The sequence below is a fragment of the Carettochelys insculpta genome, chromosome 32 (genome assembly GCF_033958435.1).
Source record: "Carettochelys insculpta isolate YL-2023 chromosome 32, ASM3395843v1, whole genome shotgun sequence".
Lineage (NCBI taxonomy): Eukaryota > Metazoa > Chordata > Testudines > Carettochelyidae > Carettochelys > Carettochelys insculpta.
This window is the reverse complement of record NC_134168.1, coordinates 9506265-9576410: the sequence shown is the minus strand read 5'-3', so window position 1 is coordinate 9576410 and position 70146 is coordinate 9506265. Positions and strand designations below refer to the sequence as shown.

General features: G+C 54.9%; 1 protein-coding gene and 1 long non-coding RNA gene across 5 annotated transcripts; both read right to left on the bottom strand.

The window, feature by feature from the left end:
- Nucleotides 1–15737: 15737 nt before the first annotated feature.
- On the bottom strand, nt 15738–24297 carry LOC142004763 (uncharacterized). 4 transcript variants are annotated; one of them, XR_012643031.1, is made up of 8 exons: nt 24221–24297; nt 23234–23437; nt 22883–22948; nt 22135–22326; nt 20423–21723; nt 19072–19251; nt 18592–18880; nt 15738–17784 (listed from the first exon to the last, which is right to left on the bottom strand). XR_012643031.1 is itself a non-coding variant. In XM_074982443.1 (7 exons), exons 5-7 carry the CDS (start codon nt 20981–20983, stop codon nt 17743–17745), a joined length of 783 nt encoding a protein of 260 aa, XP_074838544.1. In that variant the 5' UTR covers nt 20984–21723; nt 22135–22326; nt 22883–22948; nt 23234–23437; nt 24221–24297; the 3' UTR covers nt 15738–17742. The 4 variants fall into 4 exon arrangements, 3 of the variants coding, with proteins under 3 accessions (XP_074838544.1, XP_074838545.1, XP_074838546.1); XM_074982443.1 differs by lacking the exon at nt 18592–18880; XM_074982444.1 differs by lacking the exon at nt 18592–18880 and having other exon boundaries at nt 23234–23440; nt 24221–24289.
- Nucleotides 24298–49023: 24726 nt separating this feature from the next.
- LOC142004778 (uncharacterized) lies at nt 49024–59372 on the bottom strand. The gene is made up of 3 exons (XR_012643033.1): nt 59324–59372; nt 52419–52625; nt 49024–49122 (listed from the first exon to the last, which is right to left on the bottom strand). It is a non-coding gene; the product is annotated as an uncharacterized LOC142004778 (long non-coding RNA).
- Nucleotides 59373–70146: the final 10774 nt, after the last annotated feature.

The window sequence follows — 70146 nt, the reverse complement described above, 5'->3', positions numbered from 1 at the left end:
CGACAGGGCCAGACGCGTACCCAGAAACCAGCTACTCCAAGATCAGCCCAAAAAAGCCAAGAACAGAACACCACTGCTCAGCACTTCCAGCCCCCAACTCAGACCACTGCCACGAATTCTTCAAGACCTACAACCTAGTCTTAATCAGGATGCTACACTCCAGAAGGCCCTGGGTGACTTGCCTCTTCTCTCCTACAGACAACCTCCCAACCTCACGAGGATCCTTACTAACAGCCACAGTTTAGACCCCAGGAACACCAGTCCTGGAACCTTTCCCTGCAACAAAGCCCGCTGCCAGCTTTGTCCACGTATCTTCTCTGCAAACACCATCACGGCACCTAACCAGGTTACTCACACAATCACCGGCACTTTCTCATGCTCCTCTAATAACATCGTATACGCCATCATGTGTCAACAATGCCCAGATGCTTTGTATATTGGACAGACTTCGAACTCCCTCAGATGAAGGGTCAACGGGCACAAAACAGACATTAAAACACTCCAGAGCCACAAAACAGTCAACATTTGAATGCCATGGGCCATTCTGTCAAGGACCTCAAGGTATGTGTGTTACTGAAAAGAGATTATCGCTCCTTTGTAGAAAGGGAAGCGGACGAATTGACATTGAGATTCCAATTCGGAACATTACCGCATGGTTTCAATCGGGATGTGAACTTTCTGAGTCACAAAAGGGGCTCGTCTGCGTACTTAACTCAATCGAATTCTTGATCTTCCCCCCCACCCCTCCACACTCTGATTTGCTCACCTTGATTCTCTTTTTCTGATTTGTCCTCCTTGCTTACTGTTTTTGGTTCTCTCTGTCTTAAATATTGAGTCTCTTCTGGGCTGCATATGGTCTGAAGAAGTGGGTCTGTCCCACGAAAGCTCACCGAATCAACTATTTTGCTAGTCTTGAAAATGCTACTTGACTGCTTTTTGTCTTGATAGTGTAGAGACTAGCAAGGCTTACTCTCTGTTACTATTCAACATGCAAGGCTAGACTACATTTAGCCCTTTGGAATGGAGATCCATCAACTACACGAAAAAACTCGCCCAGATCCAGACACACATCATCTTTCTCTCCAAATGCAAGAAAATGGGCATTATAGCCAAGGGACTGGCAGTGAAAAACCCATTACAATCAACATACTACACTGACTACAGTCAACATCTATGCAAGACGCTTTCGAAGAAACTGCGGAACCACTCGATCAAAAGCCTCTACAATAAACAAAGGATGACCAAAAATGAACTCTCTCAACTTGAAATTATCCTCAACCAACAGGCGTCCACACAAGACCCCACAATACGAAACTTTACCAGTGCCAGACAAGATATTTAGAAAATACACTTCCTCTCTCGACAAAAAAGAAAAGAGAAGAAAGTTTCTTCATTACTTCAGTCTTCAGGATACTTCAACCACAAAAACAGTAGCTCCACCAACAACATTGTTAACCTCTCAAACTACCAGCTCAGCCCCGCAGAGGAGTCTCTCTTATCCCGGGCTCTTTCCTTCTGCCCTACTTCCCCCACAAACTTCATACAATTCTGTGGGGACCCTGAAGCCTTCTTTCGCTGCCTCCGTCTAAAGGAATTTTTCCAGCACACCTAGCAACAACAGTCTGACTCTCTCGACCCGCCCTACCAACAACAAAAGAAGAAGAACTCGACGTGGACTCCCCCTGAGGCTGCTAGTGAAAGTCCGGACTTCTACGGACACTGCTTCCGCAACCGTGCTCAGTCTGACATTAGACACAAACAATGCCAAAGGAGACACAAGCTCAACTACGCTGAACGCTACGCTGTCCAGAGTCTCAAAAAGAACCAAGACAGCCTAATCAAACCAGCTGACAAAGGGGGTGCTGTCGTCATCCTGAAGAAGTCAGACTAGGAACAGGAGGCAGCCAGACAACTCTCCAACACCACATTTTACAGACCTCTCTCCGCTGATCCCACTTGGGAATTCCAAAGGAAATTACACCTACTGAAGGAACTCCCTCCTGCTGCTACTCGGGACCTCATTAACTCACACACACCATCTGAGCCGCAGCCTGGATTATTCTCTTGACTTCCCAAAATCCACAAACCTGTGAACCCTGGACGCCCGAACATTTCAGGTATTGGCACCCTTACCACCGCACTATCCAGTTACATGGACTCCCTCCTCAAACCCTATGCCACCAAGGCTCCCAGCTATATCTGAGGTACCACCGACTTCCTGAGGAATTTACAAAACAGCGGAAAAGTTCCTGATAACGCCATCCTTGCCACAATGGATGGAGAGGCTCTGTACACTCATATTCCACAGAAAGATTACAAGCAATCAGGAACACCATCCCTGATACCACCACAGCCAATCTGGTGTCTGACCTCTGATACTTTCTTCTCACACACAATCATTGCCGTTTTGGGGACAATTTATACCTCCACATTAGTATTAGCTAGTGGCCTCCTGGCCCATCCCCTCCCAGTTGAATGACATTCTCAACCGGGCTTTGGTTCGGCTCACCCCAGTATGGCCAGTAGGATGATCATGGGCTAAGCCTCAGTGGGTTTCCTGGTACTTAGTAGGGACCACAAACTGTCTCTGAGGATGCCAGTCCTCTTGGTGCCCATGGGAAAGGGACTCCCGGTTTAAAAGTCCTCTTTCTAACACAAACCTGGTTCTGTTCGAAGGGCTGAGAGGCAGTGGGTCATTTCTGGCCGCCGTCCAAGATCCTTGGAGCCTTTCATCTCCTTCTTGTTCTGCCTGGGAGTGGTCTCTGAGAGCTGGAGATGTCAGATCAGGTCCCACAAGAGGCCATGTAGGAGCATAGGGCACCTGTACAGAGGAGGGATCACTTTCTTCTGAGGTATGGGGGAGCATTGTAGATTCAGCCGTCGCCGCTGACTCCATGGTGTCCCCCGTGGCGAACTCTGACCCTGGCACTGGCTGCACCACCCGCTCTGGGTCTGGAGCCAACCTGGCCTGGGGCTCAGGAACTGTGTCACAGGCCGTATTTGCAGCTACTGGCCTGAGTTCAGGCACCATCACTGCAGGATCCAGGGTGTCTGGGTATACAGCCTGATCCCAGTTAGGCTCAGGAGAGGTTTTAGGTGTGGAGGTCTGGTTAGCCTTGCTTCGTATGATCACTCCCAACCCGTCAACCTGGTTCACGTGGTTGGCTAAATCTTCCCCTAGTAGCATAGGAACAGGGTAGTCATCATGGACTGCAAAAGTTCAAGTCCCTGACCAGCCCTTGTACTGCACTGGTAACTAGGAAGTAGGGAGGTCAAAGGGGTTATCCTTGAAGGGTTGAATGGTGACCAGTGTCTGTGGGTCTATGGCCTTGGGGTGCACTAGAGATTGGTGGATCGCTGACACCTGTTCTCCGGTGTCCCTCCATGCAACAATCTCCCACCCTCCCACACTCACAGTCTCCTGCTGCTCTGTGGGGATGTGTGAGACATCGGGGCCTGAGGCTTCCGGAGGCAACCCCAGAGTGATGAGCTGCAGCCTATTGGTACTCTTGGGACAGTTGGCCTTGACATGCCCCATTTCATTCCATTTAAAGCATCACACCATGAGTGCACCACTGGAGCAGGGAAGGTTCCCAGGGGTTGGAATGGAGGGACAGGGGGAACCCCAGAGTCTTGCTGGAGGTGTGTCGGGCTCTTTCCTTCAAAGCGGGGGTCTGGATGGTTCCCGGTTGTTGAAGGTCCCTCTCCGACTCCTCTCCTGGCTGCTTTTCCCCCTCAGCTCCATCCGTTGGGCACTGAGCATTCCTGCCTCTGTTAGGTTTTTCAGTTTTTCATCCAGGATGTATCCTCTAATTTCTCCCGGAACCCCCTCAAGGAACTGTTCCCTCTTCATCAGGAGAGATATTTCTTCCTGGGTGTGGGCTCTCTCTCCAGAGAGCCATGTTTCCCAGTTTTTTTAGTACACGACTGGCATGTTTGAGGAAGGGTATGGTTGGGGTCCACTGGAGGCCCTGAAGCGACACCGGGCCTCTTCAGGAGCGAGTCCCATCCTGAGTCTGGCCTCTTGCTTAAACAGTTCATAATTATTTGCCAGGCCCCCTGGCAGGTCAGCTGCCACCACTAGTAGAGGACCAGTGATTCGTGATCTTAAGTCCATCATGTACTGACAAGGAGGAATGTTGTACCCATGGCAGGCCCTCTCAAAGTTGAAGAAAAAGTCCTCAACATCATCCTCTACTTGGTATATGGGGAGTCTCCTGGGGGGCAGAATGGTGATGGGGTTGTTGGGTGGAGTACCTGAAACATCCGCCCGCTTAGCTTTTTCCAGTGCAACTTGGGCCTTTAGTTCCGCGCTCCTCGTCTCTGCGGCTGTCTCGGTCGGCTTCACTTGTGCACGCCTGTCCTCCATCTGCATGAGGAACTCCATCTCTTTGTCAGTTAGAGTCCGGCCTGCACTTGAGGCATAATCCCACATAAAGAAAGCTGGGGAGGGGGAAGTAGGGCAGCTGCCAACCCCTCCTGCCTCCTCAAGGTCACTTCCCCTTGGACTCATCAGAACATGCTCCTGTTTCCCCTCTCCAGGGTGTGAATCTTCCCTGGAGCTGGACATCTTGCCTTGCTCTGAGGCTGCTTCCACCTCAGGGTGTTGTTTAGGAAGGGTTGGTTTCTCTCCGGCTAGTTTGCCCAATCGCAAAAGCATGTACTGGGCTCCTTCCCTGCCCTCTTCGAGCTTAACCATCCAGTTGTCGTGAAAGCTAGGAAAAAAACCCAACTCTTTGGGATGGTCTGTGTGTGGCTAAAAGTTAACCTTCTGTCTGCCCCACCCTGAGGCAGCACAAAAACCAAACAACAAAAACAAAGGGGAAAAAAAAAAAAGAAAAAAATTGCAGATCTTGCAGCACAAAAGAAAACCTTGTGTCCTTTTAAAAATCCTGGGTTCTCAACACCACGGCCACCATGTCATGGCTCCTTCCCCACTCTAGCAAGATAAATGCAGAAGTGGGGGCCAGCAAAACTTCCTCCAAAACCTCATCTACCAGGTTTTGGTGCAAACTTTCCGCAAAAATCCTAAAAACCTTAGATTTTGGGGATAAAATTCACTGCCACCACCCAAGTAATAATAAGGAAACCAGGGAGAGACGACTTGGGAAATCTTAGCCTCAGAAGTAAAAACCGGGACACAAATATTAACCAATACCAAGTTAATAAAAAGAAAAAGAGAGAACTTCTATTTTGACAACAGTATTTGTGTTGCAAACCTCATGACTAGATTCCAAAGTGACAAAAAGTAAAAAAAAATTCTAAAAAGGGCCCAGACATCAGACCCTGCTTCCCAAACCATAAAACAATCAAGCCTAACAGATCTATCTTAACTTTACCCCACTTACAGGAGACTGGAGGGCCTGTTCTTGGAGGGAGATATTTTGTCTCTCTCTCCCTCATGGCTGGAAAGAACAACAAAAGAAAGCAGAGAACAGAAGAGGGAGGAGTCAAAATTCAATTCTTACCTTCATTCCTTTTGGCCAACCCCACCTGGCTAAGGAGGTTAACCCTTTTACTCCCAGGCTGCTGGCTAACCCTCATGATCATGACACAGGCCCTCCCCCCTTGTTCCCAGTTCAGAGCCAGGGGGCCTGTGTGGCTGCTGGCTGGTGGGGAGGGTTCCCCTTGTTATGAGCACTGCAGCTCTTCCCTGGGTCACTTCCCCAGACCAGTTCTCCCACCTGTAGTGGCCGTGGCAGGAGCAGCAGCAGCAGCAGCAGCCTGTTCTTCCTTCTGGCTTGGCTGCTCCTGTGTGTTGAGCCCTCCAAGCCTTTCTCCCTATCCCAGGGCCTCCTGGGCAGCACTTTAGCCCCTTGTGGATGAGCATTGCTCTCCTCCTCCTGCTGCCTCTGGAAAACTCCTCCTTCTGTTCTGTTCTGTTCTGTTCAAAGCAAGCTTAAGTGAGACCAGCTGGCCCCTCTTCTCTCAGGGTAGCCCCCTCCCCAGCTGCTCACACCCTGTAGGAGACCTGCAGGACTGCTGTGGGGTCCATCCCCCCGCCTTGGGAACCCTCCCCACATATTGGAGACCGGGAAGTGGGCAGGTGTGGTGCTGGGGACCCCCACCCCTTCTTGGGCCAGCTTCTCTCCTGCCCCAGCAGGGAGGCTGCTTCTTCCCCCCACCCCGACTCCCCCACCCTTTCCAGCTAGTTTTCTCAAGAGCTGCTGGGTGGGTGGAGTGTGGGGGACTCTTCCCCCCTGCCCCTTAGCAGGAGGGCCCCCCCTTTCCATCCTTTGTGGGGAGACTGCTGAACCCCTCTTTGGCTCCACACTTTCATCTGCCAGCTGCTGCACCCTCACTGCTTCGGAGGAGATAAGGGGCTTTCTTAAAGCGGCAGTTGGGCTCCCCTCCACAGCCTCCTGTGGAGCTGCTTGGGGAGCGGTGAGTTTGGGCGGGGCCCCTCTCCACCGCAGATCCAGAGGGGTTTCTGCATAGTCGGGGGTGGGGTGTTAGGGTGGGGTCCCTGCCCTGCCCCTGCAGCCACCCCCTTTCCCACTGGCCTTCCCACACCCAGCCACTGCTGGGGCCCTTCCCATCTGAGCCCCACTCTAACCAGCTGCCCCTTCCCACTTGCTCCTGTGAGGCTCTGCAGCAGCTGTTTTGGGCCCACCCTCTGGCACCCGTGGGCACACTCCTCCCCCAACCCCCCCTCCTTTGGCTGTTTCTACCCCCCTTCCATTTTGCCCCCCCCTTCTTGAGCCCATGGCTCCCCCCTTATTGCTTTCTGTTAGGTGCCTGAGCCCCTCCCCTTCCACTCACTCACCACCCCCCCATCCCTGCACAACTGGAGGAGCAGCTTACGATCTTGAGCTGGGAGCTCTGACCTTCCTTGCACCTCCCTTTCCTCCCTCTCTCCTGCTGCCCCGCCCCCACCTGACCAGGTCCTCAGCCTGACCAGTGGGGGAGGGGAGGCAGCCACTTCCTTCCTCCCTTCTACTCTCCTCCCGCTCTCTTAAAGTGCCCCAACAATAATTTCCCTCACCCTTGCACCCCTCATCATGGCCTCTACAGCCACTGGGGGGTCATCTGGTGATGCCCTCCTCCTCCACTAGCACCCCCTCTGCCCCTGAAATGGCGGCCTCCTCATCCAGGGCCACTGGGGTCCTCGCCATCTTGTGGGCCAAGGGCAAGGGCGTAGGCTCTGTGGTTCCTGCCGTCCCTGCTGCTGCGTCCTCCGGCGACCCCACCCCCAACCCCACCCCCCAAAAGGGTAGGAAGGGCCAGGGGAAAAAGAAAGGCAAGAGCCCAGCCCGGAAGGCTAAACCTCCCATGGCAGGGGCTCTTACCCCTGCTGCTGCTGCAACATCCGGCACAGCTCCCCCTTCTCCCTGCCTCACTGTTCCCACCACCGTGCCTGGGGGCTCCGATTCTTTGGCCCCCCAGGTTGTACACCCAGGTGGCAGCTGCTGCCTCGCACCCTGCTCCCTCCACCTCCACCAGGACTACCACCCCCGATGGTCCCGGCCCCTTCCCCGCACTCACCAGGAGGCACGGAGTCCGCTGCCTCCTGGTGGTTGACTTGCCGCACGTGGGGACCGACGTGCGAGTGTTGGCACGGGTGGTGGCGGCCCCCGGATTTTCGGGAAGATTGTTTTCTTCCTGGCTTCAAAGGCCACTGCCCAAGAGGCGGTGGACAGGGGCTTGGCGGAATGGGGCATGCACGTGCCCCTGGAGCCGCTGGAAGACCTGGGTGTGCGGTTGGTGTTCCCCTCCGTCCCGTCCTTCCTCCCCAACTCCGCCCTTCTGCCTTTCCTCACTGCCCTGGGCCGGCCTCTGTCTGTCCTGAGTCCCCACCCTCTAGGCTGCAAGGGTCCTGCCCTATGGCACGGCAGGGCGGGATAGCCCAGGAGGGGGCTATACTGGTGCCCTACCAAGGGGCCCAGTATCGGGTCTTTTATACCCTGGGGGAGGCCTAGTGTTTCGTGTGCCGGGCGACGGGGCACATCCGGAGGGATTGTCCCCTGGCGTGGCACGAAGAGGAGCCCGGGACCTCCTCCGACCCAGGGGGTGCCAGCCATGAGACCGGCGGTGCCCCAACCGCGACAGACCCTGGGACCGCCCCTCCTCCTCTCACCCCAGACGGATCCATTGCTGCTCGGGCCTCGGAGGACGCCCAAACCGGTGGTGCCGGGCAAGAAGAAGCGGTCGCTGGCGTCCGAGCGGGCACAAGAGCCGGGTCCGTGGAGGAGAGGGAGGCAGGGCTGGCAGGAGGACCTGGGCAGGGCGCACCCCAGGGTGGGCCGTCCCTTCTCCCTGCTGTCCTGGCCCCTCCCTTCCCCCCTCCCTCTTTGTTGCCTCAGCCCCCTGGCCCTTCCTCCTCTGCCGCCCAGCCCCCCTCCTTGGAGGACTGGGTACTGGCAGAGGGAAAAAGAAAAAAAAGAAGTGCGCGCGACTGGCACCCAACCCCATCGGAGGACGGGGTGGGTGAGCCCAGCAAGGCACCAAAAAGAGCCGCCAGCCCCAGTCCACTGATCACCTGCCGGGGGTGACCGGGGTCGCCGTGGCGGCCAAAGAGGACTCCACCCCTTCTGCCCTGGAGCCGGAGCCTCAAAAAACGGAGACTCCCTCTGTCGCCCCCTCTCCCCCCTCTGACACCCCTCTCGCCGCTTCCCAGCTTGCCCCTGTGGAGCATCCGGAGGAGGTGAGCCTCGGCCTCGCACTCCTCTCGCAGGAGGTCGAGGCGCTGGGTCTCGCCCCGTCTGCCCTGGATGCGTACGGTCGACTATTGGAGGACTGCGGGCCGTCCCTCTACTCCCCACCCCCCTCGCTGCCCCCTCCCCGTCCATTAGCACCCCTTTAACCGCCCCCATTCCCTGCGCCGGGACGTCGCAGGGTGCGGCCCCACTCTCAATCGGGGATGACCTCCCGGCGGGGGTCGGCCAGCCCCCGGACGCCCCGGGAGAACTTGTGTTCCCATTATGCCCTCCCTCCCCTTTCAGACCTGACAACCCTACCACCATTCCCCGCACCCCGTCGATGCCCGCCGCCGAGTGCGTGGGCACCTTGCCCCGAACCCCAACTCCCCTTCCACCGCCCATGGAAGTTCCCCCTCCCGAGATCCCCTCCGCTCCCATCCCAGCCCCTACCCCCACCCCGATCCCCTCTCCAATCAATGTCCCATCCCAAAACCTGCATCCCTCCCCCCTCCAGGCCCTCTCCTTCCCCCTCCTCTGCCACTCGCACCCCTTCCTCCTCCCCCTGCTCCCCCCACCTCCTCCAGACCCCTTCCCTCCCCCTTCAACCCTCATCCTCCACACCTTTACCCCCTCCCCTATCTACCCCTCCCTTCAACACTTGTCCACCCACGTCTGGCCCCGATGCTGTGATTGTCTGGGAGGCCTCTGCTGTACCACCCACTCCCAGCACCTCCAGGGCTGCTCTCCCTCTGCCGCCCCCATCACCCCCCGAACTTAGACCCCACCTCCCGCTTCGACTTTTTTTTCCGGCTGCGGGGCCCAGAAGAAAACGGGGCTCATGGGTGCTCGGCCCCCCGAAACCCCAGCACCCCATGCGCTGGCGGGCGAGATACACCAGTTCTTGGATGACGTTCGCGGGTCCAAGAACAAGGTCGCTCTCACCCTCCAGCCCTGGGGTGACTTCCATGCCATCCTACAGTCCTTGAGCCCTTTTAAAAGAGGGCAAGGGGACCGGGAGGAGGAATGCCATGGCCTACCAACGGGCCTTCAACTTCCATGATGCCTTAATTGTTTCGGCGTCGGTCACGGCTTGCTGCGTGGCCCCACGGGGGCCGTCGGTGCTCCCTCCGGCGAGGATCCTCCCCAGCCCTCCAAATATCGCCGATCATCTTTGCCTCATTAATTTGCAGGGGCTGCGGGTCAGGTCTCCGCAGGCGCCGAGTGCTCTCCTTCCTCCCGGGGTTCTCGGTCATCTTCTTCCAGGAGACCCACACTACTCCAGCCGCCAAAGCCAGCTGGAGGCTGTAGTGGGGAGACGGGCTCCACCTGAGTCACCTCTCAGCCCGTCGGGTCGGGGTAGCGACCCTGTTCTCCCCAGACCTGCAGCCCGAGGTGCTGGGGAGCATCGAGGTTGTGCCGGGCCGCCTGCTGTATCTCCAGGTGTAGGTGGAGGGGCTGCCCTTCCACCTGGTCAAAGTCTATGCCCCGACATCCGGCCCGGAGAGAACATCGTTCTTCCAGCAGGCAGCGGCTTTCCTCGACTCCATCCATCCTCGCAAGTGCCTGGTCCTGGTGGGGATTTCAACTGCACCCTCGAGAAGCAGGACTGTACGGGGACCAAGCAGTTCCAGGCTGCTGCGGACGTCTTCAGGGAGCTCATCAATCATCGCTCCTTACTGGACGTCTGGCACAGCCAACACGCGGACGAGGACACCATCTTTACCTACGTCCGGGTGGCAGGACACAAATCCATGCAGTCCCGGTTGGACCGCATCTACATCTCCCGACAACATATCTCTCTGGCCCGCTCTTCCAGAGTGCGGCCGGCCCCATTCTCGGAGCACCATTTGGTGGCCGTGAAGGTTTCCCTTTCTCTGGGGAAGCAGGGGTCGGCCTACTGGCATTTTAATAACAGCCTGCTGGAGGACGTGGGCTTCATGGAGTCCTTCCGGGAGTTCTGGCTGCCCTGGCGGATGCAACGGCATGCCTTTCCCTCGGCACGGAAGTGGTGGGATCTGTGAAAGTTGCACACGTAGCTTTTCTGCTGCGACGATACCCAGGGGGCCAGCCGGCAGCGGGATGTGCTGATAGGGCAGCTGGAGCGGCAAATTCTTGAGCTGGAGAGGTGCCTATCTGCCAGCCCTGGAGCTTCATCCCTCTGCGGCACGTACCGGGAGAAGAGGGACGAGCTGAGCGCCCTAGACACCCTTCGGGCACACGGGGCCTTGGTTAGGTTGCGAATCCACCTCCTTCGGGAGATGGATCGTGGCTTCTATGATTCTTCTTAGCCCTGGAGAAAAAGACGGGTGCCAAAAAATATATGCTCTGCCTTGTTGCAGAGGATGGCACCCCTCTTACAGATCCAGCGGAGATGCGCGAGACGGCTCGTGCCTTCTACGACGCCCTTTTCTCCCTGGATCCCACTGACGCCGACGCCCGCAGGGTGCTTTGGGACCAACTCCCTTCGGTCAGCACGGCCGACCGGGAATGGTAGAGCTTCCTCTCACTCTAGCTGAGTTCTCAGAAGCCCTCCGTCTCATGCCTGCCAATAAATACCCGGGCATGGAGGGGCTGACCGTGGAGTTTTACCGCGGTTTGGGATGTCCTCGGCCCAGACCTGGTCAGTGTCTGGGCTGAGGCCTTGCAAAGCGGGTCCTCCCCCTGTCGTGAAGGCGGGCTGTCCTCACTCTGCTGCCTAAAAAAGGGGACCCCCGCGACCTTCGAAACTGGTGTCCCATCTTGCTCCTCAGCACGGATTACAAGATAATCGCCAAAGCCATCTTCCGCCACTTGGGGTCCGTGCTGCAGGACGTGGTCCACCCCGACCATACTTACACCGTCCCAGGCCGCACCATCCTCCACAATCTGTACATGGTCCAGGATCTCTTAGAGCTTGGGTGTAGGAATGGCCTGTCGTTCACCCTCCTGTCCTTGGACCAGGACAAGGTGTTCGACAGGGTGGACCATGGGTATCTCCTGGGCACCCTGCAGCCCTTTGGCTTCGGGACCCACTTCGTCAGGTGTCTCTGGGTGCTGTACGCTGCCTCGGAGTGCATGGTCAAGCTCAGCTGGACCCTGACCGCTCCGGTCGGGGAGTACGACAATGCTGCCCCTCTCAGGACAGCTCTACCCCTGGCCATCGAACCCTTCCTCTGTCTCCTTCGTCGAAGGCTGACGGGGTTGGTGCTTTGAGAGCTGAGGCTGCAGCTGGTCCTGTCGGCGTACGGCGACGACGTGCTTCTCGTGGTTCAGGACCCGGGAGACCTGGAGCGGCTGGAGGCTTGCCAAGCCGTCTATTCAGCAGCCTCCTCCGCCTGGGTCAACTGGGTCAAGAGCTCTGGCCTGGTGTTCAGAGCTGGATAATAGACGAGCCGCCCCCCACCCGCGCTCCAGGCCATCCGGTGGAGCGTGGGTCTGCTGCTCTATCTCGGTGTTCATTTATCCACCACGCATCCCTCCCCGCCGGAAAACTGGCAAGGTTTAGGGAGCAGAGTGGCTGAGCGGTTGCAGAGGTGGACAGGACTACTCCGGTGTCTCTCCCTGCACGGGAGGGGACTGGTTCTCAACCAACTGATCCCGTCCATGCTCTGGCACCACCTCAACACCCTGGTCCCACTCCCGGAGTTCCTGGTCCAGCTCCAGAGGTCAATCGTGGACTTCTTCTGGCCAGGACTGCGCTGGGTCCCTGCAGGGGTACTCCATCTTCCCCTGGAGGAGGGAGGACAGGGCATGACTTGCATGCGCACTCAGGTCCACATCTTCCGCCTCCAGGCTCTTCAGGGACTGCTCAACACCAGCAGTGCAGATGGTCCGGCATGGAGTACGCTGGCGCCTCTTTTCCTCCACCGTTACCGGGGGCTCCAATACGCCCGGCAGCTCTTTATTTACCCAAGAGACTGTCCGCAAAGCCTCTCAGAGCTGCCGGCCTTCTACCAGGACCTCCTGCGCACTTGGCGGCTGCTCACAGCCTCCAGGTCCTTAGGGGCCACCACAGGGGAAGACCTCCTCATGGAGCTCCTGCTACACAACCCTGACCTTTATGTGCAGGCATCAGTCTCCCGCAGTTTACTGGAGGTTGGTCCTCGGTGGAATCACCAGGGTCGGAGACCTCCTGAACTATGACCAGGGATACTGGATGGAGGCCCCGGCACTCGCTTGGCGCATGGGGCTCTCGACCCTACGTTTCCCCCAGAGCGTACTCGAGGAGGTGAAGGCTGCCCTGCCGCCCGCTGCTCATGTCTACCTCAATTGGGTCCTGCGAGAGGGTGCGCCACTCCTCCCTCTTACTCCTGGCCCTCCGGATCTCTCCATGGGCCCCCAGCCTCGTGACCCCACCCAAACACCCCCCTAATCATCATCCCAGCCGGCTGCACACCTTGCAGCCGGTCCCCTTCCGACCTGCACCTAGACATCTTTTGTACATGCTCGTGCTTCACACACGCCACTTCCCCACTCTCGTGTCCCGCCCTGACCATAAATGGCGGGACCGGTTGCCACCATTGGAGGGTGGGCCAGCTTCTATTCTACCTTGATTCCGTGGCCCACCGAGGACATCAGCTGGAGGATTCGCCATGGAGCGGTGAGCACGGGCGTGTACTTGGCACGGTTCACCCCTACCCCAGACACCTGCACCTTCTGCGGTATGAGGGATGACCTGGTGCACATCTACACTGAGAGCACCAGGCTGCAGCCCCTCTTCCGGCTCCTCCACATCCTCCTCTTGAGGTTCTGGCTGCACTTCTCCCCACACCTCCTCATGTTATCACACCCTAGCCGTGGCCCCACAAAGTCACAGGACCTCCTAGTCGGCCTCATCCTGGCCATGGCCAAAGTGGCCATTTACAAAACCAGGGAGAAGGAGGCTGGCAGAGGGGGTAACCTGCGACTTTGGGGCCTACTTCCATTCCTCCATCTACTCACGAATCCCAGCAGAGTTCCTCTGGGCAGCGTCCACCCACTCCCTGGACACCTTTGAGGAGCAGTGGGCATTGTCCGGGGTTCTCTGCTCGGTGTCCCCCTCTGGTTCCCTCATTTTAAACTTTGACCCTCACACCGGCCCTGGTTTCTCTTTTTTTGTCCCCCGTGTCTATTTGGAGCTGCGGTTCCTTTAGTGGGTCCCTCCTTGTCCTGCGAGGGGTCTTTCAGTTGTGGGTGGGCTGTTTCCACCAACCCACCCAGCCTTCCAATAGGTGCTCACACCCAGCAGGAGACCTGCAGGACTGCTGTGGGGTCTGTCCCCCCTCTTGGGAACCCTCCCAACGGTGGGCAGGCATGGTGCTGTGGGGTGGGCAGCCCCTGGCTGCTTGAAGCCTCCATGGGGCTGTCTTCTTGGGACACCCGCCCCCGCTTCTTGGGCCAGCTTGTCTCCTGCCCTGGCAGGCAGGCTGCTTCTGCCTCCCCCCACTCCCGCAACCTTTCCAGCTAGTTTTCTCAGGAGCTGCTGGGTGGGTGGAGTGTGGGGGACTCTTGCCCCCTGCCCCTTAGCAGGAGGGCCCCCCCCTTTCCATCATTTGGAGGGAGACTGCTGGCCCCCCGTTTGGGTCCATGCTTTCATCTGCCAGCTGCTGCACCCTCACTGCTTTGGAGGAGGTAAGGGGCTTTCTTAAAGCGGCAGTTGGGCTCCCCTCCACAGCCTCCCGTGGAGTGGCTTGGGGAGCAGTGAGTTTGGGTGGGGCCCCTCTCCATCGGGGCTCCAGATCTACGTCTACACGTGAAGCCTACTTCGAAGTAGCCTATTTTGATGTGGAGACATCGAAATAGGCTATTTCGATGAATAACGTCTCCATGTCCTCCAGGGCTGGCAACGTCGATGTTCAATATCGACGTTGCACAGCACATCGAAATAGGCGCAGCGAGGGAACGTCTACATGCCAAAGTAGCACACATCGAAATAGGGGTGCCAGGCACAGCTGCAGACAGGGCACAGGGCGGACTAGCACTTCCAGGGCAACAGCTAGCCGCTCCCTTAAAGTGCCCCTCCCAGACACACTCAGCCTGCACAGCATGCAGTCTGAAGAGCCATAGGTATGCAGCCCTCGGTCGACACAGTCATGGACCACCACCAGCAGCAGCAGCAGCAGCCGCCGCCAGAGGTCCACCCAGCCGCCCCTGCAGGAGCAGGGCTCACCCTGCTCCATGCCATGTGGGAGGCAGCTGAGCACCTTCTTGCCACACAGGAGGAGGAGTGGCCCTCAGGGGAGGAGGACTCAACCCCCAACCCCGCAGCACCCCAACCCCCCAGCTCCGCCTCACACGCCACCGCCTGTGGAGCTACCCCACCAGCACCGACTGGGGGGAGCGGCTGGTGCTTGGGGAGTGGGACGACGACCGCTGGCTCAGGAACTTTAGGATGAGCTGGCAGACATTTTTGGAGCAATGCCAGTGGCTCACCCCGCACTTAGACACCAGGACACCGCCATGCAGCGTGCCCTCCCTGTGGAGAAACGGGTCGGCATTGCTGTCTGGAAGCTGGCCACTCCGGACAGCTACCGATCCCTGGGACAGCAGTTTGGCGTCAGCAAGGCCACTGTCGGGGCTGTCCTCATGGAGGTAAGGGAACCCACGGGGGGAGGGGGGAGAGGCAGCCCTGGCAGGGCAGGGGGGCCCGGGCAGGGGAGGAGAGGGGAGGGCAGGGCAGGGCAGGGGGGCCCGTGCAGGGCAGGGCAGGACAGGGGAGGGCCACGCACACCCTGCTCACCCCTCATTGGTGCTCTCCCATGTGCTTCCTCTGCAGGTCGTGCGCGCCATCAGTGTCATGCTCCTCCACAGGCTCGAGAAGCTGGGGGACCCAGATGCCACCATCGCAGGCTTTGCCACCCTCGGATTCCCCAGTTGCTTCGGGGCTCTGGATGGGATTCACATCCCCATCCGCGCCCCGGTGCACAGTGGAGGACGCTACATAAACCGCAAGGGCTACCACTCAGTGGTCCTCCAGGCCTTGGTGGACAGCCGGGGCCGTTTCCAGGATGTTTATGTGGGCTGGCCTGGCAGCACCCACGACGCCCGGGTTTTCCCTGCCCCTACGCCCACACCACGGAGCACCCAACAGCACACACACACCCCCACTTTTCCTGCACAAATAAAAGCATGCACTTGTTTGTAAAATCAAACTGGTTTTCTTTGAACTGTTATTTTAACTAATACTAAACTATATACAAGAACTTCGAACTATAATTGAATATTAAATAAGGATGCATATATTAACCAAAAAAAACAGGGATTACAAGGAAGGGGAGAACTATTTACATGGGGGGGGAAGGATCAGACTGGGCCAAAGGGGGGCACAAATAAATAAATCCAAACTATATACAAGGGGGGGGGGGCAGGTCCTGGGCCCCATGCCCCTTTTGTCCGGCACTGGGGGTGGGCGGCCGGGAGCCCCGCCTCAGCTGCAGCCCTGTCCAGGGCTGGCTGGGGGCCAGGCAGTCCGGCAGATACGTCCTGTGAGTCTCAGCTGGACCCAGGTCTCTTTCGGCGGAATGGCCCTCAGTGGCAGGGCGACGGCGGACAGCGTGGCGACGAGCAGAGCAGCGGGTGGCACGGCGGGTGGCGCACTCAGGGCGGGCACAGCGGCGGCTGGCGCAGCATGGGGGGCCAGGTAGTCCACTAGCCAGTTGAAGATGTCCATGTAGGCCCGCCATGCCTCTTGGCGCCAGGCCAGCGCCCGCTCCTGGAAATGGAGGCGGCGTTGCTCCACCCGCAGGCGCTGCTCTGCGACCTCCAGCTGCCGGCGGTGGAGGGCCAGCAGCTGGGGGTCCATCGCTGGCGGCTGGTGCTGGGTCGGCCGTCTTGCCCGCCATGGGGCCGGTCATATGAACATAAGAACATAAGAATGGCCATACTGGGTCAGACCAAAGGTCCATCCAGCCCAGCATCCCATCTGCCGATGGTGGCCAATGCCAGGTGCCCCAGAGAAGGAGAACAGAAGACAATGATCAAGTGATTTATCTTCTGCCATCCATCTCCTGCCCTTGTTCTGAAGGCTAGGGCACCATACTTTATCCCTGGCTAATAGCCATTTAAGGACCTAACCTGCAAAAATTTATCAAGCTCTTTTTTAAACCCTAATAGAGTCCTGGCCTTCACAGCCTCCTCGGGCAAGGAGTTCCACAGGTTGACTGTGCGCTGTGTGAAGAAAAATTTCCTTTTATTAGTTTTGAACCTACTACCCATCAATTTCATTTGTTGTCCCCTAGTTCTTGTATTATGGGAAAAGGTAAATAATTTTTCTATATTCACTTTCTCCACACCATTCATGATTTTATATACCTCTATCATATCGCCCCTCAATCGCCTCTTTTCCAAACTGAAAAGTCCCAGTCTCTCTAGCCTCTCCCCATATGGGACCCATTCCAAGCCCCTAATCATCTTAGTCGCCCTTTTCTGAACCTTTTCTTATGCCAATATATCTTTTTTGAGGTGAGGAGACCACATCTGCACGCAGTACTCAAGATGTGGGCGTACCATAGTTTTATATAGGGGAAGTATGATATCTTTTGTCTTATTATCGATCCCTTTTTTAATAATTCCTAACATCCTATTCGCCTTACTAACTGCCGCTGCACACTGCGTGGATGTCTTCAGAGAACTATCCACTATAACTCCAAGATCCCTTTCCTGATCTGTCGCAGCTAAATTTGACCCCATCATGTAGTACGTGTAATTTGGGTAATTTTTTCCAACATGCATTACCTTACACTTACCCACATTAAATTTCATTTGCCATTTTGCTGCCCAATCACTCAGTTTGCTGAGATCTTTTTGTAGTTCTTCACAATCCCTTTTGGTTTTGACTGTCCTGAACAACTTGGTGTCATCTGCAAACTTTGCCACCTCACTGCTTACCTCATTTTCTAGATCATTGATGAACAAGTTGAACAGGATCGGTCCCAGGACTGTCCCCTGGGGAACACCACTGGTTACCCTCCTCCATTGTGAAAATTTACCATTTTTTCCCACCCTTTGTTTTCTGTCTTTTAACCAATTCCTGATCCATGAAAGGATCTTTCCTCCTATCCCATGACCACCTAATTTACATAAAAGGGTCGGTCCTCCGCTGAGGGGCTGGCCTGGAGTGATGGCCCCGGAGGGGATTCCAGGACCACTAAAGCGTCGCCGGCGCTCTCCAGTCCTTCCGATGGTGCAGCTGGGGAACACAGGAGGGCAGGGGAAGAAGAGTGGAGACAGGCATTAGTGTGGGCCCCGAGCCGTGACCCTTGTCCCCTCACCCCTGTGCTGCAGGTTCCCCATCCCCATCCCCGGGAGATGCTGCTGTGATGGGGTTCAAGGGTCCGCCTGCAGTGCACCACGTCCCCCGGTGGGAGTGACTCTCACTTCACTCAGCAGGGTCTGACAGGAGAGGTTTCTTAGGCAACAGATGCCCAGTTTCTCCCAGAAGTGACAGTACAGCAGTCAGAGACAGTCCTTCCAACCCGTCCTGGGGAGAAGACCCCAAGGGGTGCCCCTCTGGCGTGTAGCTTTCCCCCTCCTCAGGCTGGCTGCCTTCCAGCTCTCCCTTCCCCTAGCCTCTACCCGCGGTCCCCAATTCTAACCCAGCTCGGCTCCTCCCTCCTCTTTGTTCAGGACAGAGGTGTAACCTGCCAGTTGTAGCCCCAGGATCATCCTTAGCCACTGGAAGCTATTCAGCTTGTTGCCCAGACCTCGCCTGAGACTCGCATTTGCACTCCCCCCCCTCCATCACATGCTGCTGCTGCTGCGGGGTGTCCCACCCCCTCCTCCCGGGGGACCCTAGAGGTTCCGCTCCCCCCAGCACTGGGGATGGCGCATGGCACTGTCGTGCTGGCGGGCGGGGGCAGGGGCTGATGCACTCCTGTGAGGGACATGGCACTGCTGTCCTTGGGGCCATGGCCATCTGGGCATGTGGAGGGCCCTGGCCACATATCTATTAGCCCCGCCCCTCAACCCCGGGGGTGTACACCGGGGGGGGAAATACCTGTAGGTCCACTCCCGCGGTCGGGGGACACCTGGGGGGCAGACGACGGGCTGCTGCTCCAGGATGGCAAGAGGATCTGGAGCCTGGTGTCAGTGGAGGAGGAGTCCTGCTCCTCTTCCTCCTCCTGCTCCCGTGCCCCGGGAGTGGGCTCCGGGGGGGCCCCCAGGATGCGGGGCTTACCTCCGGGGCGGACTCCGACCCTGGGGCCTGCTGGGGCTCCTCAGCCAAGGTGTCAAGCGTGGCCGGAGTGGAGGAGGTGTATCGGGGGCCCAGGATATCCCTAAGCTCCCTGTAAAAGGGACAAGTGACTGGGGCGGCCCCAGATTGGCTGGCCGCATCCCGGGCCCGGGCATAACCCTGCCGCAGCTCTTTGACTTTACTCTGGACATGGTCTGGAGCGCAGGCAGGGTGACCCCGGGCGGCCAGGCCCTCGGCCAGTCGAGCAAACGCATCCGTGTTCCGCCTCTTGCTCCCCATTACCTGGAGCACCTCCTCCTCGCTCCAGAGCCCAGGCAGGTCACGAAGCTCGGCCTCCGTCCAGGAGGGGTCCCGCTGCTGCTTCCCGGCCTGGCTGCCAGCCCGCGAGCCCTGGCTGCCCTGGCTCCCCTTGCGGGGGGGTCTCCTGGGGGCGCTGGTGGGGCTGCCAGGCGGCCATCGCAGCTGGGGTGGCAGACAGTGGTGGCTCAGAGACATGCAGGCTGGCCGCGTGTCTGGGCTGCCGCCTGCACACTCTCTAAGCTTCCTGCACAGGAAGGGAGGGGGCGGGGAAGTTAAAGGGGCCGCTCCACATGGCCACCATTGACCTGAGGGGCTGGAGAGAGCGTCTCTCAACCCCTCAGGTGATGGCCCCCATGGTGGACCCCGCAATTTCGATGTTGCGGGACACGCAATGACTACACAGTCCCTACTTCGACGTTCAACGTCGAGGTAGGGCGCTATTCCCATCCCCTCATGGGGTTAGCGGCTTCGACGTCTCTCCGCCTAACGTCGACGTTAACATCGAAATAGCGCCCAACACGTGTAGCCGTGACGGGCGCTATTTGGAAGTCAGTGCCGCTACTTCGAAGTAGCGTGAACGTGTAGACACGGCTCAGAGGGGTGCCTGCATAGTCAGGGGAGGGGTGTTAGGGCTCAGTTCCTGCTCCACCCCTGCAGCCACTGCCTCCCTTATTGCCCTCCCCACCTCCAGCTGCTGCAGAGGCCCTTTCCATGTGGGCCCCCCCCAACCAGCTGCCCCTTCCACTTCCCCCCCACTTCCTGTGAGACTCTGCAGCAGCTGCTGTGGGCCCACCCCTCAGGTGTCCATGGGCACATCCCTCCCTTTAAGGCCCGCCCCTTGGTCAGCTTTGCCCCCCCCCCTTCTTCTGAGTGCCCACGCTCCCCCCCGTTCTGCTTTGTTAGACACCTGAGCCCCCCCACCCACACCCCCAAACATGCACATATTTTGAATCCCCCCCACGTCCCAGTGCAGAAACAGGAGCCATCTTCACCATCTACTGCTGGGAGTTGTGGCCATTTCTGTGCTCCCCTTTCCCTGTCTCACTTCCCTCTCTCCCTTCCATTGCCCTTCGCACACCTGACCAGGTCTCTGGACACTGTTGGAGGGGCAGCTACATTCCTCCTTCCCCTCTCCTCTCCTCTCCCCCTTCCCCCGCTCTCTTAAAGACCCTCACTCTCAATAAATTCCCTCCCTCTTACAGCTGCCATCTTAGGCTCTGTGCCCACTGGGGGGGGGGGTCATCCAATGATGCCTCCTACCCCTCCCCTCCACTGCTACCCATCCCACCCATGAAACGGTGGCCAACTCGTCCAGAGCTGCCGGGATTGTTACCATCATGGCGGCTGAGGGCGCAGGCTCCGGGGCTCCTGCCACACCCATGGCAGCGTCCTCCAGCGACCCTGCCCCAAAGTCACCCCCCTGAAAAGACAGGAAAGGCCAGGGGACCAAAAAAGGGAAGAGCCCCGCCTGGAAGGCAAAACCTCCCACAGTGAGCACTCTCACCCCAGCTGCAAATACATCAGATGCAGCTCCCCCTTCTTCCTGCCCGCCTGTTGCTTCCACCAATCCTGGGGGCTCTGACTTCTCGGCCACCAGGTCGTACTCCCAGGTGGTGGCCACTGCCTCGGACCCTGTTCCTTCCGTCTTTGCCAGGACTACCACCCCGACGGTCGTGGCCCCTTCCACGCACTCGCCAGGAGGCACGGAGTCTGCTGCCTCCTGGTGGCTGCCTCTCCCCACGTGCAGACCTACGTGCGGGCGTTGACATGGGTGGTGGGGACCGTGGCCGTGGTGGCGGCCTCCCGGATGTTCGCAAAGATCGTTTTGTTCCTGGCGTCGGAGGCCGCCTCCCAGGAGGCGGTGGAGAGGGGCCTGGCGGTTGGGGGCGTTCATGTGCCCCTCGAGCCTTTTGAAGACCTGGGTAAGTGGGTAGTGTTCTCTTCTGTCCCACCCTTCCTCCCCAACTCCGCCCTTCTGCCATTCCTTCCTGCCCTGGGCCGGCCTTTGTTGGTCCTGAGTCCCCTCGCCCTAGGCTGTAAAGACCCCGCCCTTCCGCATGTGTTCTCCTCCTGCCGGCAGGCCCATGTCCAACTTCCGCCGGCAGCAGCACAGGGCTGGGTAGTCCAAGAGGGAACTATACTGGTGCCTTATCAAGGGGTCCAGTACCGGGTCTTGTACACGCTGGGGGAGGCCCGGTGCTTTGTGTGCCAGGCGGCAGGGCATGTCCGGAGGGATTGCCCCCTGGCCTGGCACAAAGAGGAGCCCGGGACCACCTCTGACCCGGAGGGGGATCAGCCACGAGACCGGCAGCACCCCAACCACAGCAGGCCCTGGGACTGCCCCTCCTCCTGCCCTGCACCACTGGAGCGGGGAAGGTTCCCAGCGGATGGAATGGAGGGACAGGGGGAACCCCACAGTCTTGCTGGAGGTGTGTCGGGCTCTTCCCTGCAAAGTGGGGGTCTGGATGGTCCCCGGTTGTTGAAGGTCCCTCTCGGACTGCTCTCCTGGCTGCTCTTCCCCCTCAGCTCAATCCATTGGGCACTGAGTACTCCTGCCTCTCTCAGGTTTTTCGGTTTTCCATCCAGGATGTATCCTCTAATTTCTCCTGGAACCCCCTCAAGGAACTGTTCCATCTGCATCAGGAGAGATATTTCTTCCCGGGTGTGGGCTCTCTCTCCAGAGAGCCATGTTTCCCAGTTTTTTTAGTACACGACTGGCATGTTTGGGGAAGGGTTTGGTTGGGGTCCACTTGGAGGCCCTGAAGCGAGACCGGGCCTGTTCAGGAGTGAGTCCCATCCTGAGTCTGGCCTCTTGCTTAAACAGTTCATAATCGTTTGCCAGGCTCCCTGGCAGGTCAGCTGCCACCACTAGTAGAGGACCAGTGATTCGTGATCTTAAGTCCATCAAGTACTGACAAGGAGGAATGTTGTACCCATGGCAGGCCCTCTCAAAGTTGAGGAAAAAGTCCTCAACATCATCCCCTACTTGGTATACGGGGAGTCTCCTGGGGGGCAGAATGGTGATGGGGTTGTTGGGTGGAGTACCTGAAACATCCGCCCGCTTAGCTTTTTCCAGTGCAACTTGGGCCTTTAGTTCCGCGCTCCTCGTCTCTGCGGCTATCTCGGCCGGCTTTACTTGTGCACGCCTGTCCTCCATCTGCATGAGGAACTCCATCTCTTTGTCAGTTAGAGTCCAGCCTGCACTTGAGGCATAATCCCACATAGAGAGAGCCCCACCTGAGGCAGCACAAAAACAAACAACAAAAACAAAGGGGAAAAAAGAAAACAAAAATAATTGCAGATCTTGCAGCACAAAAGAGAAACTTGTGTCCTTTTAAAAATCCTGGGTTCTCAACATCACTGCCACCATGTCATGGCTCCTTCCCCACTCTAGCAAGATAAATGCACAAGTGGGGGCCACCAAAAGTACCTCCAAAACCTCATCTACCAGGTTTTGGTATAAACTTTCCCCCAAAACCCTACAAACCTCAGATTTGGGGGATAAAATTCACTGCCACCACCCAAGTAATAATAAGGAAACCAGGGAGAGACGACTTGGGAAATCTCTGCCTCAGAAGTAAAAACCAGGACACAAATATTAACCAATACCAAGTTAATAAAAAGAAAAAGAGAGAACTTTTATTTTGACAAAAGTATTTGTGTTGCAAACCTCATGACTAGATTACAAAGTTACAAAGAAAGTAAAAGAACATTTCTAAAAAGGGCCCAGACATCAGACCCCACTTCCCAAACCATAAAACAATCAAGCCTTATGGATCTATCTAAACTTTACCTGACTGACAGAAGACTGGAGGACCTGTTCTTGGAGGGAGATATTCTGTGTCTCTCTCCCTCATGGCTGGAGAGAAGAAGAAAAGAAAGCAGAGAACAGAAGAGGGAGGAGCCAAAATTCAATTCTTACCTACATTCCTATAGGCCAACCCCACCTGGCTAAGGAGGTTAACCCTTTGACTCCCAGGCTGCTGGCTAACCCTCATGATCATCACACAGGCCCTCCCCGCTCGTTCCCAGTTCCAACCTAGGGAGCCTGTGTGGCTGCTGGCTGGTGGGGAGGGTCCCCCTTGTTATGAGCACTGCAGCTCTTCCCTGGGTCACTTCCCCAGACCAGTCCTCCCACCTGTACCTTCTCCAGGTAGTGGCCGTGGCAGGAGCAGGAGCAGCAGGAGCCTGTTCTTCCTTCTGGCTTAGCTGCTCCTGTGTGTTGAGCCCACTTAGCCTTTCCCCCTATCCCAGGGCCTCCTGGGCAGCACTTTAGCCCCTTGTGGATGAGCATTGCTCTCCTCCTCCTGCTGCCTCTGGAAAACTCCTCCTTCTGTTCTGTTCTGTTCTGCTAAAAGCAAGCTTAAGTGAGACCAGCTGTTCCCTATTCTCTCAGAGCAGCCCACTCCCCAGATGCTCACACCCTGTAGGAGACCAGCAGGACTCCTGTGGGGTCCTTTCCCCCCCCTCGGGAACCCTCCCCACATATTGGAGACTGGGAAGTGGGCAGGCGTGGTGCTGGGAGTGGGCAGCCCCTGGCTGCTTGAAGCCCCTGTGAGGCCCTCTTCTTGGGACCCCCACCCCTTCTTCGGCCAACTTCTCTCCTGCCCCGGCAGGCAGGCTGCTTCTGCCTCCCCCAACTCCCCCACCCTTTCCAGCTAGTTTTCTCAGGAGTTGCTGGGTGGGTGGAGTGTGGGGGACTCTTGCCCCCTGCTCCTTAGGGGTGAGTTTGGGTGGGACCCCTGTCCACAGGGGCTCCAGAGGGGTGGCTGCATAGCTGGTGGTGGGGTGTTTGGTTGTTGTCCCTGCCCCACCCCTGCAGCCACCGCCTTTCCCACTGGCCTTCCCACACCCAGCCACTGCTGGGGCCCTTCCCATCTCAGCCCCACTCTAACCAGTTGCCCCTTCCTCCCCCTTGCTCCTGTGAGGCTCTGCAGCAGCTGTTGTGGGCCCACCCTCTGGCACCCGTGGGCACACTCCTCCCCCCAACCCCCCCTCCTTTGGCTGGTTCTACCCCCCTTCCATTTTGTCCCCCCTTCTTGTGCCCACGGCCCCCCCGTTTTTCTTTCTGTTGGGTGCCTGAGCCCCTCCCCCGACAACACATCCCAGTGCACTCGCAGGAGCCGCTTACTATCTTGTGCTGGGAGTTGTGACCTTCCTTTCCTCCCTCTCTCCTCCTTCCACGCCACCACCTGACCAGGTCCTCACCCTGGCCAGTGGGGGAGGGGTAGGCAGCCACTTCCTTCCTCCCTTCTCCTCTCCTCCTCCCTTCCCCCAACCTCTTAAAGTGCCCCAACAATAAATTCCCTCACCCTTGCACCCCTCATCATGGCCTCTACAGACACTGGGGGGTCATCTGGTGATGCCCTCCTCCTCCACTAGCACCCCGTCTGCCCCTGAAATGGCGGCCTCCTCGTCCAGGGCTTTTCGGGTCCTTGCCATCTTGTTGGCCAAGGGCAAGGGCGTAGGCTCCGGGGCTCCTCCCACCCCCGCTGCGGCATCCTGCAGCGACCCTGCCCTGAACCCAACCCCCCAAAAGGGAAGGAAGGGCCAGGGGAAAAAGAAAGGCAAGAGCCCAGCCCGGAAGGATAAACCTCCCGTGGAAAGGGCTCTTACCCCTGCTGCTGCAACATCCGGTGCAGCTCCCCCTTCTCCCTGCCCCACTGTTCCCACCACCATGCCTAGAGGATCCAATTCTTCGGCCCCCAGGTTGTACGCCCAGGTGGCAGCTGCTGCCTCGCACCCTGCTCCCTCCACCTCCACCAGGACTACCACCCCCGACGGTCGCGGCCCCTTCCCCGCGCTCACCAGGAGGCACGGAGTCCGCTGCCTCCTGGGGGCTGCCTTGCCGCACGTGGAGACCGACGTGCGAGCATTGGCACGGGTGGTGGGGCCCGCAGCTCTGGTGGCGGCCCCCGGATTTTCGGGAAGATTGTTTTCTTCCTGGCTTCAAAGGCCACCTGCCCAGGAGGCGGTGGAGAGGGGCTTGGCGGAATGGGGCATGCACGTGCCGCTGGAGCTGCTGGAAGACCTGGGTGTGCGGTTGGTGTTCCCCTCCGTCCCGTCCTTCCTCCCCAACTCCGCCCTTCCGCCTTTCCTCACTGCCCTGGGCCGGCCTCTGTTGGTCCTGAGCCCCCTTCCCCGAGGCTGCAAGGATCCCGCCCTACGGCACGGCAGGGCAGGGTAGCCCAGGAGGGGGCTATACAGGTGCCCTACCAAGGGGCCCAGTATCAGAACTTTTATACCCTGGGGGAGGCCCAGAGTTTCGTGTGCCGGTCGACGGGGCACATCCGGAGGGATTGTCCCCTGGCCTGGTGCGAAGAGGAGCCCGGGACATCCTCTGGCCTGGGGGGTGCCAACCACAAGATCGGCAGTGCCCCAACCAAGACAGAACCTGGGACCGCACCTCCTCTTCTCGTCCCGGACAGATCCATCGCTGCTGGGGCCTCGGAGGGTGCCCAAACCGGTGGTGCCGGGCAAGAAGAAGCGGACTCTGGCGTCCGAGCGGGGACAAGAGCCGGGTCTGTGGAGGAGAGGGAGGCAGGGCTGGGAGCAGGACCTGGGCAGGGCGCACCCCAGGGTGGGCCGTCCCTTCTCCCTGCTGTCCCGGCCCCTCCCTGCCTCCCTTCCTCTTTGTTGCCTCAGCCCCCTGGACCTTCCTCCTCTGCCGCCCAGCCCCCATTCTTGGAGGACTGGGTTTTGGTAGAAGGAAAAAGAAAAAAAAGAAGTGCGCGTGACCGGCACCCCACCCCAGCGGAGGATGGCCATAAAGGACACCACCCCTTCTGCCCCGGAGCCGGAGCCGGAGCCTCAAAAAACAGAGACTCCCTCTGTCGCCCCCTCGCTCCCCTCTGACATCCCTCAGACCGCTGCCCAGCTTGCCCGTGTGGAGCATCCGGAGGAGGTGAGCCTCGGCCTCGCCCTTCTCTCGCAGGAGGTCAAGGCCCTGGGTCTCGCCCCGTCGGCTCTGGATGCGCACGGCCAACTATTGGAGGCCTGTGGGCCATCGCTCTCCTCCCCACCCCCCTCGCTCCCCTCTCCCCGTCCATTAGCATCCCTTTAAGTGGCCCCCTTCCCTGCTTCGGGACGTCGCAGGGTGCGGCCCCCCCATCTCAATCGGCTACGACCTCCTGGCGGGGGTCGCCCACCCCCCGGACGCCCCGGGAGCACTGGTGTTCCCATTATGTCCTCTCTCCCCTCTCGGACCTGAAGACCCTACCACCATTTCCCTCACCCCATCAGTGCCCGCCACCGAGTGCGTGGACACCTTCCCCCTAACCCCAACTCCCCTTCCACCGCCCGTGAAAGTTGCCCCTCCCGAGATCCCCTCCGGTCCCATCCCAGCCCCTACCCCCATCCCTGATCCCCTCTCCAATCAACGTGCCATCCAAAAACCTGCAACCCTCCCCCCTCGCAGTTCTTCTGCTGCGACTATACCCTGGGGGCCAGCCGGCGGCGGGATGCGCTCATAGGGCAGCTGGAGCAGGAGGTTCTTGAGCTGGATAAGTGCCTAGCTGCCAGCCCCGGAGCTTCATCCCTCTGCGGCACGTACCAGGAGAAGAGGGACGAGCTGAGCACCCTCGATGCCCTTCCGGCACAGGGGACTTGGTGAAGTTGCGAATCCACCTCCTTCGGGAGATGGATCGTGGCTTCTATGATTCTTCTAAGCCCTGGAGAAAAAGAGGGATGCCAAAATATATGCTCTGCCTTGTTGCGGAGGATGGCACCCCTCTTACGGATCCAGTGGAGATGCGCGAGATGCCTCGCGCCTTCTACGCCACCCTTTTCTCCCTGGATCCCACTGACGCTGACTCCCACAAGGTGCTTTGGGACTAACTCCCTTCGATCAGCATGGGCGACCGGGAACGGCTACAGCTTCCTCTCACTCTAGCTGAGTTCTCAGAAGCCCTCCGTCTCATGCCCACCAATAAATACCCGGGCATGGACTGGCTGACCGTGGAGTTTTACAGCATTTTGGGATGCCCTTGGCGAAGACCTGTTCAGCGTCTGGGCTGAGGCCTTGCAAAGCGGGGTCCTCCCTCTGTCGTTCAGCTGGGCTGTCCTCACCCTGCTGCCTAAAAAAGGGGACCCCCACGACCTTCGGAACTGGCGTCCCATCTCGCTTCTCAGCACGGAATACAAGATAATCACCAAAGCCATCTTCCGCCACTTGGGGTCCGTGCTGCAGGACGTGGTCCACCCCTACCATACCTACACCGTCCCTGGCCGCACCTTCCTCCACAACCTGTACGTGGTCCAGGATCTCTTACAGCTTGGATGTAGGGATGGCCTGTCGTTCACCCTCCTGTCCTTGGACCAAGAGAAGGTGTTCGACAGGGTGGACCATGGGTATCTTCTGGGCACCCTGCAGCCCTTTGGCTTCGGGCCCCTCTTCGTCGGATGTCTCCGGGTGCTGTACGTTGCCTCAGAGTGCATGGTCAAGCTCAACTGGACCCTGACCGCTCCGGTCGGGGAGTACGACAATGCCGCCCTTCTCATGACAGATCTACGCCCTGGCCATCGAGACCTTCCTCTGTCTCGTTCGTCGAAGGCTGACGGGTTTGGTGCTTTGAGAGCTGAGGCTGCTGCTGGTCCTGTTGGCGTATGGTGAGGACGTGCTTCTTGTGGTTCAAGACCCGGGGGACCTGGAGCGGCTGGAGGCTTGCCAAGCCGTCTACTAGGCAGCCTCCTCCGCCTGGGTCAAATGGGTCAAGAGCTCTGGCCTGGTGGTCGGAGCAGGATGGTAGACGAGCCGCCCCCCCACCCACGCTCCAGGCCATCCGGTGGAGCGTGGGTCTGCTGCTCTATCTCGGTGTTTATTTATCCTCCCCGCCGGAAAAACTGGCAAGGTTTAGGGAGCAGGGTGGCTGAGAGGTTGCAGAGGTGGACAGGACTACTCCGCTGTCTCTCCCTGCGCGGGAGGGCACTGGTTCTCAATCAGCTGATCCTGTCCATGCTCTGGTGCCACCTCAACACCCTGGTCCCACTCCCGGAGTTCCTGGTCCAGCTTCAGAGTTCAACCCTGGGGTCCTTCTGGCCAGGACTGTGCTGGGTCCCTGCAGGGGTACTCCATCTTCCCCTGGAGGAGGGAGGACAGGGCATGACTTGCATGCACACTCAGGTCCACGTCTTCCGCCTGCAGGCCCTGCAGGGACTGCACCACACCAGCAATGCAGAAAGTTCGGCATGGAGTACGCTGGCGCATGCTTTCCTCCACCGTTACCGGGGGCTCCAATACGACCAGCAGCTCCTTTATTTACCCAAGAGACTGTCCGCGAGGCCTCTCGGAGCAGCCGGCCTTCTACCAGGACCTCCTGCGCACTTGGCGGCTGCTCGCAGCCTCCAGGACCTTAGGGGCCGCCACGGGGGAAGACCTCCTCATGGAGCCCCTGCTACACAGCCCTTACCTTTATGTGCAGGCATCAGAGTCTCCCGCGGTGCACTGGAGGTTGATTCTCGTTGGAATCACCAGGGTCGGAGACCTCCTGGACTACGACCGGGGATACTGGATGGAGGCCCCGGCACTCGCTCGGCGCATGGGGCTCAGCACCCTACGTTTCCCCCAGCGTGTACTTGAGGAGGTGAAGGCTTCCCTGCCGCCCACTGCTCATGTCTACCTCGATTGGGTCCTGCGAGAGGGTGCGCCCTGCCTCCTTCTTACTCCTGGCCCTCCGGATCTCTTCCTGGGCCGCCAGCCTCATGACCCCACCCACCACCCCCCTCCTCATCATCCCAGCCAGCTGCACACCTTGCAGCCGGTCCCCTTCCGAACTGCACCTAGACATCTTTTCTACATGCTCGTGCTTCACACGCTCCACTTCCCCACCCTCGTGTCCCGCTCTGACCATAAATGGCGGGACCGGTTGCCACCATCGGAGGGGGGGCCAGCTTCTATTCTACCTTGATTCCTTGGCCCTCCGGGGACATCAGCTGGAGGATTCTCCATGGAGCGGTGAGCACGGGCGTGTACTTGGCGCGGTTCATCCCTACCCCAGGCACCTGCACCTTCTGCGCTTTGAGGGAGGACCTGGCGCAGATCTACACTGAGTGCACCAGGCTGCAGCCCCTCTTCCAGCTCCTCAAGAACCTCCTCTTGAGGTTCTGGCTGCACTTCTCCCCACACCTCCTCATGTTATCACACCCTATCCGTGGTCCCACAAAGTCGCAGGACCTCCTCGTCGGCCTCCTCCTGGCCATGGCCAAAGTGGCCATTTACAAAACCAGGGAGAGGAGGCTGGCAGAGGGGGCAACCTGCGAGTGTGGGGCCTACTTCCGTTCCTCCATCTGCTCACGAATCCCAGCAGAGTTCCTCTGGGCGGCATCCACCGACTCCCTGGACACCTTTGAGGAGCGGTGGGCACTGTCCGGGGGGTCTCTGCTCAGTGTCCCCCTCTGGTTCCCTTATTTTAAGCTTTGACTCTCACTCCTGCCCTGCTTTCTCTTTTGTTGTCCCCCGTGTCTATTTGGAGCCACAGTTCCTTTAGTGGGTCCCTCCTTGTCCTGAGAGGGGTCTTTCAGTTGTGGGCGGGCTGCGTCCACCAACCCACCCAGCCTTCCAATAGGTGCTCACACCCTGCAGGAGACCTGCAGGACTGCTGTGGGGTCTGTCCCCTCCCTTGGCAACCCTTCCCATGGTGGGCAGGCGTGGTGCTGGGGGTGGGCAGCCCCTAGCTGCTTGAAGCCCTTGTGGGGCTGTCTTCTTGGGACCCCAGCCCCTTCTTCGGCCAGCTTCTCTCCTGCCCTGGCAGGCAGGCTGCTTCTGCCTCCCCGCACTCCCCCACCCTTTCCAGCTAGTTTTCTCAGGAGCTGCTGGGTGGGTGGAGTGTGGGGGACTCTTGCCCCCTGCCCCTTAGTAGGAGGGCCCCCCCCTTCTATCCTTTGGGGGGAGACTGCTGGCCCCTGTTTGGGTCCACGCTTTCTTCTGCAAGCTGCTGCACCCTCACTGCTTCGGAGGAGGTAAGGGGCTTTCTTAAAGTGGCAGCTGGGCTCCCCTCCACAGCCTCCTGTGGAGTGGCTTGGGGAGCAGTGAGTTTGGGTGGGGCCCCTCTCCACCGGGGCTCCAGAGGGGTGGCTGCATAGTCAGGGGTGGGGTGTTAGGGCTCAGTCCCTGCCCCACCTCTGCAGCCACTGCCTCCCTTATTGCCCTCCCCACCTCCAGCTGCCGGGGCCCTTTCCATGTGGGCCCCCCCCCAACCAGCTGCCCCTTCCTCCTCCCCTCGCTTTCTCTGAGGCTCTGCAGCAACTGCTGTGGGCCCACCCCTGAGGTGTCCATGGGCACATCCCTCCCTTTAAGGCCCCTCCCTTGGTTCGCTTTGCCACTCCCCGCCTTCTTTTGCTCCCTCCATTTTGCTTTGTTAATCACCTGAGCCCCCCCACTCATACCCCCACACATGCACATATTTTGAGTGCCCCCCCCCACGTCCCAGTGCAGAAACAGGAGCCATCTTCACCATCTAGTGCTGGGAGTTGTGGCCATTTCTGTGCTCCCCTTTCCCTGTCTCACTTCCCTTCCCCTGCCCTTCCCCCACCTGACCAGGTCCCTGGCCACTGTTGGAGGTGCAGCTACATTCCTCCTTCCCCTCTCCTCTCCCCCTGCCCCTGCTCTCTTAAAGACCCTCACTTTCAATAAATTCCCTCCCTCTTACAGCTGCCATCATGGCCTCTGTGCCCACTGGGGGGTCATGCATTGATGCCCCCTCCCTCTTGCCTCCACTGCTACTCCTCCCACCCATGAAACGGTGGCCCACTCGTCCAGAGCTGCCGGGATTGTTATCATCATGGCAGCTAAGGGCGCAGGATCCGGGGCTCCTGCCACACCCGCGGCAGCGTCCTCCAGCGACCCTGTCCCGATGTCAACCCCCCCAAAAGGACAGGAATGGGCAGGGGACCAAGAAAAAGAAGAGCCCTACCCGGAAGGCAAAACCTCCCACAGTCAGCACTCTCACCCCAGCTTCAAATACATCCGATGCAACTCCCCCTTCTTCCCGCTCCCCGTTGCTTCCACCCATACTGGGGCCTCCGACTTCTCAGGCCCCAGGTCTTACGCCCAGGTGGTGGCCACTGCCTTGGACTCTGCTCCTTCCGCCTTTGCCAGGACTACTACCCCTGACAGTCGTGGCCCCTTCCCCGCACTCGCCAGGAGGCACGGAGTCCGCTGCCTGTGGTGGCTGCCTCGCCCCACGTATAGACCTACGTGCGGACATTGGCACAGGTAGTGGGGTCCGTGGCCGTGGTGGCGGCCTCCCGGATGTTCCAAAAGTTCGTTTTGTTCCTGGCATCGGAGGCCGCCTCCCAGGAGGTGGTGGAGAGGGTCCTGGCGGTTGGGGGCGGTCATGTGCCCCTGGAGCCGCTTGAAGACCTGGGTAAGTGGGTGGTGTTCTCTTCTGTCCCACCCTTCCTCCCCAACTCCGCCCTTCTGCCATTCCTTCCTGCCCTGGGCCGGCCTTTGTTGGTCCTGAATCCCCTCGGCCAAGGCTGTAAAGACCCCGCCCTTCGGCATGTGTTCTCCTCCCGCCGGCAGGCCCATGTCCAACTGCTGCCGCCAGCAGCACATTTCAGCCTAGAGTCCGTGAGGGCCCTTCTGAAAGAGGGCAAGGGGACCCCGAGGAGGGATGCCACAGCCTACCACTGGGCCTGCAGCTTCTGTGACACCCTAATTGCTTTTGGGGTCAGTCACGGTTTGTTGTATGGCCCCGGGGGACCTTCGGCGCTCCGTCTGGCAGGGATCCTCCCCAGCCCTTCAAATGGCGCTGCTCATCTTTGCCACACTAAATGCCAGGGGCGGCGGGGCAGGTCACCACAGGTGCCGAGTGCTCTCCTTCCTCCGGCGGGGAGGGTACTCGCTCACCTTTCTGCAGGAGACCCACACTATCCCAGCCGCCGAAGCCAAGTGGCGGCTGGAGTGGGGAAACAGGGCCTATTTTAGCCATCTCTTGGCCCACCGGGCTGGGGTAGCGACGCTGTTCTCCCCAGACCTGCAGCCCGAGGTGCTGCGGAGCGTCCGAGGTCATGCCACGCCGTCTGCTTTATCTCCAGGTGCGGGTGGAGGGGCTGCCCCGTCGCCCTCTTAACGTCCATGCCCCGACACTCCCCCCGGAGAAACCACCCTTCTTCCGGCAGGTGGCGGCCTTCCTCGGCACTATTGATCCTTGTGAGTGCCTTGTCCTCATCGGGGATTTCAATTACACCCTCCAGGAACGGGACCGCACATGGACGGAGCAGTGCCAGGCTGCTGCGGACATCTTCAGGGGGCTCATCAACCATCGCTCCCTGGTGGACGTCTGGCGCAGCCACCACCCCGACGAGGACACCATCTTCACCTACGTCTGGGTGGTGGGCCATAAATTTGTACGCTCCTGGTTGGACTGCATTTATATTACCCGTCAACATTTCTCTCGGGCCCACTCCTCCAGCGTGCAGCCGGCCCCCTTCTTGGACCACAATTTAGTGGTCATAAAAGCTTCCCTTTGACCGGGGAAGCGGGGGTTGGTCTACTGGCATTTCAACAACAGCCTGCTGGAGGACGTGGGCTTCACTGCGTCCTTCCAGGAGTTCTGGTTGGCCTGGCGCGGGCAACGGTGCGCCTTAGCCTCGGCACGGCAGCGGTGGGATCTGGGAAAGGCGCGCGCGCAGCTATTTTGCTGCAACTATACCCGGGGGGCCAGCCAGCGGCGGAAGCGCTGATAGGGCAGCTGGAGCGGGAGGTTCTTGAGCTGGAGAGGCGCCTAGCTGCCAGCCCCAGAGATCCATCCCTTCACGGCACGTACTGAGAGAAGAGGGACGACCTCAGGGCCCTCGACACCTTTCAGTCACAGGGAGCCTTGGTGAGGTCACGAATCCAACTCCTTTAGGAAATGGACCGCGGCTCCCGCTTCTTTTATGCCCTGGAGAAAAAGAGAGTTGGCAAGAAACATATCCTCTGCCTTCTTGCAGAGGATGGCACCCCTCTTATGGATCCAGCGGAGATGCTCGAGAGGGCCCGTGCCTTCTATGCCACCCTTTTCTCCCCGGATCCGACCGACGCTGATGCCTTCAGGGTGCTTTGGGACCAACTCCCCTCGGTCAGCGTGGGCGACCAGGAACAGCTGGAGCTTCCTCTCACTCTCTCCGAGTTCTCGGAAGCCCTCCGTCTCATGCCCGCCAATAAATACCTGGGCATGGATGGGCTGACTGTGGAGTTTTACCGAGTGTTTTCGAACGCCCTTGGCCCAGACCTGCTCAGCGTCTGGTCTGAGTCCTTGCAAAGCGGGGTCCTCCCCCTATCGTTCAGGCGAGCCATCCTCACCCTGCTGCCCAAGAAGTGGGACGCCTGCGACCTCAGGAATTGGCGTCCCATCTTGTTCCTCAGCATGGACTACAAGATCATCGCTAAAGCCATTTCCCACCGCTTGGGGTCCATGCTGCAGGACGTGGTTCACCCCAACCAGACCTACACCGTCCCGGGCCGTACCATCCTCCATAATCTGCATTTGGTCCAGGATCTCCTTGAGCTTGGGTGTAGGGATGGCCTGTGGTTTGCCCTCCTGTCCTTAGACCAAGAGAAGGCGTTTGACAGGGTGGACCACGGGTATCTCCTGAGCACCCTGCAGGCCTTCGGCTTCGTTCCCTGCTTCATAGGGTTTCTTCGGGTGCTGTATGCTGCCTCGGAGTGCATGGTCAAGCTCAACTGGACCCTGACCGCTCCGGTCAGCTTTGGACGTGGAGTACGACAAGGCTGCCCGCTCTCAGGACAGCTTTATGGCCCGGCCATCGAGCCTTTCCTCTGTGTCCTTCGTCAGAGGTTGATGGGATTTATGCATTGGGAGCTGAGGCTGTAGCTGGTCCTCTTGGCTTACGCCGACGACATGCTCCTCGTGGTTCAGGACCCAGGAGACCTGGCGCGGCTGGAGGCTTGCCAAGCTGTCTACTCGGCAGCCTCCTCCGCCTGGGTCAACTGGGTCGAGAGCTGTGGCCTGGTGGTCAGGGCTGGATGGCAGACAAGCCTCCTCCCACCCGCGCTTCAGGCCATCCGGTGCAGCACGGGTCAGCTGCTCTATCCCGACGTCTATTTATCTACCACAAATGATGGGACCTCCTAATATCTTTGGAGGGTGGGGAGCCACGGTGGGCCAGCCTCCATTCCACCTTGGTTCCGTGGCCCGCTGGGGACATCAGCTGGAGAATCCTTCATGGAGCGGTGAGCACGGGTGTCTACCTGATGTGGTTCACCCCTACACCGGACACTTGTACCTTTTACAGCATGAGGGAGACCTTGACGCATATTTATGTCGAGTGCACGACACTGCAGCCCCTCTTCTGGCTCGTTCAGAACCTCCTCCTGAAGTTCTGGCTGCATTTTTCCTCACAAGTCTTTAGCCTCTCACACCCTATCCGTGGCGCCATGAAGGCGCGGGACCTCCTCATCAGCCTCCTCCTGGCTGTAGCCAAAATGGCCATCTCTAAAACTTGGGAAAGGAGGCTGGCAGAGGGGGCGACCTGCGACTGTGGGGCCTAATTCGTTCCTCCCTCCAGTCACGAATCTGGGCAGAGTTCCTCTGGGCAGCATCCACCGACTTCTTTAAGGAGCGGTGAGGACTGTCCGGGGTTCTCTGCTCGGTATGCCCCTCCGGCTCCCTCATTTTGAACCTTTGGCCCTCACTCCCATCCCTGTTTTTCCTTTCACTGTTCCCTGGAGTCATTTGAAGCCAGTTTTATCCAGTAGGTCCCCCCTCGCTGTGAGAGGAGACTTTTAGTCATGGGCGGACTACACCCGCCCACCCACCTGGCCTTCCAATAGGTCTTCCCTCTTGTTCTTACTCCTCCCAGCCTTACCTTGTCACATATCCCCCCTCCCCAGCTCAACACAATGGGCTTCAGCTACCTGCCTAGGGCCTCTAACAGCCGGGCCCAGGGAGTGGGAGGCGCCTCCTTGCCGCACCTTCCTTCCTCCACAAGGGGTCATGTGAGAGCTCGGGTGCTTGTCTGTCTCTCCATGAGAGCCAACATTTCATTTTATGAGGATGGGTCATTCAGGCAGACCCATCCCTGAAGTCCCAGTGGTGGCCCCCCTCATGTACCGGTCCAACACAATGGTCTGCAGGATCTTTTCTGGGCCACGAGTCTTGGGCTGTAGCCATTTTCTGGCCAGATTGATTAAGGAGAACAGCTGGGCCCTCGGTGCTTTTCCTTCCCGGTACTTCCATTTGTGGAACCTCTGGGCTCTGACGGCCATTGTCACCCCAGTCTGGGCTAGGATCTCGGCTTTCAGCTGGGTGTAATCTGCAGTCACCCACTCCAGTGGGTGGAAGTAGGCCTCCTGGGGCTCTCCGCAGAGGAATGGAGCCAGGATGCTGGCCTATTGGTCTCAGGGCCAGCCTCCCCGTATGGCCGTCCTCTCAAAGGCCAAAAGGTATGCTTCTCCATCGTCCTCCACTGTCATCTTCTGGAGGTAGTTGCTAGTCCGTGTCGGGGAACTCCTTTCCCCTGGGGTACAGTGTCCCCTAGAGGTCTGAGGCTGGACATTAAAGAAGTGAGGCAAGAGTGAGATCTAAAAGGAAACTTTATTATGTATGCATGCAGGCTGCCAGATTCCAAAGAAGTGGGAGCCCTGAGAACCACTTCCAAGAAGTCTTTATTGAGTTTGTTTAGATGGTTTAGTAATTAATTGTCTTCTTTCACATATGAAAGTCTCAGCAGAATTGCCCTCACATGTGTCTGCAAACACCAGCTCTTCTTGAGGCCAGTTTATACTAGAAAGGTACATGATAACCCAGACAGAGGAGCCTACAGGATAAATTGTCTTGTGGTGACAAGGAAGGGACTTCAAAGAAGTACAGATGACCCTCCCCTCTAGTATCCCCTTACAGAATGAGGCTAGTGAGTGTGGGAAAAAAAACCTCTTTTTACCCTTTGAGCAGTTTTTCCCCCACAGATCTCGTCTTTGATGCTCATCAGGAGGATCACTCTAATTCTATGTTGGACATTCTCAGCTATTCTTCTTTTGCTAAGATGCTTAGCCCATCCTTATCTTCTAAATCTACCATCACCAGTACTTCTTTGGTTGTGTTCTGATTAAATCTTTGGGTTTTCTTATTGCATTGCTTCATCGTGCACTTAGTACAGGTAAGGCAGGAGTTAATGAGCACATACACGATAACAAATATAACAATAATGATTATCAGGTATTTCAGTAAGATTTTTAAGCTTCCTTCAAACCATCCTGCAACATCTGGGAGCCAATTCCATGGGTCCCATGTTTGGACCTCACCGGCCCTTTTAAACACTTCGATTGCTGATTTTATTTTTGAGAGATCTCGTTCTATAATACCTGATTTATTAACATAGGAACAGCAGGAAGGGATAACAATAGTATAAACTTCTACTTGCTGAGTTCGGACCAAGTCCAGTGCTTGTCAATTTTGAAAGTCTAGTCTAGCTATGGAATCCGTTTCCTTTCCTAGGGACTGGACAGCCTCAGCGGTGGCATTAAAGATCTGTTCTAATACTCTAGAGATGTTGCGAACTGCTCATTCCAATTCATTAACCCCCAAGCCTGGTAATATAGCATGCACCATGGAATGAAAAACAGTGGGCCAATGGGTTAATATCATTGGGTGCATCACTCCTTGCTCTGTGTATGAAACTGCCTAAGCTTGTAATAGTATCTGCCTGGAAATGCTCAACTAATCCTGCTACTGGGGTCACATAGCCTATGGTGCACCTGCCCTTCCACCCCGGTGGTAAGGCCTCATAAGCAAAGTTTCCACAAATGAAAAACATACCAGGCTTGCTGAGGATCAAAGTTAAAAGGTTATCCTTATACCAGGTGCCTTTAATCCTTTTGCCCTGTTTCACGAAGAAAGGATCACATCGCCTATGGAACTGGGGCCATCCAGAGACATTATGGCCCTGCATCAGGTTATATGCAGAAAAAGTGACAAGATGAATTTCTTCTAGGGCTCTGCCAGAGATTAGGGGCTTATTTGAGCAATCAGGTGCTTTCCAGGAATTATTAAATCAGATTCCATTATCCATGATTGGAAACAGGGAATGGTTATACCTATCTCAGGTCTCGTTTACCCATAAGGGGGAGTTAAACTTTCTGGGTTTGATAGTAATGCCGCTCAGAGAAGAAGTATATCTAGGAGTAATGGGGAAGGTGATTGGTATCCTTGAGAGAAATTTCCTTAATCAGCTGGGTTGGTGACCCACTGTCCATCATCTGACTCTAGCCATGACCACATATATTTTCTGCAACCCACCCCAGGTCCTTACCAGTGCCAATTTCTTTTCAAAACGCAATGGATACACAGTCCTGGATGGATGTAGTGCTTGAGTTAGGGGTATCCCTGAGGCACTCAGATTTTTATGCCAGATCTGCCTGTTTCCAGAGGCCTATGTACTCCTCGCTGTGCAGTTTCATTCTGGGCATTCACCCACTACCCTTTAGAATACTGATTACCAGTAATTCTGAAATTTCGGGATTTTGCCCAAAGGGAGGCAGGAGTTGGGACAAACTGTAATGAGCCTCCACTAAGCTGTTCACATATCCAACAGTCCCTTGCGTTGGTGAGGGACACACTTTCCTGCAGGGCCTCCCGATAAGGGTGGGGAAAGTTATATGCTAAGGCTTGTCTTACTAATAGGAGAAGGACAACAATCCCCATCTTATTATAGTATCTTAAATCTCAAAAATAGAAAGGATAGTAACAGCACAGTAACTTGGAAGCAAATAGCACAACAGTTTCCTGAGTTAAGCTCAGTCATTCAGTATTGTTTGGCTTGCCTCTACAGGCACTCTGAGATTTTGTAGTCTCTTAATTCACTCAGTACTGCAGGGAGTTTCCTTTTTGTGAGAATTACAGGGTGCTCGGCTCACCTGTAGGTCTTTGGTGGCACAGTCCTACTTCTCAGGTTATATCTTGAAGCTGCCAGTGGAGGCCTGTCTGGTAGCAGTCTGGCTTGGGAGTCTGCCTCCTCGGTCCGCTGAACATCGTCCTCAGGTGATTCCTCCAGGGAGGGGTCCTGGGTGACAGGGTCAATCAGCTCTGCTGGGTCTACAGTTCGGCGTACGTAACTCGCGTGGATCCACAAGGGGTGCTCCTTCACTGCTGTGTGGGTGCCGAGCAGCACTTGGAATGGTCCTTCCCACTGGGCTGCCAGGCAGTTCTTTCTGCAATGTTCTGTCACGAGCACGTAGTTACCTGGTTGGATTTTGTGGCACGGTACATCAGTAGGTACTGGGAGGGCTTCTTTCACCTGCAAATGTTAGCTGGAAGCAAGCTTAGTTATTTGGATAACAAATTCAGCCAGAGAGTCAAACTCCTCACTTCAACTTTTTCAACTCTAGGGGGTGATAGTCTTTGGCTGACTCATGGCAGTGGGACTATTTCATGGGGTGTGAGGTTGTGTTTTCTATGAAGTGTATTTCTTAGATGCATTAGCACTAAGGGTAGGGCTTCTGGCCACTTCAGTCCGGTGTCAGCACACATCTTTCCAAACCGTTGTTTTATGACAAGGTTCCTTCCTTCTGTGTGGCTGCTGGCCGGTGGGTGGTATGGGGTATGGATATGCTCAGACACATTTAAAGCCTTGCAGATGGCAGTCGTAAGGGATGCAGTGAAGTGGCTCCCTCGGTTAGAATCAATTCGTAAGGGCACACTGAATCTAGGAATGAGCTCAGTCAATAACGTCTTAGCTACAGTCACGGCATCTGCTTTTCTGCAAGGGACACATTCAATCCAGCCACTAAACAAACACACTATAACAAGACAATCGTGGTAGGTCATACATTTTGGAAGTTCAATAAAGTCTACTTGCAAATACTGAAATGGTCCTTCTGGCCATGGGGTGGTGCTTGGAGCCATAGTTTCTCCTCCTGCAACATTCAACTGCTTACAGATCACACATGAATTAGATATCCTTGCAGCTTCTATGTGCATGCCTGGGGCGTACCATTGTTTTTGGGTCTGTGAGGTCACCACCCTTTTGCTCATGTGTGTCATCTGTTCAGACACCTGAGCAAGCTGTCGTGTAAGAGATCTCGGGGCGACGTGGAGGCCATCAGGTGCAACTAGGATCCCTGCTGGGGATAAGGAGCAGCCTGCTTTCTCCTAAAGATTTCTCTCTGCAGATTGAGCGGCTGTTTGGAGTTCTATCAGGTCCTGCAAAGAAACAGGGAGAGACAGAGAGACCAGAATCTGAACGGGAGCCGGAGGTCCATGTGCTGCTGCATGTCTGGCCGCAGCATCAGCACTTGCATTCCCCTAGAAACAGGACTGGTGGCACCTGTGTGAGCCAGGCAATGGGGAATAGAGAGGGATGTGGGGAGCTGAATGGCATCAAGGAGTTGGGAGATAAGGGGACCATGGGAGATAGCAGAGCTGGAAGAGGAAAGGAAACCTCGTTGTTTCCGAATTTGTCCTGTTGCATGACAGACAGAGAAAGCATATTCTGAGTCAGTGTCAACAGCAGCAGACTGTCCGGAAGCCAGGAGGCAAGCAGGGTTTAAAGAGATAAGTTCAGCTGCTTGAGCTGATCCGATACCTGGAAGAGAAAAGGCTTCTAAAACATCCATATCTGAAACCACGGCATATCCAGCCTCTCGTTCACCAAATGGATTTCTTTTACATGACCCATCAGTGTACAATACCAGATCTGCAATTTCCAGGGGTTGGTCAGACAAATCTTGGCGAGGCTTAACACAGTGTTCAAACAATTCTTCACAGTCATAGGTGTGAGGTTCACCATCAGCCGGCAAAGGAAAAAGAGTCGCTGGGTTAAGTACATTACATCTTTGAATGAGAACATTCGGGGAAGAAAGGAGAACATTCTCATATGGCTCTGCCTCTGAACAGACAGATGCTGGGTGCAGTGTCGCTGCAAGCGAGCAGAGACAACATGGGGGACCTGGAAGATAACACTGTGACCTAATCAAAACAAAAAGCAGTCAAGCAGCACTTTAAAGACTGGCAAAATGGTTTATTAGGTGAGCTTTCATGGGACAGACCCACTTCTTCAGACCATCGTGTGGGGCAAAAAGAAAAAAGAAAAACTGCTGTAGGGGTTAAAATTTTTACTTTTCCACAATAACCAGACCCCACTCTGTGAGAGGATATTACGGGGTCATCTGCACCTCTTTGATGTTGTTACCTTGCCACTTAGAGACAATTTAGGCTAAAGACTCCTTTGTTTTGGTCAACATGTACCTTTGTTGGGTAAACTGAAGTCAGCAGAGCTGGTGTTTGCAGACAGATCTCAGAATAACTTAGCTGAGACTTTGGTATGTTAAAGAAGACAATTAATTACCAAACTATCTAAACAAACTGTATAAAAGGGCCTGAAAACTGATTCTCAGGGCTCCCACTTCTCTGGAAGCTGGCAGCCTGCAGATATGCAAACAAACTTGCCTTTTGGATCTCTCTCTTGCCTCACTGCTTTGACCTCCAGCCTTGGACCTTTGGGGAACTCTGTACCCCAGGGAAAAGCGGCTTCCCCGACAATTTGGCGACCACGAAGGGACGGCTTGGAACTCCAGCTGGAGAGGCTGACGACGGGGAAAAGGATCGGGCCACAGCGCGCACCTAAAGGGTGAGGGATCCATTTAAAATCCCCGGTCCGCCTCCCTGTTCTTCTCGCTGGCTGAACCGGTTGGCGGTAAGAGTCATCTTTCATTCCTAAATTTTCTCCAGGAGGCTTGAGAGAGATTTAAAAGGTTGGGTATAGCCAAAATAGGGGTTGGGTTGTTGCCGACTGACTGGTGGCGAGTCCAGGCGCATGGTTTTGAGTGAGTGAAGTCCGGAATAGAACCGCAGCCGCACCGGCGCTGTCAGCGCTACTGAACAGCTGCCGAAAGCAAGGGTGGTTTCTCTCCGGCGCGTGACAAGTGTGAGTGAAGCTGAGAGTTTGTCTGGACTCCCACACTGTCCTTGGAGAGGGTAGCACTGCTGGGCTCCTGTGCTGTCCTGGGACAGGACAGTGCTAACATGGGTGGGAATGTTCCCTCCAGTTTGTCTCCAACTCAGGGGAAAGGCACCTCACAGCCTGGGACTCCCTTGTCTCAGATGATAAGAATTTACAGTCAGCTTGGGAAATTGCCGGCAGGTTTGAAACTTAGGAGACTTAAGAAATTGATGGACATTTGGAATGGCTCTACTTATGGGAATCCCCGAAACCAGTGGCCACTAGAGGGCAGTTTTGATTTGGAAAAGCTTGCCCACCTTCGAGGTTTCCTCGAGGAAACACATCCTAACCAGATGGAATATTGGTACCTCTGGCAGGATGTGGCAGACAAGATAAACAACCAAAGCATAATGGCAAGCCAAAAAGACTCTATTGAGAAGCTGCAGCAACAATTGGCTACTCTAAAGAAACAGCCCGATTCCCCAGAATCGCCGTCTGCGCCCCCACTCTCCCCTGCAACGGCACAATTATATCCTCAGTTGCCTGAGAATAAGGCTACCCCAGCCCCAATCCCTGACCCGCCAGAGGACCTTTTGGACATGTGGACAGGCTGGCTATTGCCACCCCTGCCTCCCACACATCCATCCCCTCCACCAGATCACACTGCTTCTTCCTCACGAATAAACCAGACACTGCCTAATCAGCCAGAACAGCCCCCATCTCTGCGCCAGGTTGAAGTATCCCTCACCTGACTTAAACCAGACCATCCTGATATGATCTTTGTACCCATGAAGCCTCTTAAGGAACATCCTCTTCAGGAGTTGATTAATAGCCTTAACCTTATCTTGCTTCAAGCTGGTTGGAAGCCAACTGGAATCCACACTGACACAAACACTGTTGCAATTGCGAAGGGTGCTCGCCCATCTAAAGTTTCCTTGGAGCAGTGCTACTTCCCGACCTTATTTAAGAACTCACAAGAGTTGTCACCAGCCACCAATATTTCTGATCAGGGAAACTCATCACAAGTCATAGAGGCTCCCCTTAGAATGTTTCCAGGGGCTTCAGGAGAGGCTCCACAGCGAATCCATGCACCATGGACCGCTGCTGCTATTTTAAATTTTAAGAGCATTTTGCCTCCTTTCCGAGAGGAAGTACAAAGGCTTATTAACATTGATAACCCCACGCATCGGGACATGGACTGGCTCTTAAGAGGTAATCTGCCTCCACATAATTATGCAGCTTTAATTCGGCAGGCTCAATTAGCAGCCCCACATCATGAGGGTGCTCAATGGCCAAATGGTCCTCTCCCTGGCCCCCCCCACTAACGATAATGAGCAAAATGTTTTAAATAATGACTTGAAGGGACTCCTTAATGCAATCACTGAGGTTGTCCCAGTGCGGCAGGACTGGTCAAAAATACAAGCTGTAAAGCAAAAGCCAGATGAACCTCCTGTCTCATACACTGAACGCCTCCTGTCTGCCTTTCGAAAATTCTCCTAAATTGACCCAGAAGTGGAAGGTAATCGTCCCATTATTATTGCAGTTGTAGTGGACAATCTCCTCCCTGAAATCAGAGACAGGATTAAAAACAACGTTCTAGGCTGGAGAGAGAACACAATCCTTCAAATTCAGGGGGCAGCTACACAGTTTTGGGAAAACTTGCAAGCTGACAAAGCAAAGAAAAAGGAATTAAAAACAACTCTCACGGCCATGCAAATTTCAAATCTGCAGAAAAAGAAAAACCCTAAATGGCGCCCAACTAGTGCACCACCGCCACCTAGAAGTCAAAGCTTTATTTCTTTTTCTGGCCAACCTAACTTTCTCCAAAAAAACCAGCAACGTTCACTATCTCAGCACCGGGGACCCCTAAGAACTGGGGAGTGCCATTACTGTGGGAAAAATGGCCACTGGAAAAATGAATGCCACAAGTGCCAGCAGGACATGGCACAAGAAAATCGGGGTCTCTTACAACACCAGAGCCAACTCAGTCCTGCTGCTGCTCTCTGGCCTGATCCCCCAAGCAGCCAAGATCTGCTTCCACAGCCTAACCCACGTGTTAGCCACTTGGGAACTGATCAAAATTATGCCTGTAATTATTGACAATGCTGTGAGGTCCTCACATTACCCCTTCAGACTTCCCCACAAGTTCCTGAACCTTTTATTTCAATAACTGTGAATGGACAACCCCACATATTTTTCGTTGACACTGGGGCTACCCTTTCTACTCTAAAATAGTCTGAAACCTCCCTCAAAAAAACTCCTTCTGTGATTAATGCTGTGGGAATTGGAGGTGAATGTATTCCTCATCCAGTCTCAGAAACCACGTCAGTGACTGTTGGACCCTTATCAGCTGAGCATTCTTTCCTGTTATCTCCCAGTTCTCCTGTAAACCTTATGGGACGTGACTTATTGTGTAAATTGGGAGCAAACCTCTACTGTAGAGAGGAAGGGATATTTCTTGACCTTCCTCCCTATCAGACTCCAACTTTGATGGCATTACTGCTCTCAGTGGAATTTAATAAGGCCTCACGACATGCACCCCTCCTGGACCTCTCGGATATCCCAGAGACATTGTGGGCAGCCCATGCAGATGAAGTTGGGTTGCTAGCCTCTGCGACACCAGTGCAAATAACATACAAACACAATAAGCCTTTCCCAAGGGTACCCCAGTATCCGTTGTTGAGGGAGGCAGAAGAGGGCATTAAGCCTGTAATCTCTTCCCTTCTTGAACAAGGGATACTTGTTTACACAACCTCACCATGTAACACACCTATACTACCTGTGAAAAAGGAAGGAAAATTTAATAACCAGGGTAAACAAATCTATAGGTTTGTGCAAAACCTGAGAGCCATCAACAAATCTGTAATCCCCAGGTTTCCAGTAGTACCTAACCCTGCTACTATTCGTTCCTCTGTTGCACCCACATCTAAATGGTTATCTGTAATAGATTTATGTTCTGCCTTCTTCTCTATTCCAGTGCATGAGGATTCCCAGTTCCTCTTTGCCTTTTCTTTTCAGGGTCGTCAGTTAACCTGGACACGTCTTCCCCAAGGTTATTGTGAAACCCTGTTTTCTCAGTTTCTGAAAGCTGATCTTGATTCCATAACTCTCCCCTGTGGGTCTGCACTAGTTCACTATGTGGATGACGTGTTAATTGCCAGTGAGACTGAGGAAGAATGTAGAACTGATACTCTGCATGTGTTAAAATGCCTGGCTGAAAGAGCTCATAAGGCCTCCAAAGCCAAATTGCAATTTGCTAAACAACAGGTTCAGTACTTGGGACATTTACTTTCAGGAGATGGCCACCAGTTAACACCTGAGCGAATCTCACAAGTACTCTCCATTCCTCGCCCATTAACCAAATGTCAGGTACGCAAATTTCTGGGTGCTGCTGGATATTGCAGACAATGGATTCCTAATTTTTCTGTGCTCACCAGACCCCTGACTGAGCTACTCTTAGATGCAGCCTCTGATCCTGTGGAATGGTCTACAGATTGCGAATTTGCCTTCCTTTCTCTTAAAATTCTTCTCCCGCAGCCCCCAGCACTTGGGTTACCCGACTATCTGAAACCTTTTACCCTATTTTGTCATGAGCAGGATGGAATTTCCTCAGGGGTTCTCTGCCAACCCTTTGGGTCCACACTGTGCCCAGTAGCTTATTTTTTAGCAGCCCTGGACTCAGTAGCCCGTGGGTTTCCACCCTGCCTACGAGCAGTTGCAGCTGCTGCTGAATTACTTGAAAAAGCTCAACCTATCACATTAGGACACAGTGTTATCCTGCAGGTCCCCCATGCTGTCTCCTGCTCTCTTGCAGCAACACCGCACCCAGCATCTGTCTGTTCAGAGACAGACCCGCTATGAAAAAGTTATCCTTCCTTCTCCAAGTGTTGTCATTCAAAGGTGTAATGTGCTTAACCCAGCTACTCTTTTTCCTTTACCCTCTGATGGTGAACCTCATATCCACGACTGTGAAGAGCTGCTTGAACACTGTGTTAAGCCTCCCGTTGATCTGTCTGATCAGCCCCTGGAAAATGCAGATCTGGTATTGTACACTGATGGGTCATGTCAAAGAAATCCATTTGGTGAACTAGAGGCTGGGTGTGCCGTGGTTTCAGATAATGATGTTCTAGAAGCATTTTCTCTCCCAGGTATCAGATCAGCTCAAGCAGCTGAACTTATCGCTTTAACCTGTGCATGTCTCCTGGCTTCTGGACAGTCTGCTGCTATTTACACTGACTCAAAATATGCTTTCTCTGTTTGTCATGCTACAGGACAAATTTGGAAACAGCGAGGTTTCCTTACCTCCTCTGGCTCTGCTATCTCCCATGGTCCCCTTATCTCCCAACTTCTCGATGCCATTCAGCTCCCTACGTCCCTCTCCATTACCCATTGCCTGGCCCACACTGGTGCCACTGATCCTGTTTCTATGGGTAATGCAAGTGCTGATGCTGCGGCCAGACATGCAGCAGCAAATGGACCTCCGACTCCTTTTCACATTCTGGTCTCTCTTTCTCTCCCTGTTTCTTTGCAGGACCTGATAGAGCTACAGAAGGCTGCTCCACCTGCAGAGAAAAATCTCTGGGAGGAAGCAGGCTGCTCCTAATCCCCAGCAGGGATCATGGTTGCACCTGACGGTCGCCCGGTCGCCCCGAGATCTCTTACACAACAGCTTGCTCAGGTGTCTCACCAGATGACACACATGAGCAAAAGGGGGGTGGCCTCACAGATCCTAAAACAATAGTATGTCCCAGGCGTGCACACAGAAGCTGCAAGGATATCTAATTCATGTATGACTTGTAAGCAGTTTAATGTTGCAGGAGGAGAAACTACAGCTCCAAGCGCCACTCCATGGCCAGAAGGACCATTTCAGTATTTGCAAGTAGACTTTATTGAACTTCTGAAATGTATGATGTATCAGTATTGCCTTGTTATAGTGTGTTTGTTTAGTGGCTGGATTGAGTGTTTCCCTTGCAGAAAAGCAGATGCTGTGACTGTAGCTAAGAAGTTGTTGACTGAGATCATTCCCAGATTTGGCGTGCCCTTACGAATTGATTCTGACCAAGGGAGCCACTTCACTGCGTCCCTTATGACTGCTATGTGCAAGGCTTTAAATGTCTCTCAGCAGTTCCATACCCCATACCACCCACAGGCCAGCGGCCACACAGAAAGAAGGAACCTTGACATAAAACGGCGGTTAGGGAAGATCTGTGCTGACACCGGACTGAAGTGGCCAGAAGCCCTACCCTTAGTGCTAATGCATCTTAGAAATACACCTAATAGAAAACACAACCTCACACCCCATGAAATAGTCCCACTGCCATGAGTCAGCCAAAGACTATCACCCCCTAGAGTTGTAAAAAGTTTAAGTGAGGAGTTTGACTCTTTAACCGAATTTGTTATCCAACTAACTAAGCTTGCTTCCAGCTTACATTTGCAGGTGAAAGAAGCCCTCCCAGTACCTACTGATGTACTGTGCCACAACATCCGACCAGGTGACTACGTGCTTGTGAAGGAACATCGCAGAAAGAACTGCCTCTCAGCCTGATGGGAAGGACCGTTCCAAGTACTGCTTGTCACCCACACAGCAGTAAAGGTAAAGGAGCGTCCCTTGTGGATCCACGCAAGTCATGTACACCGAACTGTAAAGCCGGCACAGCTGATTGACCCCGTCACCCAGGACCCCTCCCTGGAGGAATCACCTGAGGACAAGGTTCAGCAGACCGAGGAGGCAAACTCCCAAGCCAGACTGCTACCAGACAGGCCCCCACTGGGAGCTTTAAGATACAAACTGAGAAGTAGAACTGTGCCACCAAAGAACTGCAGGTAATCCTAACACCCTGTAACTTTCATAAAAAGGAGACTTCCTGCAGTATTGAGTGAATTAAAAGACTACGAAATCTCGAAGAGTGCTTGCACAGGCAAACAATACTAAATGACTGAGCTTTACTAAGGAGGCTGTTGTGCTATTTGCTTACTGATTACTGTGCTATTACTATCCTTTCTATTTTAAAGCTTTAAGATACTATAATAAGATGGGTTAAGTATCTTAGCAGAAGAATAATACCTAATATTGTCCAAAATAGAATTAGAGTGATACTCCTGTGGAGTATCAAAGGGGGGATTTGTGGGGGAAAAAGGAAAAAGAAAAACTGCTGTAGGGGTTAAAATTTTACTTTTCCACAATAACCAGACCCCACTCTGTGAGAGGAAATTAGGGGGTCATCTGCACCTCTTTGAAGTTCTTACCTTGTCGCTTAGAGACAATTTACGCTAAAGACTCCTTTGTTTTGGTCATCATGTACCTTTGATGGGTAAACTGAAGTCAGCAGAGCTGGTGTTTGCAGACAGATCTCAGGAGAAGTTGGCTGAGACTTTGCTATGTTAAAGAAGACAATAAACTACCAAAGTGTCTCAACAAACTGTATAAAAAGGCCTGAAAACTGATTCTCAGTGCTCCCACTTCTCTGGAAGCTGGCAGCCTGCAGATATGCAAATAAACTTTCCTTTTGGATCTCTCTCTTGCCTCACTGCTTTGACCTCCAGCCTCGGACCTTTGGGGAACTCTGTACCCCAGGGAAAAGTGGCTTCCCCGACAATATCCAGACCAGTACAGACTCAATATTGAAGGCACAGAGAACCAAAAACAGTAAGCAAGAAGGACAAATCAGAAAAAGATAATCAAGGTGAGCAAATCAGAGAGTGGAGGGGTGGGGGGGAAGGTCAAGAATTAGATTGAGCCAAATATGCAGACAAGCCCCTATAGTGACTCAGAATGTTCCCATCACGATTTAAACCATGTGTTAATGTGCCGAATTTGAATATAAAAGCCAGCTCGGCCTAATGTGATAGGTTGAGCTTGTTCAAGTAATTCAGCAGCAGCTGCAACTGCTCACAGGCAGGGTGGAAATCCACGGGCTACTGTGTCCAGGGTTGCTGAAAAATAAGCTACGGGGCAGGGTGTGGACCCAGAGTGTTGACAGAGAACTTCTGCTGTGATTCTGTCCTGCTCATGACAAAAATAGGGTGAAGGGTTTAGTATAGTCGGGTAAATCAAGAGCTGGGGGCTGCGAGAGAAGGGTTTTAAGGGAAAGCAAAGCAGATTCACAATCCGGAGACCAGTTCGCAAGATCAGGTGCTGACTCTAAGAGTAGCACAGTAAGGGGTCTGGTGAGTCCAGAGAAATTAGGAATCCATTGTCTGTGTTGCCTCTTCCTCGAGGTGGCACAGTGGCAGTTCGTGCCCGGTGTGCAACACTGGCCCAATAACACACCGAGAGTGGAAGAGATTAACCTAAGTACTTTATTTGGTATTCCAAAATAGCGTGCAGGGGGATATATTCCACAAAGCCTGCCCATCGTACAACAAGAAGTGAGCAATACTTATACCTCCTCTCCTCCTTTGTTCACCTCCCTCCCAACAAACCAGGGGAGAGCTTCTCATAATTCCCTTATCCACTCCTCCAGCTCAAACTGAATTCCTACTGCTCATATGACATTCCGCTTGGTAATTCCCTATGGAGCAGGAGGTAAAGTTCCTATAGATTATTAACAGAAGGTAAGTTACAGGGAGGTAGAGTTATTCAGTCGTATAGAACATGAACAGCATTCCATCAAGAAAACAATGCTGAATTTCATGAGAATATGAAGGAGGATTCACTAACAATGCTGAATACAATATTGAACTTCATGGGAACATCAGTAGGCATTCATTTACAAAACAATGTTTCTATGAGAACAGAATATAACATTCCCCCTGCCACCATCTGCAATATCCTGAAGCACCCATGAATTTGGGGACCTGACGTTTGGTTAATGGGCGAGGAACGGAGAGTACTTGTGAGGTCCGCTCAGGTGTTAAGTGGTGGCCATCTCCTGAAAGTAAATGTCCCAAGTACTGAACCTGTTGTTTTACAAATTGCAATTTGGCTTTGGAGGCCTTGTGACCCCTTTCAGCTCGCCATTTTAACACATGCAGAGTATCAGTTTTACATCCTTCCTCAGTCTCACTGGCAATCAACACATCATCAACATATTGAACCAGTTCAGATCCACAGGAGAGAGATATGGAATCAAGGTCAGCTTTCAGGAACTGAGAAAACAAAGTAGGGCTTTCACAGTAATCTTGGGGAAGACGTGTCCAGGTTAACTGATGACCCTGAAAAGAAAAGGCAAAGAGGAATTGGGAATCCTTATGCACTGGAAGAGAGAAGAAGGCAAAACATAAGTCTGTTACAGAGAACCATTTAGATGTGGCTGGAACAGAGGTAAGAATAGTAGCAGGGTTAGGTACTACTGGAAACCTGGGATTACAAACTTGTTGATGGCTCTCAGGTCTTGCACAAACCTATGGACTTGTTTACGCTGGTTATCAAATTTTCCCTCCTTTTTCACAGGGAGTATAGGTTTATTACATGGTGAGGTTGTGTAAACACGTATCCCTTGTTCAAGGAGGGAAGAGATTACAGGCTTAACGCCCTCTTCTGCCTCCCTCAACAACGGATCCTGGAGTACCCTTGGGAAAGGCATGTTGTGTTTGTGTGTTATTTGGACTGGTGTTGCAGAGGCAAGCAACCCAACTTCATTTGTGTCGGCCGTCCACAATGTCTCTAGGATATCTGAGATTCCGATGAGAGTAGTAATGCCATCAAAGCTGGAGTCTGATAGGGAAGAATGTCAACAAATATCCCTTCCTCTCTACAATAGAGCTTTGCTCCCAATTTACACAACAAGTCACGTCCCATAAGGTTTGCAGGAGAACAGGGAGAGAACAGGAAAGAATGTTCAGCTGACAAGGGCCCAGGAGTCACAGGTGTGGTTTCTGAGACTGGAGGGGGAATACGCTGACCTCCTATTCCCACAACATTCATCAGAGAAGAAGCTTTTTGGCGGGAGGTTTCAGATGGTCTAAAAGTAGAAAGGGTAGCTCCAGTGTCAAGGAAAAATGTGTGGGGATGTCCGTTCACAGGTATTGAGATAAAAGGTTCAGGAACTTGTGGGGAAGTCCGAAGGGGTAATGTGAGGACCACACGGCACTGTTAATAATTACAGGCATAATGTTGGTCCTTTCCCAAGCGGCTAACACGTGGGGATAGTCTGTGGAAGCAGATCTTGGCTGCTCGGAGGATCAGGCCAGGGAGCAGCAGCAGGATTGAGCTGTCTCTGGTGTTGTAAGAGACCCCGATTTTGTAGTGCCATGTCCTGCTGGCATTTGTGGCATTTATTTTTCCAGTGGCCATTTTTGCTGCATTAATGACACTGCCCAGTTCTTAGGGGTCCCTGGGGCTGAGCTAGTGAGCGTTGCTGTTGTTGTTGGGGAAAGTTCAGTTGGCCAGAAAATGGAATAAAGTTTCAACTTCTAGGTGACAGCGGTGCATAAGTTGGGCGCTGGTTAGGGTTCTGCTTTTTCTGCAGATCTGCTAGGCCATTAGAGTTGTTTCTAAGTCCTTTTTCTTTGCTTTGTCAGCTTGCAAGCTTTCCCAAAACTGTATTGCTGCCCCCTGAATGTGAAGGATTGTGTGCTCTCTCGAGCCTACAACGTTATTTTTAATCCTGTCTCTGATTTCAGGGAGGAGATTGTCCACTACAACTGCAATAATAATGGGACGATTACCTTCCACTTCTGGGTCAATTTGGGAGAATTTTCGAAAGGCACACAGGAGGCGTTCAATGTATGAGACAGGAGGTTCATCTGGCTTTTGCTTAACAGCTTGTATTTTTGACCAGTCCTGCCGCACTGGGACAACCTCTATAATTGCATTAAGGAATCCCTTCAAGTCATTGTTCAAATCATTTTGCTCATTATCATTAGTTGGGGGGGGACCAGGGAGAGGATCATTTGGCCGTTGAGCACCCTCATGAGGTGGGGCTGCTAACTGAGCTTGCCGAATTAAAGCTGCATAATCATGTGGAGGCAGATTACCTCTTAAGAGCCAGTCCATGTCCCGATGAGCGGGGTTATAAATGTTAATAAGCCTTTGTACTTCCTCACGGAATCCTTGGGGGTCGTCTTGGACAGGAAGCAAAAAGCTCTTCAAGTTTAAAATGTCAGCAGCAGCCCATGGGATGTGGATCCGCTGTGGAGCCTCTCCTGAAGCCCCTGGAAACATTCTAAGGGGAGCCTCTATGACTTGTGATGAGTTTCCCTCATCAGAAATATTAATGGCTGGTGACTCTTGTGAGTTCTTACATAAAGTTGGGAAGCAGCGTCGCTGAAAGGAGACTTCAAATGGGTGAGCACCCTTCGCAATGATAACAATGTTTGTGTCCGTGCAAATTCCGGTTGGCTTCCAGCCAGCTCTAAGCAACTCAAGGTAAAAGCTAGGAATCAAGTCCTGAAGAGTATGTTCCCTTAGGGGCTTAATGGGTTCATAAATCATATCAGGATGTCCCGGTTCAAGTGGGGTGAAGGGTGCTTCTCTCTGGCGCAGAGATGGGGCCTGCTCTGATTGATTAGACAGTGTCTGGCTTATTTGTGCAGAAGAAGCCTGATCTGGTGGAGGCGGTGGATGTGTGGGAGGCAGGGGTGGCGGTAAACAGCTGTCCACAGATCCAGAAGGTCCTCTGGCAGGTCAGGGACTGGGGCTGGGGTCGCCTTACTCTCAGGCAACTGAGGATAGAATTGTGCCATTGCTGAGTAGAGTGGGGGGCACAGACGGTGATTCTGGGGAATCGGGCTGTTTCCTTAGAATACCCAATTGTTTCTGCAGCTTTTCAATAAAGTCTTTCTGGCTCGCCGTTATGCTTTGGTGGTGGTTCTTTTCTGCCACATCCTCCCAGAGGTACCAACATTCCATCTGGTTAGGATGTGTTTCCTTGAGGAAACCTCTAAGATAGGTAAGCTTTTCCAAATCAAAAATGCCCTCTAGTGGCCACTGTTTCCAGGCATTCCCGTAAGCATAGTCATTCCAAATGTTCATCAATTTCTTGTCTCCTAAGTTTCAAACCTGCTGGCAATTTCCCTAGCTCACTGTAAGTTCTGATCATCTGAGACTAGGGAGTCCCAGGCTATGAGATGCCTTTCCCCTCAGTTGGAGACCATCTCGAGGGAGCATTCCCACCCATGATAGCACAGTATCATGGATCACTTGGATTCCCACCCATCCGAGGACAGCACAGTAGCCCAGCAGCGCTACCCTCTCAAAGAGCAGCACAGGCGTCCAGCAACACAACCCTCTCCAAGGATAGTGTGGGAATCCAGACAGACTGTCAGCTTCACTCACACTTCTTACGTGCTGGGGAGAAACCTCCCTTGCTTTCAGCAGCTGTTCAGTAGCACTGACAGTGCCAGTGCAGCTGCGGTTCTGTTCCGGACTTCACTCACTCAAAACCATGCGCTTGGACTCGCCACCAGTCAGTCAGCACCAACCCAATACCTTATGTTAGCTTTTCCCAACGTTTTAAATCTCTCTCAAGCCTCCTGGAGAAAATTTAGGAACTAAAGATGACTCTTACCGCCAGCTGGTTCAGTCGGGGACGAGAACTGGGAGAGGAAAAAGGAGATTTTAAATGGATCCCTTCCTCTTCAAATGCATGCTGTGGCCCGATCCTGTTCCTCATCGTCGACCTCTCCAGCTGGATTTCCAAGCGATCGTGCTCACAACGCCAGTTATCGAGGAAGCCACTTTCCACTGGGGTACAGTGTCCCACAAAGGTACGAGGCTGGAGGTCAAAGCAGCGAGGCAAGAGTGAGACCTAAAAGGCAACTGTTTTTGCATGCACGCAGGCTGCCAGCTTCCGAAGAAGTGGGAGCCCTGAGAATCAGTTCTCAGGACTCTTTCTCTCTGAACTTGAAATTATCATCAATGAACAGGCATCCACACAAGACCCCACAGTACGAAACTTTTCCAGTGCCAGACAAGATATCTATAAAACACACTTCCTCTAGCTACAAAAAAGAAGACAGAATAAATTTTCTTCATTACTTCATTCCTCAGGATACTTCAACCACAATAACAGTAGCTCAACCAACAACGTTGTTAACCTCTCAAACTACCAACTCAGCCCCCACAGAGGAGTCTCTCTTATCCCGGGGTCTTTCCTTCTGCCCTACTTCCCCCACGAACTTAATACAATTCTGTGGGGACCTTGAAGCCTTCTTTCGCTGCCTCCGTCTCAAGGAATTTTTCCAGCACACCTAGCAACAACAGTCTGACTCTCTCGATCCCCCCTACCAACAACAAAAGAAGAAGAACTCTACGTGGACTCCCCCTGAGGGTGGTAGTGAAAGTCTGGACTTCTCCATACACTGCTTCCGCAACCGTGCTCAGTCTGACATTATACAAAAACAATGCCAAAGGAGAAACAATCTCAACTATGCTGAACGCTATGCTGTCCAGAGTCTCAAAAAGAACCAAGACATCATAATCAAACCAGCTGACAAAGGGGGTGCTATTGTCATCCTGAAGAAGTCAGACTATGAACAGGAGGCAGCCAGACAACTCTCCAACACCACATTTTACAGACCTCTCTGCACTGATCCCACTTTGGAATTCTAAAGGAAATTACAGCAACTACTGAAGGAACTTCCTGCTGCTACTCGGGACCTCATTAACTCAAAACACACCATCTGAGCTGCAGCCTGGATTATTCTATTTACTTCCCAAAATCCACAAACCTGGAAACCCTGGACGCCCGAACATTTCAGGTATTGGCACCCTTACCACCGGACTATCCAGTTACATGGACTCCCTCCTCAAACTCTATGCCACCAACGCTCCCAGCTATATCCAAGATACCACTGACTTCCTGAGGAAATTACAAAACATCAGAAAAGTTCCTGATAACGCCATCCTTACCACAATGCATGCAGAGGCTCTCTACACTTATATTCCACATAAAGATGGATTACAAGCAATCAGGAACACCATTTCTGATGCCACCACAAACAATCTGGTGTCTGACCTCTGTTACTTTCTTCTCACACACAATCATTGCTGTTTTGGGGACAATTTAGACTTCCAGATTAGTGGAACTGCTATGGGCACCCGCATGGCCCCACCACATGCTCATATATTTATGGCTCACCTGGAACAACGATTCCTCAGCTCTCGTCCCCTATTACCACTCCTCTACTTAAGATACATTGATGACATCTTTTTGATTTGGACCCATGGGACAGAGGCTCCAGAAGAATTCCACAGAGACTTTAACAATTTACACCCCATCATCAACTTATGCCTCGATTACAACATGCAAGAGATACATTTCCTGGACACTACAGTACTAATCAAGGATGGCCTGATCAGTACCACACTGTACCGAAAACCTACCGATCGCTATACTTAGCTACACCCTTCCAGTTTCCATCCTGCACACGTGACTAGATCCATTCTTTACAGTCAAGCTCTTAGGTATAATGGCATTTGCTCTGATCCAACTGACAGACACCAAAAACTACAAGAACTTGACCAAATATTCATAAACCTGAATTACCCACCAGGAGAAGTAAAAAACCAATTGACAGGGCCAGACGCATACCCAGAAACCAGCTACTCCAAGATCAGCCCAAAAAAGCCAAGAACAGAACACCACTGCTCAGCACTTACAGCCCCCAACTCAGACCACTGCAACGAATTCTTAAAGCCCTACAACCTAATCTTAATCAGGATGCTAGACTCCAGAAGGCCCTGGGTGACATGCCTGTTCTTTCCTACAGACAACCTCCCAACCTCACGAAGATCCTTACTAACAGCCATAGTCTATACCCCAGGAACACCAGTCCTGGAACCTTTCCCTGCAACAAAGCCCGCTGCCACCGTTGTCCACATATCTTCTCTGGAAACACCATCACTGGACCTAACCAGGTTACTCACAGAATCACTGGCACTTTCTCATGCTCCTCTACTAACATCATATATGCCATCATGTGTCAACAACGTCCAGATGCTTTGTATGTTGGACAGACTTCTAACTCCCTTAGACAAAGGGTCAATGGACACAAAACAGACATTAAAACACTCCAGATCCACAAACCACTTAGTCGATATTTTAATGGAATGGGCCATTCTGTCAATGACCTCAAGGTATGTGTGTTATTGAAAAGAAATTATCGCTCCTTCGTAGAAAGGGAAGCGGACGAATTGACATTTATATTCAAATTCGGAACATTAACACATGGTTTAAATCAGGATGTGAACTTTCTGAGTCACTCTAGGGGCTTGTCTGCATACTTAACTCAATCAAATTCTTGATCTTCCCCCACCACCACCCCTCCACCCTCTGATTTGCTCAGCTTGATTATCTTTTTCTGATTTGTCCTCCTTGCTTACTGTTTTTGGTTGTCTGTATCTTAAATATTGAGTCTCTTCTGGTCTGGATATGGTCTGAAGAAGTGGGTCTGTCCCACGAAAGCTCACCTAATAAACTATTTTGCTAGTCTTTAAAGTGCTACTTGACTGCTTTTTGTCTTGATCAGGACTCTTTATACAGTTTGTTCAGACAATTGAGTAATTAATTGTCTTCTGAGACATACATATGTTAAAGAAGAATTGTCCTGAGAAGTGTCTGCAAGCCTCTGGCCACACTGGCTGTGATTTCTACCTGGAGGTCTGACATAAGGCATAGAAAACAAGCACATGCACACTCTACATTCTTAGCAACTACATGAGAAACAACAAAATGTTTCCACATTTGTGGAGTACCAACACAGATATAAAGAACGTCCTTGTAATTGAGTCCAGAAATTCCTTTCGGGAGAGGGCGTCAGCTGCCTCATTTGAGACTCCGGAAATGTGCTGGACGTCAAGGTCAAAGTTTTGGAGTGCCAAACTCCACCGAAGGAGTTTCTTTTTGGTTCTTTTGATTGAACGAAGCCATTGAAGAACAAAATGGTCAATCTGAAGATGGAAGCACCGTCCCCAAACATATGGTCTTAGCTTAACTAGCGCATATACAATCACATAGCTCTCTTTCTCTGAGACAGACCAGTGGCTTTCTGTTTCAGACAATCTTTTGCTGAGAAATAGAAGAGGGTGAAGTTGTTGATCTGGTCCTTCCTGCATCAGAATTGCTCCTACTCCCCACTCAGAAGCATCTGTGGTAACAACAAAAGGCATATCATAGTCTGGGGTCCTCAGCACAGGCTCAGACATCAGAGCCATCTTGAGCTGGTTAAAAGCTTCCCAGAGGTGTTTCATTGCCCTGCCACGGAATTGGTCCCAGAATCAGTGAGGATCTCTGAGGGCCCACCTACCCTGGCAAAGATATCTGTCAGTGCCTGGGCCATGTTCCTAGCTGTCATGCTGCCTAGGGCCACGGCTTCCAGCCATCGGGTGGCAAAGTCCACTAGGGTCAATATGAACTGTTTCCCTCTGGGGGCTTTCTTCTGGAATGGATCCGTAATATCCACAGCTACCCATTGGAATGGGACCTCTATGATGGGGAGGGGTTGGAGAGGTGCCTTGATCCAGTCTCGGGGCTTCCCCACCTACTGGCACATCTTGGAAGTACGGACATAGCTAGTGGCCTCCTGGCCCATCCCCTCCCAATAGAATAGGATAGACCTTCTCAACCGGGCTTTCGTTCGGCTCACCCCAGCATGGCCACTAGGATGATCATGGGCTAAGCTTCAGAGCTTTTCCTGGTACTTAGTAGGGACCACCAACTGTCTCTGAGGATGCCAGTCCTCTTGGTGCCCATGGGAAAGGGACTCCCGGTTTAAAAGTCCTCTTTCTACCACAAACCTGGTTCTGTTCGAAGGGCTGAGAAGCAGTGGGTCATTTCTGGCCACCGTCCAAGATCCTTGGAGGGTCTCATCTGCTTCTTGTTCTGCCTGGAACTGGTCTCTGAGAGGTGCAGATGTCAGATCAGGTCCCACAAGAGGCAATGTAGGAGCAGAGGGCACCTGTACAGAGGAGGGATCACTTTCTTCCGGGGTATGGGGGAGCATTGTAGCTTCAGCTGTCACCGCCGACTCCATGGTGTCCCCCGTGACCAACTCTGACCCTGGCACTGGCTGTGCCACCCCCTCTGGGTCTGGAGCCAACCTGGCCTGGGGCTCAGGAACTGGGTCACAGGCCGTGTTTGCAGCTACTGCTCTGAGTTCAGGCACCATCACTGCAGGGTCCAGGGTGTCTGGGTATACAGCCTGATCCCTGTTGGGCTCAGGAGAGGTTTTAGGTGTGGAGGTCTGGTTAGCCTTGCTTCGTGTGACCACTCCCACCCTCTTAACCTGGTTCACGTGGTTGGCTAAATCTTCCCCCAGCAGCATAGGAACAGCGTAGTCATCATGGACTGCAAAAGTCCAAGTCCCTGACCAGCCCTTGTACTGCACGGGTAACTAGGAAGTAGGGAGGTCAAAGGGGTTATCCTTGAAGGGTTGAATGGTGACCAGAGTCTGTGGGTCTATGGCCTTGGGGTCCACTAGAGATTGGTGGATCACTGAAACCTGTGCTCCGGTGTCCCTCCATACAACAATCCCCCACCCTCCCACACTCACAGTCTCCCGCTGCTCTGGGGGGATGTGTGAGACATCGGGGCCTGAGGCTTCTGGAGGCAACACCAGAGTGATGAGCTGCAGCCTATTGGTACTCTTGGGACAGCTGGCCTTGACATGCCCCATTTCATTCCATTTAAATCATCGCACCATGGGTGCACCACTGGAGCGGGGAAGGTTCCCAGGGGATGGAATGGAGGGACGGGGGAACCCCAGAGTCTTGCTGGAGGTGTGTCGGGCTCTTTCCTGCAAACTGGGGGTCTGGATGGTCCCCGGTTGTTGAAGGTCCCTCTCGGACTGCTCTCCTGGCTGCTTTTCCCCCTCAGCTCAATCCATTGGGCACTGAGTATTCCTGCCTCTCTTCGGTTTTTCGGTTTTCCATCCAGGATGTATCCTCTAATTTCTCCCGGAATCCCCTCAAGGAAGTGTTCCCTCTGCATCAGGAGAGATATTTCTTCCCAGGTGTGGGCTCTCTCTCCAGAGAGCCATGTTTCCCAGTTTTTTTAGTCCACGACTGGCATGTTTGGGGAAGGGTATGGTTGGGGTCCACTTGGAGGCCCTGAAGCGACACCGGGCCTGTTCAGGAGTGAGTCCCATCCTGAGTCTGGCCTCTTGCTTAAACAGTTCATAATCTTTCGCCATGTCCCCTGGCAGGTCAGCTGCCACCACTAGTGGAGGACCAGTGATTCGTGATCTTAAGTCCATCATGTACTGACAAGGAGGAATGTTGTACCCATGGCAGGCCCTCTCAAAGTTGAAGAAAAAGTCCTCAACATCATCCCCTACTTGGTACACGGGGAGTCTCCTGGGGGGCAGAATGGTGATGGGGTTGTTGGGTGGAGTACCTGAAACATCCGCCCGCTTTGCTTTTTCCAGTGCAACTTGGGCCTCTAGTTCCGCGCTCCTCGTCTCTGCGGCTACCTCGGCCAGCTTTACTTGTGCACGTCTGTCCTCCATCTGCATGAGGAACTCCATCTCTTTGTCAGTTAGAGTCTGGCCTAAGGCATAATCCCACATAGACAGAGCTGGGGAGGGGGAAGTAGGGGAGCTGCCAGCCCCTCCTGCCTCCTCAAGGTCACTTCCCCTTGGACTCATCAGAACATGCTCCAGTTTCACCTCTCCAGGGTGTGAATCGTCCCTGGAGCTGGACATCTTGCCTTGCTCTGAGGCTGCTTCCACCTCAGGGTGTTGTTTAGGAAGGGTTGGTTTCTCTTGGGCTACTTTGCCTAATCACAAAAGCATTTACTGGGCTCCTTCCCTGCCCTCTTCTAGCTTAACCATCCAGTTGTCCTGAAAGCTAGGAAAAAAATACAAACTCTTTGGGATTGTCTGTGTCTGGATAAAAGTTAACCTTCTGTCTGCCCCACCCTGAGGCAGCACAAGAACAAAAGAGCAAAAACAAAGGGGATAAAAGGAAAGAAAAAAATTGCACATCTTGCAGCACAAAAGAAAAACTTCTGTCCTTTTAAAAATCCTGGGTTCTCAACACCACTGCCACCATGTCATGGCTCCTTCCCCACTCTAGCAAGATAAATGCACAAGTGGGGGCCAGCAAAAGTACCACCAAAACCTCATCTACCAGGGTTTGGTATAAACTTTCCCCAAAAACCCTACAAACCTTAGATTTTGGGGATAAAATTGGCTGCCACCACCCAAGTAATAATAAGGAAACCAGGGAGAGACGACTTGGGTAATCTCAGCCCCAAAAGTAAAAACCAGGACGAAAACATTAACCAATACCAAGTTAATAAAAAGAAAAAGAGAGAACTTTTATTTTGACAACAGTATTTGTGTTGCAAACCTCATGACTAGATTCCAAAGTTACAAAGAAAGTAAAAGAACATTTCTAAGAAGGGCCCAGACATCAGACCCCTCTTCCCAAACCATAAAACAATCAAGCCTTATGGATCTATCTAAACTTTACCCCACTGACAGAAGACTGGAGGGCCTGTTCTTGGAGGGAGATATTCTGTGTCTCTCTCCCTCATGGCTGGAAAGAAGAAGAAAAGAAAGCAGAGAACAGAAGAGGGAGGAGCCAAAATTCAATTCTTACCCACATTCCTATAGGCCAACCCCACCTGGCTAAGGAGGTTAACCCTTTTACTCCCAGGCTGCTGGCTAACCCTCATGATCATCACATGGGCCCTCCCCGCTCGTTCCCAGTTCTGACCCAGGGGTCCTGTGTGGCTGGTGGCAGGTGGGGAGGGTCCCCCTTGTTATGAGCACTGCAGCTCTTCCCTGGGTCACTTCCCCAGACCAGTCCTCCCACCTGTACCTTCTCCAGGTAGTGGCCGTGGCAGGAGCAGCAGCAGCAGCAGCAGCAGGAGCCTGTTCTTCCTTCTGGCTTGGCTGCTCCTGTGTGTTGAGCCCACTTAGCCTTTCCCACTATCCCAGGGCCTCCTGGGCAGCACTTTAGCCCCTTGTGGATGAGCATTGCTCTCCTCCTCCTGCTGCCTCTGGAAAACTCCTTGTTCTGCTGTGTTGTGTTTCTCTCCTCTCCTCCCCTCCCCCTGCCTCCAGGACAAGGCTTCTTTGAAAAGCTGAAATAGGACCAGGTGGCCCAGTTCTCCCAGGGCAGCCTCCTCCCCAGCTGCTCACACCCTGCAGGTCTCCTGGAAGGTTCCTGCAGGCTGCCTTGGGAACCCCCACGCCCCAATGGTCGGGAGGTGCAGTGCTGGGGGTGGGTAGCCCCTGTGGGGCTGTCTTCTTGGGGACCCCCCCCTTTCTTCGGCCAGCTTCTCTCCTGCCCCGGCAGGCAGGCTGCTGCTGCCTCCCCCCACTCCCCCACCCTTTCCAGCTAGTTTTCTCAGGAGCTGCTGGGTGGCTGGAGTGTGGGGGACTTTTGCCCCCTGCCCCTTGGCAGGAGGGCCCCCCCTTTCCATCCTTTGTAGGGAGACTGCTGGCCCCTGTTTCGGTCCACGCTTTCATCTGCCAGCTGCTGCACCCTCACTGCTTCGGAGGTGGTAAGGGGCTTTCTTAAAGAGGCGGTTGGGCTCCCCTCCACAGCCTCCTGTGGAGCAGCTTGGGGAGCAGTGAGTTTGGGTGGGGCCCCTCTCCACCAGGGCTCCAGAGGGGTGGCTGCATAGCCAGGGTGGGGTGTTAGGGCTCGGTCCCTGCCCCACCCCTGCAGCCACTGCCTCCCTTATTGCCCTCCTCAACTCCACCTGCCGCCGGGGCCCTCCCCATCTGGGCCCCCCCCAACCAGCTGCCCCTTCCTCCTCCCCCTGCTTTCTGTGAGGCTCTGCAGCAGCTGTTGTGGGCCGACCCCTCAGGTGCCCGTGGGCACATCCCTCCCTTTAAGGCCCCTCCCTTGGTCAGCTTTGCCGCTCCCCCCTTTTGCTTTGTTAGGCACCTGAGCCCCCCCCCTCACTCACCCACCCCACACACATATTTTGAATCCCCCCCACGTCCCAGTGCAGAAACAGGAGCCATCTTCACCATCTAGTGCTGGGAGTTGTGGCCATTTCTGTGCTCCCCTTTCCCTGTCTCACTTCCCTCTCTCCCTTCCCCTGCCCTTCCCCCACCTGACCAGGTCCTCAGCCCAGCCGGGGGGGAGGGGCAGCTACTCCTTCCCTTCTCCTCTCTTCTCCCCCTCCCCCAGCTCTCCCTTAAACGTTCTCACCCTCAACAAACTCCCTCCCTCTTACAGCTGCCACCATGGCCTCCGTGCCCACTGGGTGGGTCATCCAGTGATGCCCCCTCCCCCTCCCCTCCACTGCTACTCCTCCCACCCCTGAAACGGTGGCCCACTCGTCCAGGGCTGCCGGGATTGTTACCATCATGGCGGCTGAGGGCGCAGGCTCCGGGGCTCCTGCCACACCCGCAGCAGCGTCCTCCAGTGACCCTGTCCCGATGTCACCCCCCCGAAAGGACAGGAAGGGCCAGGGGACCAAAATAGGCAGGAGCCCCACCCAGAAGGCAAAATCTCCCGTGGTGGGGACTGTAACCCCAGCTGCTAATTCATCTGATGCAGCTCCCCCTTCTTCCCCCCCCCGGTTCCTTCCACCAATCCTGGGGGCTCCGACTCCTCGGCCCCCCAGGTTCTACACCCAGGTGCTGACTGCCGCCTCGGACCCTGCTCCTTCCGCCTCCGCCAGGAATACCATCCCCGACGGTCGCAGCCCGTTCCCCACGCTCACCAGGAGGCACAGAGTCCGCTGCCTCTTGGTGGCTGTGTCGCCCCACGTGGAGACCTACGTGCGGGCATTGGCATGGGTGGTGGGGCCTGCGGCCATGGTGGCGGCCTCCCACATGTTCGGGAATATCGTTTTCTTACTGGCAATGGAGGCCGCTGCCCAGGAGGCGGTGGAGAGGGGCCTGGCAGTTGCGGGTGTTCACGTGCCCTTGGAGGCACTTGAAGACCTGGGTGTGCAGGTGGTCTTCTCTTCTGTCCCACCCTTCCTCCCCAGTTCCATCCTTCTGCCATTCCTTCCTGCCCTGGGCAAGCCCTTGTCAGTCCTGAGTACCCTCCCACTAGGCTTCAAAGACCCCACGCTACAGCATGTGCTCTCCTTCTGCTGGCAGGCCTGCATCCAACTGCCGCCGGCAGCAGCACAGGGCGGGGTAGCCGAGGAGGGGACTATACTGGTGCCTTATCAAGGAGTCCAGTACCGGGTCTTTTATATGGTGGGGGAGGCCCAGTGCTTCGTGTACCGGGCGGCGGGGCATGTCCGGAGGGATTGCCCCCTGGCCCGGCACAAAGAGGAGCCCGGGACCTCCTCCAACCCAGGGGGCATCAGCCATGAGACCAGTGGTGCCCCAACCGTGACGGGCCCTGGGACCGACTCTCCTCCTCCCGCCCCAGACGGATCCATTGCCACTCAGGTGTCAGAGGACACCCGACTACATGGTGAGGGACAAGAAGAAGCGGGTGCTGGTGCTTGAGAGGGCACAAGAGCCGGGCCTGCAGAGGAGAGGGAGGCAGGGCCGTTGGCAGGACCAGGACAGGGCCCACCCCAGGGCGGGTCACCCCCTTCCCTTGCCGCCCTGTCCTCTCTTTCCCTCCCTCCCTCCTAGTTCTCTCTGTCCCCTGGCCCTTCCTCCTCTACCGCCCAGCCTGCCTTTTCGGGCTGCTGGTGGCGGGGGGGAAGTGGAAAAAAAAGGAGTGCGCGCGCCCGGCACTCCACCCCGTCGGAGGATGGGGTGCATGTGCCACGCAAGGCACTCAAGAGAGCCACTAGCCCTGATCCACCCGCTGAACCCCCGGCTGCTGACCACCCGCTGGGGGTAACTGAGGCCGCCGCAGCGGCAACAAGAGACGCCACCCCCTCTGCCCCGGAGCCTGAGCCCAAAGAGGCAGGGACAGCCCTCTCTGTGCCCTCACCCTCCTCCGACATCCCTCTGGCCAATACCCAGACTGTTGCTGTGGAACACCTGGAGGAGATGAGCCTTGGCCTCACCCTCCTCTTGCGGGAGGTCAATGCCCTGGGCCTTACCCTGGCGGTCCTGGATGCAGATGGCCTACTAATGGAGGCCCATGGGCCATCCATTCACTCCCCACCACTCCCCTCACTTCCCTTTTCCCTACCCACCAGCGACCCCCCCAACTGCCACTCCCCCTTGCTCTGGGACATCGCAGGGTGTGACCCCTGCCAACCAGGGATGACCTCCCAGCGGGAGTCAGCCAGCCCCTGGACGCCCCGGAGGAATTAGTGTTCTCCCTGTACCCCACTTCCCCTCCTGAAGCCGAAAACCGTGACACACACCCCTCTACCTTGTTGGTGTCTGCCGCTGAGTGTGCTGGCACCTTGTCCTTAACCCCTCCTCCTCTCCCACCACCTGAGGAAGACCCCCTCCCGAGACCCCTTCCATTCACATCCCCACCCCCACTCCCACCTTAGCCCCCCCCGCTCCTACCCCTACTCCTTCCTCCAATCAATGTCCTGCTCCAGACCCTGCAATTTTACCCCGTCCAGACCCTCCCCTTCCTCCTCTTCCCCCACTCCCTCCTCTTCCTCCCCCGCCCCCTCCACGCCCACGACCCTCCCCCTCCCCTTACAATCTCCATCCTCCCTGCCCCTTCTCTTCCTCTCCCCACCCCTCCCCCAGACCCCTGCCTATTGATAACTGCCCCCAAGGCTGTGACTCCTCAGGAGGCCCCCCTTGCATCGCCCTCTCCCAGAACTTCTGGGTCTGCTCTCCCTCTGCTGCTCCCATGCCTCCCAAAATTAAACCCAAGTCCCCGCCTCGATCTCTTCTCCAGCCGTGGGGCCCAGAAGAACATGAGGCCAACGGGTACTCAGGACCCCGAGGCCTCGGCACCCCAAGTGCTGGTGGGCGAGATGCCCCAGTTCTTGGAGGACGTTCATGGCTCCAAGAAAAAGGTTGATCTCGCCCTCCAGCAGTAGGGTGACTTCCCCTCCATCTTAGAGTCCGTGAGGGCACTTCTGAAGGAGGGGAAGGGGACCGGGAAGAGGGATGCCACAGCCTACCAATGGGCCCACAGCTTCTGTGACGCCCTAATTGCTTTCGGGGTTGGTCACGGTTTGCTGCGTGGCCCCACAGGGACCGTCTGTGCTCCGTCCAGTGAGGATCCTCCCCGGCCCTCCAAATGGTGCTGATCATCTTTGCCACTCTAAATGGCAGGGGCTGCGGGTCGGGTCTCCACAGGTGCTGAGTGCTCTCCTTCCTCTGGGGGGGCGGTACTCAGTCACCTTCTTGCAGGAGACCCACACTACTCCAGCCGCCGAAGCCAGTCGGTGGCTGGAGTGGGGAAACGGGGTCTACTTTAGTCGTCTCTCGGCCCATCAGGCCAGGGTGGTGACCTTGTTCTCCCCAGACCTGCAGCCCAAGGTGCTGGGGAACGTCGAGGTCGTGCCGGGCCGCCTGCTGTATCTCTGGGTGTGGGTGGAGGGGCTGCCCCTCCACTTAGTTAATGGCTATGCCCTGTCACTCCCGCCGGAGAGAACACCCTTCTTCTGGCAGGCGGCGGCCTTCCTTGACACTATTGATCCTTGCGAGTGCCTGGTCCTCGGTGGGGATTTCAATTGCATCCTCGAGGAACGGGACCGCACGGGGACTGAGCAGTGCCAGGCCGCTGCAGATGTCCTTAGGGAGCTCATTAACCATCGCTCCCTGATGGACGTCTGGCGCAGCCACCACCCAGACGAGGACACCGTCTTCACCTATGTCTGGGTGGTGGACCATAAATCTGTACACTCTGGGGTGGACCACATTTATATTACCCGTCAACATCTCTCTCAGGCCCACTCCTCTAGTGTATGGCCGGCCCCCTTCTCGGACCACCATCTGGTGGTCGTAAAAGCTTCCCTTTCACCGGGGAAGCGGGGTTCGGCCTACTGGCACTTCAACAGCAGCCTGCTGGAGGACATGGGCTTTGTGGTGTCCTTCCGGGAGTTCTGGCTGGCCTGGCATGGGCAACGGCACGCCTTTCCCTCGGCACGGTGGTGGTGGGATCTGGGAAAGGTGCGTACGCGGTTCTTTTGCCGCGACTATACCTGGGGGGCCAGCCGGCGGCTGGATGCGTTGATAGGGCAGCTGGAGCAGGAGGTTCTTGAGCTGGAGAGGCGTCTAGCTGCCAGCCTTGGAGATCCATCCCTCTGTGGCATGTACCGGGAGAAGAGGGACGAGCTCAGGGCCCTCAACACCCTTTGGGCACAGGGGGCCTTGGTGAGGTCGTGAATCCAACTCCTTTGGGAGATGGACTGTGGCTCCCTCTTCTTCTACGCCCTGGAGAAAAAGAGGGGTGCCAAGAAACATATACTCTGCCTTCTTGCAGAGGATGGCACCCCTCTTACACATCTGGTGGAGATGCATGAGAGGGCCCGTGCCTTCTACGCCACCCTTTTCTCCCCCGATCCAACTGATGCCGACACCTTCAGGGTGCTTTGGAACCAACTCCCCTCGGTCAACGCGGGAGACCGGGACCGGCTGGAGCTTCCTCTCGCTCTAGCTGAGCTCTCAGAAGCCCTCCATCTGATGCCCACCAATAAATCCCCGGGCATGGACGGGCTGACCATGGAGTTTTACCGCGTGTTCTAGGATGTCCTTGGCCCAGACCTGTTCAGCGTCTGGGCTGAGTCCTTCAAAGCGGGGTCCTCTCCCGATCGTGCAGGTGAGCTGTCCTCACCCTGCTGGCCAAGAAGGGGGACTCCCGCGAACTTAGGAACTGGTGTCCCATCTCGCTCCTCAGAACGGACTACAAGATCATCGCTAAAGCCATCTCCCACCGCTTAGGGTCCATGCTGCAGGACATGGTCCACCCCAGCCAGACCTACACCGTCCTGGGCTGTACCATCCTCCATAATCTGTATTTGGTCTGGGATCTCCTTGAGCTTGGGTGTAGGGATGGCCTGTCATTCAGCCTCCTGTCTTTGGACAAAGAGAAGGCGTTCGACAGGGTGGACCATGGGTATCTTCTGGGCACCCTGTGGGCCTTTAGCTTCGGGCCCCGCTTCGTCGGGTTTCTCCGGGTGCTGTACACTGTCTCAGAGTGCATGGTCAAGCTCAACTGGACCCTGACCGCGCCGGTCAGCTTCGGACGGGGAGTATGACAAGGCTGCCCGCTTTGAGGACAGCTCTACGCCCTGGCTGTCGAGCCCTTCCTCCGTCTCCTTCGCCGAAGGTTGATGGGGATGCTGCTTCCATAGCCGAGGCTGCGGCTGGTCCTGTCAGCGTACGCCGACGACATGCTCCTCATGGTTCAGGACCCGGGAGACCTGGCTCGGCTGGAGGTCTGCCAAACTGTTTACTCGGCAGCCTCCTCCGCCCAGGTCAATTGGGTCAAGAGCTGTGGCCAGGTGGTCGGGGCTGGATGGCAGGCGGGCCGCCTCCCACCCGCACTTCAGGCCATCTGGTGAAGCACAGGTCCGCTGCTGTATCTTGGCGTCTTTTTATCCGCCACGCCTCCCTCTCTGCCTGAAAACTGGCAAGGTTTAACGAGCAGGGCAGTTGAGCGGATGCGGAGGTGTACAGTATTGCTCCAGTGTCTCTCCCTGCGCGGGAGGGCACTGGTGCTTAACCAGCTGATCCTGTCCATGCTCTGGCACCATCTCAACACCCTGGTCCCACCCCCGGAGTTTCTGGCCCAGCTCCAGAAGTTAGTTCTGAAGTTCTTCTGACCAGGACTTCACTGGGTCTCTGCAGGGGTTCTCCATCTTCCCCCCGGAGGAGGGAGGGCAGGTCCTGACTTGCTTGTGCACTCAGGTCCATGTCTTCTGCCTCCGGGCCCTGCAGGAACTTCTTAACACCAACAGTGCAGATAGTCTGGCGTGGAGCATGCTGGTGCATGCTTTCCTCCGCCGTTACCAAGGGCTCCGATACGACCGGCAGCTCCTTTATCTGTCCTTGATAGACCATCCACGAGGTCTCTCGGAGCTGCTGGCCTTCTACCAGGACCTCCTCCGCCCCTGGCAGCTGCTTGCAGCCTCCAGGTCCTTAGGGGCCGCCGAGGGGGAAGACCTCCTCGCGGACCCCCTGCTACACAACCATTACCTTCGTGTGCAGGTGGCGGAGTCTCCTGCGGTGCACCGCAGGTTGGTCCTAGGTGGAATTACCAAGGTTGGAGACCTCCTGGACTACGACCGGGGGGATTGGATGGGAGCCCTGGCGCTCGCCCGGCGCATGGGGCTCTCCACCCTACCCTCTCCCCGGTGCGTACTCGAGGAGGTGAAGGCCGCCAGGCCACCCACTGCTCATATCTACCTCAGCTGGGTCCTGCGAGAGGGTGCGCCCCGCCCCCCTCTCATTCCTAGCCCTCTGGACCTCTCCGTGGGCCCCCGGCTTCATGACCCTGCCTGTCCCCCTCATGATCCCAGCCAGCTGCATACCTTGCAGCTGGTCCCCTTCCGAACCATGCCCAGACATCTTCTGTACATGCTCATGCTTCACACGCTCCACTTCCCCACCCTTGTGTCCTGCCCCATCCACAAATGGTGGGACCTCCTATCACTGTCGGAGGGTGGGGAGCCCTGGTGGGCCAGCCTCTATTCCACCTTGGTTCCGCAGCCTGCTGGGGACATCAGCTGGATGATCCTCCATGAAGCGGTGAGCACAGGCATGTACCTGGCGTGGTTCACCCCCCTCCAGGACACCTGCACATTCTGCGGCATGAGGGAGAACCTGGCGCACATCTACATTGAGTGTGCCAGGCTGCAGCCCCTCTTCTGGCTCCTCCAGAATCTCCTCTTGAGGTTCTGGCTTCACTTTTCCCCACACCTCCTCATCCTGTCACATCCCATCCGTGGCCCCACGAAGTCGCAGGACCTCCTCATCAGCCTCCTCCTGGCCATGGCCAAAGTGGCCATCTACAAAACCAGGGAGAGGAGGTTGGAAGAGGGGGTGACCTGTGACTGTGGGGTCTACTTCTGTTCCTCCCTTTGGTCACGAATCCGAGCAGAGTTCTTCTGGGTGGCATCCACCGACTCCCTGGACACCTTTGAGGAGCGGTGGGTACTGTCCAGTGTTCTCTGCTCAGTGTCCCCCTCTGGTTCCCTCATTTGAACCTTTGGCCCTCACCCCCCTGCCCTGGTTTCTCTTTTGTTGTCCCCTGTGTTCATTTGGGGCCGTGGTTCTTTTAGTGGGCCCCTCCTCATCCTGAGAAGGGTCTTTTAGCTGTGGGCAGGCTGTGCCCACCCACCTGCCCTCCTTTCCAATAGGTGCTCTTCCCCTGCTTGTTTGCCTGCTCTGCTCTTCCCTCTTGTTCTTATCCCCTCCCAGTTTTACCTTGTCACAACATCTAATGCTGCGCCCCTGAGACTCTCTATTAAACATCTTCACTTCTCTCTGTCTGGTAAAGCCCATTGCTCTAGCATTTCAGAGGTGTGTTCTAGCCAGAGTTCACACTCCTCTTCCCCAGGAAATAATCTTAGCTTACAATTGAAGCTCTCCATAGCATGGGCTAGGTTTTCCAATATCTGCTCCAGGGCTTCCACTCAGGCATCAGCTGAGGCTGCCACCCATGAGCCAAGGCCCAACAAACCTGATGGATTACCCATGATACAAACAGTAACTCCCTCACAGACAAACACAATTATTTCCCACTTAGCAAATCACTCAACATGTGCTTGCTAGCGGTACTGACCCAGGACCCTGGATGAGTCCCCCCAAAAGTAATTCAGGCACTCTGCACTGGTTCTGCAGTGGTGAATGCTTTGGAAGGAGCCTCACAGGAAGAAAATCTCAAGAGAACTGCATCTACTGCAGGACAGAGGATGTATAGTCCTGGGGTGGGGGTTCAATGACCACCACCCCCAGAAGAAAAAGACGGGTGGTGGTGGTGGTAGGGTACTCCCTCCTAAGAGGGACTGAACCATCCATCTGCCAACCGGACCTGCAATCTCGTGAGGTGTGCTGTTTACCTGGAGCTCGAATTCAGGATGTGACTAAGAGCTTTACAAAACTGCTCAAGCCTTCGGAACACTACCCCTTCCTACTTCTGCATGTGGGAACTAACGATACGGCCAAGAATGACCTTGAGCGGGTTACTGAGGATTATGTGGCTCTGGGAAGAAGGGTCAAAGAATTTGGAGAGCAAGTGGTGTTCTCGTCCATCCCTCCTATTGAAGGGAAAGGGCTAGGGAGGGACCGTCGAATTGAGGAAGTAAATGCATGGTTACGCAGGTGGTGTCAGAGAGAGGGCTTTGGATTCTTTGATCATGGGATGCTGCTCTGGGCACAAGGATTATTGGGAAGAGATGGGGTCTACCTAACCAAGAGAGGAAGGAGCACTTTCGTAACTAGGCTTGCAAACTTAGTGAGGAGAGATTTAAACTAGGTTCGCTGGGGGACGGTGACTGAAACCCTGTGGGTAGAAAGGAACTTGGAGTCCGGGAAGAAGTGCAAAGAGGAATGTACAACAAAATTGGACCCTTGGTTCAAGTAGTGAGGGCGGGGAGATCGACTGGTTATCTAAGGTGTTTGTACACCAATGCCAGAAGCCCGGGTAACAAGCAGGAGGAATTAGAAGCCCTGGCTCAGTCCAAGAACTGTGACTTGATTGGAATAACAGAGACTTGGTGGGATGACTCGCATGTCTGGAGTGCTGCCATGAAAGGGTATAAACTGTTCAGGAAGAACAGGCAAGGGAGAAAAGGAGGAGGGGTTGCACTGTATGTAAGAGAGCACTATGATTGCTTGGAACTCCAGTACATAGAGGGAGAAAAGCCTGTTGAGAATCTATCGGTCAAGCTTAGTGGGGTAGGCAGCACTGGAAATGTGGTGGTTGGTGTCTGCTACAGGCCAGCAAATCAGGATGATGAGGTAGATGAGGCTTTTTTTGGACAACTGAGAGAAGTTTCCAGATCGCGGGCTCTCGTTATCGTGTGGGACTTCAGTTACCGTGACATCTGTTGGGAGACCTATACGACGGTACACAAGCAGTCCAGGAAATTTCTGGAGAATGTTGGGGATCACTTCTTGGTACAAGTGCTGAAGGACCCAACCAGAGGTCATGCGCGGCTCGACCTGCTGCTTACAAACAGGGAGGAACTAATAGGGAAGGTAGGGGTGGGTGACAACCTGGGAAGCAGTGATCATGAGATGGTAGACTTCAGGATTCTGACCAAAGAAAGGAACGAGAGCAGCAAATTACACACCTTGGACTTCAGAAAAGCAGACTTTGACTCCTGCAGGAACCTGATGGGCAGAATCCTCTGGGATGCTCCCATGAAGGGAAAAGGAGTCCACAAAAACTGACAATATTTTAAGGAAGCCCTATTGAAGGCGCAGAAAGAAACTGTCCCGATGTGCAGCAAGAGAGGTAAGTATGGTAGGAGAATGGGGAAATCC

Excerpts from the sequence above, each read along its gene's own strand:
- LOC142004763 (XM_074982443.1), bottom strand. The coding sequence starts at position 20,983 with ATGAACGCCCCCAACCGCCAGGCCCCTCTCCACCGCCTCCTGGGAGGC. Across the intron at positions 19,252-20,422 it reads CGCCCTCAGCCGCCATGATG|CTGCGATGGCCGCCTGGCAG; the intron begins GTAACAATCCCG and ends CTGCCACCCCAG. Across the intron at positions 17,785-19,071 it reads GCGAGGAGGAGGTGCTCCAG|CTGCACCATCGGAAGGACTG; the intron begins GTAATGGGGAGC and ends TGTGTTCCCCAG.